Source organism: Mchenga conophoros, linkage group LG9, assembly GCF_057382185.1.
Source record: "Mchenga conophoros isolate Kocher_MC1m ecotype Shallow Benthic linkage group LG9, M_conophoros_male_GT1.1, whole genome shotgun sequence".
Classification (NCBI taxonomy): Eukaryota; Metazoa; Chordata; class Actinopteri; order Cichliformes; family Cichlidae; genus Mchenga; species Mchenga conophoros.
In genome coordinates, this window is record NC_140534.1 from 13138503 (window position 1) to 13210591 (window position 72089).

Below are 72089 nucleotides of genomic sequence, written 5' to 3' on the forward strand. Positions count from 1 at the left end.
CAGATAATTACCTTCTCATTCACTGAACATACATAATGTACTAACTGAAACTTAGTTTTCATGACAACCAGCAAAAACATAAATCTTAAGGTTGCCTAAATTAAACATAAACATCACCTTCAGTTAACTAGCATTATTGATCATAGCAAGTTAACAAGCACATGCTAATATACAGTCGCTAGCACACAAGTAGCTTTACAAATGAGTAATGACCACACAGCTGAAATAGTAACTCAGTATACTCACATTACACATGCATCACAAATCAGATAGTTATGGTTATAGTATGTAATGGAAACTTACAGGCATGCGTGGGCAAAGGTTTCACCTCCACTGAGCACTTGGAGCAAACTAGCTGGGCATAACAACTTCCCAAGTGCCAACTGTGGCCACAAGAGGGTGCCAAATCATACAAACAAAAGCATATTACCACATTAAAGTTATACCAACACATTTACACTGAATCTGTTGACTGGAGAAAGGAAAAGAAAATAACACTTATTTGTTGAAACAGATTTATTGAAACATTCATCGCAGATTCTCTTAATGTAAATTTGAACAATGAGAAATACAGGGCTACTAAACACTTTTTTGTAATTTAAAGCTATTGCTTATTATTTTCACATGGGTCGTTGGGGGTGGGGGTGGGGGGGCATTTTTGCGTGCTTTAGAGACAGAAAAATTTACATCACAGGTCTCCAAAAACCCAGTTTCAAAACTGTTTTACATATCAATGCTAAGTAGCCACTCTTATATTGAGGCCAGAACTCTGACCAATAAAATAAAAAAGACATTTTGTCAAGTTATTTGTGTTGGATGCTAGCTACCTGCTAAGTTTAGATAATGTATTTGTTATGACCTGGGTGGCCGGTGTGTTTGAGGAGCGGACCCAAAAGCAGAAAAGAAGACGGAGAGTAATGAAGTTTAATAAAAAGCGAGCCTTTTATTCTGGCTGTTTAAAAAATGTAGAAACAAAAAGGCAATGGCGACAAATAAACTATAACCTGAACTAGTGAAGCTGAAGCTAGACATGGCATGTGTAGCCACAAAAGCTGGTAGGTCTAAATTTCCCACCAGAAAGTTCTTTCGTATGCAAGGAGGAGGGGAGCAAGTGAATAAGAGCGCAGGGCACAGAGACTAAACAGGTCTTAAACAGGCCATTTATTCCAGAGAAGGAAGAAAAAATGGACTTAACAAACACAATTTTAAAAGATGCATATACAATAAAAACGTTCTCTGCATGCTAAAACGCCTGCCGACAGCAATAAATACGCACTATTCAAGAAATAATACAATACAATGTTTCACATAAACTAACAATCCCCCCCAACCCCCTGATACCACTGTCCAGCCACGCTCGGGTGAATGTTCCTTTTATTTAAAACCAGGGAAGGAATTCCTCTTCTTAAATAGAGACCACGCAAGCCAGAAATCCACGGAGGAACCTCGTATCTCGGCCCTGTCTCTGCCTGAAGGGCGCGTTGCAGCCCAGCCCAGCTGCACTCCACAATTTGAGCTTGATTACTGTAAACGGAGCCTCCCTCGTAGTACCGCCTTGAAACAGACAGACATTGGCCAGCTACGTAGTCGGCATGGCCGCTGCGACCCTCCCCTGACAAAGCTGCACTGGGTGCACAAAAGTGGGGAAAGCGATTCTCACATACCTATGCAAGCATAGGTGCACCTCTGCCCTGCTGTCGATTACACGCGTCATCTCCCACTGTCACCCCTCTTGCAGGAATGGACTGGGTTGCTGTGTTACGGTGGCCGGTCCATCTGCAAATGACCCGTCGCACCCCAAGATCAGGCAACAGGTCCGCCCACAGTTCAACAGGCGCCTGCTATTGTCCGCCCAGTCCACAGTAGATTAACATCACTGAAACACTGAAACACTGAAACATGGAATATAAATATCAGGGTAAAACCATGCAAACAAAATCAGTACTGTACGCACCAATACACACTAAGATCAAAACAATACAAACCATAAAACAAACATAAATTTCCACTGTGAGACACCTGAACCTGAGAAAAACCGAGACTTGAGACAACATGAATTCCAGGAATATGAGGCAAGACAGGCAGACGATATTCTAAAAGCCTTGAAATAAATATGGTCTAGTACACCCCATGCCCCCCTTTAGATTCACCCTGCCTGCTCCAGGTATGACTGTGATTTGGGACGGATGCTGTCAGCCGTCAGCAAGCTACCAATTTAAACATTGTAGCATTGTAGAGGGGGGGTACTGTCACGGACCCGGTTCCGGGGACTCGGGGTTCGTGAACAGTGTGGACCTTTATTGTTATTAGTGTATTGGATGTATGTTTGCTGCACTGTGCTCTTGTGTTCCATGCTGGTGTGTGTGTGTGTGTGTGAGGCTGGAGGATGAAGGACAGCCACCTGCAGGCCTGATGGGTGTGGCCCTGCCATCTGCTGGTCACGCCTAGCTTACCACACACCTGCTTCTGATCAGGATCGTCGGGGGAGCTACTTAACAGAGCGATGGAGCTTCCTCCGGCGCAGGATCGTTGAGTTAGACTCCATGTCAGTGTTTGTAGTGCTGGTCAGTGTATGCCTGCTGGAGTTGGTGCCATAACGGCTGTGTCTGTGATTTTTCCTCAGGAGAGTGGAACACAGGACTGCAAGACACACGGGGTGTGTGAAGGCACAGGGGCAGAGAGCACGGGATACCAGCACTTGGGAGAAGACACGTCACGGGAGTCGAGGGAGCACTTTTGGAGATTCAATGTGTGGTGTACATTTACCTCACTGTAAATAAACCCACTGTTCATTTCATTAAGTCCAGCGTTTGGGTCCTTTCTCCAACATCCCCCACGGTCTGCCCCCCAGACCGTGACAGAACGATCCTGCCATTATGGGCCCAGCGGACTCAAGGACCGTCTCACAGGAGGAATTGCTCGCCTAGCTCTGGAAATACTGTCGGAGCATTATCCAGGCAGCAGATCCACATCAGAGACACTTACAGGTCGTATTTTTTGATTCCTTCTTATCATCAATCACCTCATCTGTGAGCTTTTTGGACATTAAGAGACTAATTTCGATTATAACCACGCTGAGGGAAAGTTCCTGTTTTGAGCTGTTTGGTTTGGGCTGTCCGGGCGAGGAGGATATGGCAACCTCCCTGGGAGCCCTTGCTGCCTATTTCTTTTTTCATAGGCTGATAGCCTCCCCGCCGTCGCTTGCAGCTCGCTTGTTGGACCCTCCATTGCGGGGGAAACGTTTCACACGCCCTCTGCACCTCACCACATCTCCACTCACCTCTGCGGCACCTGCTGAGTCAGCAGACCAAGGACCGGCAGCTCAAAATCACACAGCTGCTCTCCTGTCCGGCCGGCTGGTGGAACCTCAGCCTGATACGCTGGCCCCGGCATCGTTACAGAAGCGACGCTTGCGCCGCCGGCGTGCCTCACCGCAGTCAGACTCTAAAACTTTCCAACAGCCGGCTGTGGTGAGTCATATGGACAATTCTTCGTCACTCACCTCTACCGTTTACTCTGGGGCTATGTTTATACGGCCAGCTGCCCAGCCGGTAGCCAAAGCGCAGCCAGCGGCCCAGCTGGTCGCCGTACCACAGCCAATCGCCCAGCTAGTAATTCGGCCGTCACCTGCTGAATCATTCCCCGCGACATCTACCTCACCGCCTACCGTTTCATCCCGTTCACCATCTACACCACCCGCTGCTTCACCATCTGCAGCTGTAACACCGTCGTCATCTCATCTGCATGCAGTCACCCCTCAGCCATCTTCTCCACCAGCGGCAGCCTCCATTCCACTACCCACTCCAGCAGCCCTGACCTCACACGCGTCCAACGCCTGATGGACTGGGTAACTCACACCACCAACGCAAGGGCAAGAGTGGTGGGGTTAAATGCCATCGAGGCAATCCTGGAGGGAAGTCCCTACCTCGGCCAGCTTAAGGAAGTTTCCGCCTTCCTTCGCACCCTGCATGAAGCCCGGGGGGTAGTGCAAGCTCGGGAAACCCCAGACTTTGTCCAGCGGCAGCGGCTCGGCGAGCGGGAGCTCAGCATGCCCGAGCAGGAGCTCAGCGAGCGGGAGGAGCCCGCATCGCCAGCTGTGGAACTCAGCGAGCCGGAGCAGCTCAGCGAGCCGGAGGAGCTCAGCGTGCCGGAGGAGCACTGTGAGCCGGAGGTGCTCAGCGAGCTAATGCTGGAGGAGCTCAGCGAGCTAATGCCGGAGGAGCTCGGCGAGCCGGAGGGGCACTGTGAGCCGGAGGAACTCAGCGAGCTAATGCTGGAGGAGCTCAGCGAGCTATTGCCGGAGGAGCTCGGCGAGCCGGAGGAGCACTGTGAGCCGGAGGAGCTCAGCGAGCTAATGCCGGAGGAGCTCGGCGAGCCGGAGGAGCACTGTGAGCCGGAGGAGCTCAGCGGGCTAATGCTGGAGGAGCTCAGCGAGCTATTGCCGGAGGAGCTCGGCGAGCCGGAGGAGCACTGTGAGCCAGAGCAGCCCAGCGAGCCACCCACTGAGAAGCCCGCACCGCTGCTGGCGGACCTCAACGAGCCGGAGGGACCGGCGTTGCCAGCAGAGGAGCTCAGCGAGCTTGGTGAGCCCGTGCTGCCACCGGAGGAGCTCGGAGGTCCGGAGGGATCCGCTGAGCCAGAGCTGGAGGTCTGCGTGCCGGAGGGGCCGCCACGTCCTGCAGCCCGGCCGGTACATCGGGAATCGTGGGTGGTGCTGAGGCGGGAGCTGCAACCCCGCCGCCACCGGACCCGTGGCCGCCCGCCGGAGCAGCAACGCCGCCGCCACCGGACCCGTGGCCGCCCGCCGGAGCAGCAACGCCGCCGCCACCGGACCCGTGGCCGCCCGCCGGAGCAGTCACACTGCCGCCACCGGACCCGTGGCCGCCCGCCGGAGCTGCAACGCCGTTGCCACCGGATCCGTGGCAGGCCGCCTGAAGCGTTCTGCTTCCATCACGGGGTTAGAGGTAGGCCACCTGAACTTTTTTGCCACCACTGCCTAACCCGCAGCGGGTCCCGCTTGTTTTGCCATCCTGCAGATCGGCCGCCAACCTAACCCTAAATGATATGATACGACCCTGACCTCCGGCACCAGCTAAGCAGCTCCCTTGCGCCCCCCGACCTCTCCTGCTTGGCTGCTTTCCTCCAGGGAGCAGGAATGGGTGCAGGCACCTGCTGAGCACCAGTCGCTCCCACCTGCAAGGTGGGTACTGGTGCAGAGGTAGACTTTTCCCTGGCTGGCCTCACACACTGGACCGGCACAGGTGCGGATCTAGAGAGCTGGCATGGTGAAATGATCTCTTGCCACTCCTAGTGCCACTCTAGTTTTGCATTTGAAAGTGTTGTTTATTAAGATAAGATAGCATTAACACTTTGAAAGCGGAATGAAGGTGAGTGTTATTAACACTCTGTGTGCCGCGTCTCCAAATCACATGACCGACATGCAATTAAGCTGACGTAGCAACAAGCTGCAACCACGCTGAGTCTCTATTTCAGCTTGTGTTGAAAGTTCAGACTTCAAAGTAAACTACAGTTAATAATAAGATTAACAGTTCATCTTCATATTTTAATGTAACATCTGTAGCTTTACTGCAGAGTTTTCAGTTTGAAGAGCTCTGGATGGAGCAGCTACAAAGTTTGCTTTTCTTCACATTTGTTGATCAAATGGTTTGATGAAGGACTCTCGCTAGCTTTGTCCAAGTAAAAGGTTTAACAGTACTTTCATAAACAGCGCTGTGTTTTCTTTCGTACACTTAAAAAATGTTTTCTTTCAATTAACACGAGCTCGCTGTGTTGGCCGACAGACTTCAGGTCCACATTAAATGATTACAACATCATCACTGCTGCTGTTTTGTTATCAGTCCTTTTGTTTAAAAAGTGGGGTCTGCATGAGCTTAATATTGCCATACTTTTAATTGACACGTGTGCTTCTTGAAACGTTTCTGTTGCAGGTCTGTGCCAGTGAAACTTTACATTTACTTGGTGACAACTGAGCTACAGAGCTACAGATTAAACAGGCCAGGCAACAGTAACCTGACTTCCATTACGTATCGGGAAGAATTCCGTGGACTCATTGTCAGACTCTACACTGGTGCAGCGGGTCATCGGTTTCTCCTGGTGCACGAGAATGCCATGTGGCAAAGATATGTAGGCAATTACTTGCCCCCACGCTCACCTGATCTAAATCCAAGGGAAGACCTCTGCAACATTATGTATCAGTCCATCTGACATAACCAGACTATGTAGGAGCTCAGTAATGACCTGGTCCAGATCTGGGATCCAGGACACCATCCACTGTCTCATTAAGACCACACCCCAAATTGCCAGGCATGAGAACAAGCATACGGATGATATACAAACTACTGAGTACCATTTTGAGTGGCTGCAATGAAGTTTGAGCAAAAATATCCTGCTGCATCATTTTTTCTATTTTGATTTGTGGGGCTTCTTTGAATTAATCCCTGTGTAGGCTGGAAATGTTAACTTCCATCAAACAATGTGGCTTCCTTTGTCTCTAACACAGTACTTGCCCGATATTAGAGGTGAGTGGATCGATCCAAATATCAATATTATCGATACCAACACTAGTATTGGTATTGGATTGATACTAGCACCACTGGATCGATACTTTGCTTCTATCCTTCAAGGTCAGTATGTAGCCTGCTGAACTGTGTTAATTATTTCTTTGCAAAAAATAAACCTCAAGCATGCACTATGAAAAATGCGGAACCTTTTTGTGTGCTATAGAGACAGAAAAAAACCCAGTTTCAAAACACATTAAAACCTGAAAGGTGTGTTTTGTTGTGTTAGCTAATTATTGTAGAAAATAACAATTGTGATATAGTGGTGATTAAACTGTGTTCAGAATTTGCAAATTGAGAATTCATCTCCTAAGCAATGGCACACTACTCTCCCTCAATTAGCTGCCTAAATACTGGCCCTGTATTTACTTGGTATTGGATCAAAATTTACCAAAATTTGGAGTGTGGCACAGAACTGCTGTGAATGAGGGAAAGTGTGAATGTTGATTTTTTTTTTAAATGTCCAGGCAAGTATATACATTTTAAATAACAAGATATAATGATACCAATTAACAGAAAGCTTCAGGTTCTTTATATCTATATTATAATTCTTCATAATTAAACAATAAGAACAAGTAGTCTGATGTCCTCTAATAATTATGGAGCTATAATTTAAAATACAGTAATAACACATTAAATGTATGTACAAAATATCAGAATCAGATCACTATCGTTGATACCACCTTGAATTTTGCTTTGTATTGCACATAACTAACCCATATCAGTTTGATATTTCCCCCCATTAACCTCTGATATGTTTTCAATCTTCCTTTAATGTTTTTGAGCGGTGTATAAAACGCTGTGAAAAAGTGTTTCCCTCCTTCCTCATATCCAATTTTTTGTATGTTTGTCGCACTTAAATGTTTCAGATCACTAAACAAATGTAAATATTAGACAGAGATAACACAAGTAAACACAAAATGCAGTTTCTAAATGAAGGTTTTTATTATTAAGGGGAAAAAAGAATTTCAAACCTGTGTGAAAATCTTCCTAAATATATTAGCTGGTTGGGCCACCCTTAGCAGCGACAACTGCAATCAAGCATTTGTGCTAACTAGCAATGTCTTTTTAGCAGTTGTCTTTTATGAAGCTTTGGAGGAATTTTGGCCCACTCATCTTTGCAGAATTGTTCCAATTCAGTCACATTGGAGGGTTTTTGAGCATGAACTGTCTGTTTAAGGTCATGCCACACCATCTCAGCGTCATTGAGTTTAGTCTTAGACAAGGCCTTAAAAAGCTCTTTATTTCGTTTCTTTTAAGACATTCAGAGGCAGACTTGATGGTTTATTTTTGATAATTGCCCTGCTGCAAAACCTGTGTGCTTCAGCTTGAGGTCATGAACAGATGACCAGACTTTGTACTACAGAAGAGCAGAGATGGAGCTGTGAATCTGAAGTATCTGAAGATTTAACAGGGGTCTAACCCTATATAGGAAATTGTGAGAGAAACTTTTTCCTGCACTTCTGTAATTTTTAGGTTTTTAGTTTTATTTATGAAGTAAATGTCTTTATTAATACAAAGCATCACACAACCCCTGGCATTTTATATTGCCTCCACATATTTCCAGTTGTCTCTATTTGGGAGTGATCCTTTCTCTAAAGAAAACAAACCCTGCTCCTGCTGCAGGTATTACTATGTTAATGTTAGTTAGAAAAACTGCTTTAAACCCTGTTTGGACATTAGACTTTAATGTTGTTTAGACTTTAATAAAGATGTAACTGGTTAGTATATGATGTATCTGATGACTGATATGGTATGAAATTTACACTTCAGTGGTTTTCTTCTCGTCAGAGAGCTCTGAGTTTGATTCGTGTGTTCATATATGGGCATAAAAGGCTGACTAAATCACTAGAGATCATATTTAGATGACATCATGTGTGGAAGAAAGGAAATTGCAAAGGTTTGTCACAGAAATTTGTGTGCCTGTACTCACACAGGTGGCAGAAACTTTGACTGATAACAAACTTCCCCAATGTGTTTAAATGTTTCTGCTTTTATTTAATCAGTCATTTATTGGTTGATAAATAGATTTACATGTCAGCCAAAAGCTGCCATATAAATGGGTTTCTCCATTAATCTGGAGTGGTTTTTTCTATGACCCAAGAGGAGAGAAGGATATGTAAACACGAGTGAAGGCTACGAAGAACTCTACACTGAGGTGAAGAAAATACGAGAACTGTAGTGAAGTAGCATAACATTAACAAGAAATATGAAACCTATAAATGTGTCTCTTTTATAGTTTAGTGAAATTACACAAACAACATCCTGCCCCTTTTTAAGTTCAGTTTTTGTCTTAACTTCACCTGTAATAACTGTTTTCAGGTGATTTCTTGTGGTTATAACAAGAAGCAGAAGTTGAAGGAGGAACTCTTTTTTTTCACAAAAACAGAAATAGTTCTGCAAAATGTACTCTCCACATACTTCAGCTTTTTAAATTTGAGTCTTTATGTTCCTGCCAACATGTTTTGTATCTTCTTATGGGATTTGTTATTCATATGGGAGCTTGAAATCTTGAAATAAATGTCCAGCTACCATTGGGTGAAACTCTGTAGGCTATGGATGTATACAAAATGTGTGACATGTTGTTAAAAGTGATCAGAATGTTCAGTAAGACAAGAAAAGCACTGTGTAAATCCAGCCAGCAAACTGAGAAGAAACATATCAAAAAGGGGGTTTGGGGGCTCAAATGATTAAATTGGAACCTGAGCTATTATTTCAATGAGTGTTGGAAACACACATGAAAAATTTCCCACCACTGCTTTGAATGTGCAGACTATAGTAGTTTGAAATAAGCAGTGCTTGTCTGGGGTAACACAGGCCGTGATACTGTGTGATAACACGTTTGGCTCCAAAAACAATTATTATAAAAATAAATTTATGTTACAGAATGATTGTGAGCCAACAGCATGTCTCAGGAGTGAGATATAATATTTTAAAAGTCTTTATTTAAGGGAAAAATGCAAGGTCAAAAAGTCAAAGCAGCCAATAGTCACAAATAATGAAGATCAGATTGTAGGACAGAAAAAAGTGATCGGATAAAACAAAGTAAGAAGACAACTGAAATGAGCGACTCTGAGTACAAGGGACATAATGAAGGAATGAGGAACAGGTTAGTGTGTGAGTGAAGGGTCAGCACAGGTGAATGTGGAGGCAGGCAGGTGGGAGTGGCAGTGTCTGAAGTGTCAGCAGAGTGCATGATGGGAACATAAAAAGCAGATTGACTGAATAAAGAAAAACAGAAAACTAACAGTTTGCTTTGACATTACAACATCTAAACAGAGAAGTGTTTCACTCGCTCTGTTTCTGCTGAAATGACACATTGACTTTTACTTTGTCGTCTCTCGTCTGTAGCAGTCTGATCATTAGGTAAGACATTTGTTTTAAAATTTGAGCAATTGTGCATGTTACAAAAAACCCAAACACCTTATGAAAGATAATTTCTAGTTTGATATTTTATTTGTGTAATTATGTATTTTCTTTATACAGGTGATTTGTTTTGTGTCCAGTCTGTGAACATCATGACAGGCATCATGTTACTGAGTCTCCTCTTTATTCCAAGTGAGCCGTCTCATTACAGTCATTTACAGTCTGACAGATCAGTGCAGATAGAGAAACTTTACAAAGTCACCCACTTTATATTTGTAAGTTAAGTGAAACATTTTGTACCGAAGGTGTGGACAGAACAGGAGAAAAAAGCAAACCCACGACACTTAAAGTCAGTTTTGTAAATATGAATTTTCTCTTCATTTAGATTTGCACATTTTAATTTTGCTCTCTGGATTCCCAGACTCTTTGGCTGCTTGTCCTGATTCTACAAACCTGTTCATCACTGCACCAACAGAGATGGAAGCTCTGAGTGGATCTTGTTTACAAATCCCATGTAGCTTTAGTGATGCTGGACCAGTAAAGTTTGACAGCACAAGACCTGTGTTTGGAGTGTGGATTAAAAATAATTCTGATATTTTTGCACATCCAGAAAATGTGATTTTCAACAACAGTGGGACAGTTAACATCTATCCAATGAATATTACAGGAAACCTGAAGGAGAAAAGCTGCACCACTCTGTTTTCCAATTTAACCACAAATTATACAAACACATACTACTTCAGAATTATGAACTGGCCGTTCCGAGCAACAGCTTCTTGTGATCCTCTTAAAATAACAATTAAAGGTAAGAGAGTTTAATTTCATTCTTATTAAGAATATAAAGTCCAATCATTAGCAGTTTAAACATCAAAAAGCATTATGGTCAAATAAAGAGGCTGATATCACTCTGTTTATTTGCCCACAACTGTAAAGTGAACTGGAATGCAGAATATTATAATAATATTATAATAATATTATATTTTGTATTCTTTATTGTGAACAGTAAAATTGGGATTCGTTCAAAAATACCTTTAAAAAGTATTTAACAGTGCTCTGCAGTAAATATAGGTTTTAAAAATCTGTACTGCACACTGTCAACAGATATATTTACCACATATTACTCAAACCTCCTTGAGGTCAATACCAGTTGTTCAGAAGACCTTAATCAGCTTGTGCAAAGCCCTTAAAAATGAACACAACTTCAGCAAAACTGCAAGAAAACTGAAAATTAAAAATCAAAGAGAAGAAATCATTCAAATGAATAAGTAGTGACTTCTTCACAAGCTACTGCTGCATCAACACAAACTAACTTCCTGACACAAATCTATCTTTACATCTCTTTCCCAACATTCCCTGCACTTAGAGGGGACGCAAAAGGAGAAATCCTTTCTGTTAGTGATTAAAAACTTAAACAGTTTTTGCATATTTGTCACTTCTGCATGTTTGAAATGAAATAAAGTTCACGATTAAACAAATATAACCTAAGTAAATTTAAACATTCACTTTTTAATGGTCATTTTATGTATTTGGGGACATCCAGGGTTTAGGCAGACCTATCTGACCCTGTATGAAAAATGGCACTTTCTTTAAAAACACATCACAACCACATTTTCCAAAATTTTCCAAGCAAGACCAAAGCATTACATTTTTAGGGGGATGTAAGCCTGAGTTTGTTTGTTCTTTTTTTTTTCTTGCTGGTGCGTTTTGGACCTTTGTCCTGCTGCATAACCCAAGTGAGCTTCAGGGCACAAACAATTGGCTGGAGATTTTTCTTCAGAATTTTCTGGTAGAGATCAGAGTTCATGGTTCCATCAATTAGGGAAAATCATCCTGAAGCAGCCTCAGACTGTCACACAACCACCACAATGTTTGATTGTTGGTATAATGTTCTCTTGATGAAATGCTTTGTTAGTTTTATGCCCATTGTAACAGGAAATTTCAAGTTTCATCTTGTTACTCGAAAGAGTATTTTTGGCAGATGTAAGTTGTGCCTTTGTGTTCTGTTAGCTCTATTTATTTTCTCCTTAAACTTTCCCATGGAGACCATTTATTGCCCAGTTGCGTATTCTTATTTTTGAATCATGAACTCTGACCCTAACTGAGAAAAGGGAGGCCTGCAGTTCTTTGGATGATGTTCTGGGGTCTTTTGTGAACTCCTGGATGAATCATAAATACACTCTTGAGTAATTTTGGAAGGTTGGCAAGAAACTTCACCACTGTTCCAGATTTTATCCATTTTGTGGATAATGGTTCTCACTGTGGTTCATGCGGCATCACAAAGCCTTAGAAATGCTTTTGTGATCCTTTCAGCCTATAATATGTCAATGACTTTGTTTCTCAGCTGGGTCTTTAAATCATGGAATAATGTGCTGCTGTTTGAGGAGTAGTCTGGGAGTAGTCAGTAATTGTCACATCTTGTATTGTTTTTATTCAATGTTGTCACGTTTTTCTATCCTTTTCTTGACTGTATTATCAGTGTACAAACTGTGTTTAATGTGAAACCACAGATTCTCCTTGGAGGCCCAATATTACAATCCCAGGTGATCTGAAGGAGAAGGAGTCTGTCACTATAACCTGCTCAGCTCTCACTCCCTGTCCACACTCCCCTCCTCAACTCACCTGGAATCTCCAACAAGACTCTCACAACGAAATAGAGGAAAACACAGATGGAAGCTTTACAACTAAAATCCAGCAGACCATCACTCTGTCAGACACATATGATGGAAAGAAGATCAGCTGCTCTGCCAGATATCCTGTGAACCAAGGAAACGACACCAAGACAGCAGAGACAGAAGAGACTCTCAGTGTTTCATGTAAGACAATCAGAGTTTGTTGTTGAACTGAATCCCATCGGACAACATATTTATGTTTTTCTCTCCAGATGCTCCTAAAAACACCTCAGCATCCATCAGTCCATCAGGTTTGGTGTCAGCAGGCATCTGGGTGAAGCTGACCTGCTCCAGCAGAGCCAAACCTCCAGTCAGCAACTTCACCTGGTTCAAGAAGAGCAGAGATGGAGCTGTGAAAGTATCTGAAGGAGAGATTTACAGCTTCAATGTAACAGATGGAGGAGTTTATTACTGTGTGGCCACTAATGATCTGGGTAATCAGACATCAGCAGAGATTCATGTGACTGTTGGAGGTAAAGGCTAAAGTCATAAATGTGTTAGATATTCTCCAAAATTTTCCTTTTTTTCTTTTTCTTTCATCTAACTTCAGGTTGTGAACAAGAACAGCCTGGATCAATGAGTCAACATTAAATCATGCTTTATTTGTTTTTTACTTGCTGTTTTCTGTAGGTCATGTTTCATCCCAGTGTCCACGTATAGGAGGAATCATTGGAATCATTGTACTCTTAATCTTACTCTGTTTGATTGTCTTTGCTTGGTAAGTATCGTCTATCTAAGCAAAACACATGAGTCAGTTAGTTAATTTTATTTTTACCTTATAATAAAGACTGTTTTTTCCATCACACTTGACTTTGCTCAAATATATATTTAAATTAAAACAGAATATAGTTAATACAACTGTCTCTGACGTCTTCCAGGTGGTTGAAGTCAAAGCATCAAACTCAACAACAGACTCAGGTAAGAAAACTGAAATACAACACTACCTGTAGTGTTACCTGACTCTTCAGATAAGTATTTATTGTAATACTTCTATCAGAGCAGTCTAACTATTTAACACTTTTGTTGTCTTCACATTCTATACATAGCTGTTGCTCTCAGGGTCAGAATTGTCCCATTATCACCAAAGATCTAAAATAAAGCCATTTAATTTTAAATGCCAACACCATTTTGCATGGAAAAAACCTGTATGTGAATACCAGAGTTTTCCTTTTTCACAGTGCAGAATGACTGCATTCATCCAGTTGCAACCACTCATTATTATCTTAAGAAAGCTGCCACATTATGTGTTTCTCTACAGCAACACATAACAAACATTTATGTCTGAATGGAACCAGCTGCCTGTTGGGTGTTACTTCAGTGCTAGGGTTGTAGAGTTATGGCAGCCACTTCACTCAGTTGTCCCAGACCTCGCTTACGGCGGGGCATTAGTATATCTGGAATGTGTTTACAATGCTTCACTTGTCACACGCCTTATTCCTAAATGGATTGATCCATATCTGCCATCTCCAGAATGGCATGTTGTTTTCTGATAGCTAGTGAGATTACCAGATGAAATGTTTGGACAATTTTCTCAAAAGGGGAAACTGCATATATTTTGGGTCGTAGAGTCATCTCTGTGACATTTAGTGGTGCCATGCTCCCCTAGTTGTCATATGATGGTGTGGATTATGTTATCTTGCCATTTTTTGTTATACCCTTTGAATTTGAAAAACCAACATCTAAGGGGTTTTCTGTTGTTAAACACATTTTAATGCCGTTTTTGAAACAAGGAAAAAAGGAAGGTTAATGTAAAATGTCTAAAAACATGAATAAGAATAGACCCAACTCACAGAATCATAGAACCTTCTGCTGTTTTATTTCAACAGATTCAAATAACTGAACATCGGGTTGATGAAGAGCCAGCAAGTAAAACAGAAGGAGAGGAAGAAAACATCCATTATGGAGAGATCAATTTCTCTACGCTGGGATACGAAGTGCCCTCTGACTCAGTGCGGGACAGAGGTGAGCAGCAGGATACGGTGTACGCACAGGTCAACAAGCCAGAAAACAGCTCAACACAGAGTGCTCATGGCCAAGAGGAACTTTTTCCTGAAGAAAAATTGAGAACTGTAGTGGAATAACAAGAAGAAACTCGTCCAAATGACTGCAAGGAAACTCTGTTACTCTGATTTCTGGGTAACATCCATCCCTACTTTACCTTCCACCATTTAATCCTCCCCTCCACCTTCCATCTTCTTGAGTTCCAAAGTCCTCCTACAGACTACCCAATGATGCTGCCTACCTGCATTCTCCTCCGACACCACCTCACTGTCTCCTGTCTCTTTTCAGATTGCAACTTCTGTCCACATGTGTACAACTTCCTCCACTTTTATTCATCATCTTATATTCCTCCTCCTTCCTGAAGTAGATGTCAACCACAGCTATTTCAGTCCTGTTCATAAAATCCACTATTTGTCCTTCTCTTCTTAAGACCATACTTACCCTAAATCTCTTCATAGCCCTTTTTAACTTCACCTAATAGGTCATGGGAATTTATTTTTCTACTGACATCCAACCTGTGGGGAATACACACTGACAACAGCAAGACATCACAATTACCATGAATTCCAGGATTAAATGATTCTAATCCCTTTTCTTCAGCATTTTAAAAAAGTCAGCATGCTGCATTAATAAAATAAATACTGCAGATTCACACCACCAGGTGGTGATGACCTGACATCTCTGCTACACTTTTTATCCAAGTGTTTGGATAAAACACATTTGCAGTTTTTTGATACTTTTCCTTAATCCTTCGATGTTAAATGCATCTCACTGTGTTGAATGAGTGTTTAGGATAATTATTTTGTATGTCTTGCTTTGTGGTACATAAGAATGAATGAGATTTGAAAAATAAAATGTAATATTATTACACCTTGTGAGTCCATATGTGTCTTACTTTAATATGGAAAAATGCCTACCATTTATAATCTGGAACAAAATAAATAAATAAAATAACCCCAAACCAACTGCAGAATCATTGGTCCCTGTTTTATTTTGTATTCTGACTGAAAGACCCTGATGATATGTGGAATTACTGGAATTCTTTGTATTTCTAGGACAGCTTGACTCTGAGGAAGTTCTTTCACAGAGTTTATTCACAGAGTGTAAAAAAGTTCAGTGAAGAAGATGTTGATGAATGTCAGACTTTGCAGTTAAACACTTATAAATTTAACACGTGTGTCTTAGGCATTTTTTAGTCAGCAAAGCTTTCCACAACATCAAGCAAATAAAATCCAAGAATTTGAATAAAAGATTTAATAATTACATTAATTCCAGTTGTTGTAATGTATTGCCACTTCACATTTGCAAATGTAAAGAACACAAAATACAACTTATTAACTGCTTAATTTCATAATTGTATTGTACATATACAATTAAAATAAAGGGTTATTCTATTCTATTTGATAAGGCAGAGTTCTTAATTTAATATTTTTTAATAAAACATGCTTTAATGGCAACCCCTTAATTTTCACTAACATTTTGGCAAAATCCCACTTTGTCAAAAATTGTACTTAGTTTATTATTGTGTGATGAATCAGAAGTATCACAGTATTGCATTTGATCTTTACAGAATTGCTTTCAGGATGGTTTTGTTGCATTTGGACATCATTTGAACAACATTTTTGTTAACTCTGATACATTTATACCAAGATATCTAACATACAAATAAATCACAGGAGAGCACACACAGCATCTGAGCATGGAAAAACTGTATAAACATGATCATAAACAAAGGAGCTATATTTAATCACCAGGAAGAAATAAACAGCAGTTCAATTGAGTACAGTATTTAATTTAGATTTGAGAAAAATTAAATGTGATTTGAAACAAATATTTTTAATGTGCAGGTAACATATTTGTGTCAGCAACTTTTTTTCTGTTTTCTGCTTTGAAGTGTGATACTTACCAAACAAAAACCATTAAGCAGAATAACATTAAAGAAGTAAGAGGTCAACAATCCAAATGATTCCACCAATAAGTGGCCACAGTGTGACTCCAGATGAAATGAGACCTAAAGAAAAGATCAAGTAACAACAATTAATTTTGCATGGACACAAAGAAAAACTCATTTGAGAACAGATCTTGGCTACAGCTGTTACCTGCAACAGTCACACGAATCACTGCTGATGTCTGATTACCCAGATCATTAGTGGCCACACAGTAATAAACTCCTCCATCTGTTACATTGAAGCTGTAAATCTCTCCTTCAAATACTTTCACAGCTCCATCTCTGCTCTTCTTGAACCAGGTGAAGCTGCTGACTGGAGGTTTGGCTCTGCTGAAGCAGGTCAGGTTCACCCAGCTGCCTGCTGACACCAAACCTGATGGACTGATGGATGCTGAGGTGTCTTTAGGAGCATCTGGAGAAAAAAAAATGAAGTCCTTTAAACATTTTTTTAATGACAGGATAAAAAAAAAACAACCAAACAACGAGTGTCTTACATGAAACACTGAGAGTCTCTTCTGTCTCTGCTCTCTTGGTGTCTTTTCCTTGGTTCACAGGATATCTGGCAGAGCAGCTGATCTTCTTTCCATCATGTGTGTCTGACAGAGTGATGTTCTGCTGGATTTTAGTTGTAAAGCTTCCATCTGTGTTTTTCTCTATTTTGTTGTGAGAGTCTTGTTGGAGATTCCAGGTGAGTTGAGGAGGGGAGTGTGGACAGGGAGTGAGAGCTGAGCAGGTTATAGTGACAGACTCCTTCTCCTTCAGATCACCTTGGATTGTAATATTGGGCCTCCAAGGAGAATCTGTGGTTTCACATGAAACATTTCGTTATACCAATAACGCAGGAAATAGAGTCAAGAAAAAGATGCAGATCAGTGATACCATTGGATAATAAAAAATATACACCGTATGTAGTGGACAAAAAGTATTTGCATACATTTTTAACATGTTTTTAATTTTTCGTGGTTCTCTAAATATGTTTGAAGAACTAAAAAAATGTGTGTAAAAAAGTAAATAAGATATTGTACAAAATACCATTGCAAACTATGTTATGATTTTCAATCGCTGTCAGAGAACAATGCTCTTTTTGTATCTCATTGTAAGCACAGGCAATAGTGGAGAACAGAGAGAATCGCAGTAGGATTCTAGTTTGTGATGACCATTAGTTATTTTCCTTTGAAATCAACTTGTTATACAAACATGAATATGCATTCACATTGTGTATTTTGCATTATTGCATTCATGCTTTAACTGATATTTTAATTTGTTGCTTTGAGTTTTACTAGAAGGAGCCACTAAGAGTTTTTTCTTCATTTGCATGATTTTTTTCGATTTTTAATTTTCTGTTTTCTTGCAGTTTTGCTGAAGGCTTGTTCATTTTTAAGGGCTTTGCACAAGTAGCTTAAGGTCTTCTGAACAAGATGGTTATTGAACTCTGTGAGGTTTGGATAATATGTGGTAAATATATCTGTTTGTTAACAGTGTGAAATATAGTTCGTATTTTAGGTTTTAAAAACTGTGTTTACTATACACTGTAAAATAAATTGTAATATAAAAGTATTTTACTGTGTATTTTACAGTTTTGCACTGTTCTTCTAGAACATCATTAAATTTACATCAATAGACTGTGATTTTACATTTCAAATGTAAATTAACGTAAAATCACTGTAAATCTAATAAAACATAATTTTCTTGTTTTTTAAATGCATGTCTGTACATATGCATACTTAGATTGTTAAAATACATTCACAAATGTATCATCATTTCACCAATATTTGTCCGTTATTTGAAAGATTGAACTGTTAAATTCAAATGTAATGCTATGGAAAAATATATAAAATGATTCTTATAAACTTTTTTTACATCAAATAATAATTATTATTATTGTTACTTAGGGCGATCGTGGCTCAAGAGTTGGCAGTTCGCCTTGTAATCAGAAGGTTGCCAGTTCGAGCCCCAGCTCAGAGACTCTCGGTCGTTGTGTGCTCGGGCAAGACGCTTCACCTACCACCTACTGGTGATGGCCAGAGGGGAATTATAAAGTGGAATTGTAAAGCACTATATGAATGCAATCAATTATTATTTAAACCAACTGTTAACTGTATATTTTTGTACATTTCAGTATTATTATTCATATTGCCGCATTCATTGACCTTGTTTATAGGTAATTTCATTGTTTAATCACGTTAAAATGTTCTTAATTTAATGTTTAAAAGCATTTGAAAAAGGCAAAATCCCATGTAAAATTAGGCAACAAACTGTATTGTCATTACTGAAAATAACCGTATTTTTATGAGAAAGTTATTTTCTGTTATTTTCTGGTATTATTTTGGCTCCCCAGCTGCCGGAATATTACTTTTTTTTAGGATTTTTTTTTTTTAACGGTGTAGAGCACTTTTGAACACATTATGAATTGTTTTTTTTTTTCATCCCCCATGTCTTTGTTTCTCATGAAATGAAGTTACAATTTTCCATTACAAATCAATTAAACAGGTTGATTTGCACATTTGACCACAACTGCTTTGTGTTGTTTACACAAAAGTTGTAGCTGTTTAGGATTTATGTTCTTAATAAATTGAAAGAAAACTTTCTCACCTTTAATTGTTATTTTAAGAGGATCACAAACAGCTGTTGCTCTGTAGGGCCAGTTCATAATTCTGAAGTAGTATGTGTTTGTATAATTTGTGGTTAAATTGGAAAACAGAGTGGTGCAGTGTTTCTCCTTCAGGTTTCCTGTAATGTTCATTGGATAGATGTTAACTGTCCCACTGCTGTTGAAGATCTCATTGTTTGGATGTGCAAAAATATCAGAATGATTTTTAATCCACACTCCAAACACAGGTCTTGTGCTGTCAACCTTTTCTGTTCCAATTTCACTAAAGTTACATGGGATTTGTAAACAAGATCCACTCAGAGCTTCCATCTCTGTTGGTGCAGTGATGAACAGGTGTGAATCTTGAGGACAAGCAGCCAAAGTGCCTGGAAAAGGTAAGAGCTAAATTAAAAGGTGCAAATCTGAATGAAGATAAAAATTATAATGACAAAATCAACTCCAAGAGCCATGGATTTACTTCGTAAAGTATATCTATCTTCACTGATCTTTCAGACTATAAATGACTGTAATGAGACGGCTCACTTGGAATAAGAAGGAGACTCAGTAACATGATGTCTGTCATGATGTTCACAGACTGGACTGTCACAAAACTCATCACCTGGAAAAAAAATATAAAAAGCCATAATTAGACAAACAAAAGATTAAAACAGAAAATCATGTCACAAATTTCTAAACCTAAGGAGTAAATTAAGGCAGTTACTTTTTAGAGTATTATACAATTTTATATAATTACTATATGTAAAAAAAAATTAAGTCTTACCAAATGATCAGGCTGCTACAGAGGAGAGACGACAACGTAAAAGTCAATGTGTGATTTTAGCAGAAACAGAGTGAGTGAAACACTTCTCAGTTTAGATGTTGTAATGTCAAAGCAAACAGGCCTGTGATGCTTTGGGCTTTCTGTCGTTCTTTATTCAGTCAGTCTTTTTATGTTCCCATCATGCACTCTGCTGACACTTCAGATGCTGCCACTCCCACCTGTCACCTGTCCTGACCCTCCTCTCACATTTTAACGTGTTCCTCATTCCCTCAAAATGTCCCTCATACATAAAGCTGCTCATTTCCATCAGTTGTCTTTTTACTTGTCTTTGTCTGAGCTTTCCAAAGATGTCCAAAGATTTCCAATTTTTTTGTTTCCTGCCAATTCTGAGTTTCATTTTCTGTGACCACTGGCTACTTTGACCTTTGCATACTTGTTTAATAACGTAAATTTAGACTTTTCATTTTATATCCCACTCCTGAGTTGTACTCTTAGTCCATAGATCTGATCACTTAAGACAATAAAATAAAAGTCTCACTTTTCTGTGAATAATAAAGTGCGAACTCAAGTTCATTACAGTATGTGTATGTGAGTACATCCTGCAAAGGCTGCCAGTCTATCTCATGGCAGTTAACCATTCAGGCTCACATTCACAGCTATCTAAATCACCAGTTAATCTACTGGTCTACACTATCTGCATGTCTTTGTATTGTGTAATGAAGCTGGAGTACCCAGAAAGAACTCACAGACAGGCCCTGGCTGGATGGTGGATTCATACTCACGGCCTTCTCGTTGTGAGGCAGTGGTTAGTGTCTGTGTAACTGTTTTATCATACTGGAGCGGATGATGCCGTCATTCACCTCCTACATCGTTCCCTCGCTCACCTGGAGACCGCTGGAAGCACTGTGAGAATCATGTTCTTTGATTTCTCCAGTGCCTTCAACACCATTCTTCCCTCGGTTCTAAAGGACAAGCTGGTGAACTCTGGAGTGGACCATCACCTCACTACCTGGATTCTGGACTACCTCACCGACCGACCACAGTATGTGAGGACTCAGGGCTGTGTGTCGGACAGGGTCGTCTGCAGTACGGGGGCCCCTCAGGGAACGGTTCTGGCTCCGTTCCTCTTCACCATCTACACTGCAGACTTCTCCCACAATTCCACCCAGTGCTTCCTGCAGAAGTTCTCTGATGACTCTGCAATAGTCGGCCTCATCACTGATGGGGACGACAAGGAGTACAGAGGTCTGACCCAAGACTTTGTGGACTGGTGCCAGCTGAACTACCTCCAGATCAACGCCAGTAAAACCAAGGAACTGGTGGTAGACTTCCGCAGGCACAAGCATTCTCCACTGCAACCACTGAACATCCAAGGTATGGACATTGAGGCTGTGGACAGCTACAGGTACCTTGGTGTTCATCTGAACAATAGACTGGACTGGACTCATAACTCAGACGCCCTCTACAGGAAAGGGCAGAGCAGGCTGTACCTGCTGCGGAGACTCAGGTCGTTTGGGGTGGAGGGCCCACTCCTGAAGACCTTCTATGACTCTGTTGTGGCTTCTGCTATCTTTTATGGCGTGGTCTGCTGGGGCGGCAGCATCTCTGCTGGGGACAGGAAGAAACTGAACAGGGTGATCCGAAGGGCCAGCTCTGTTCTAGGATGCCCTCTGGACCCAGTGGAGGTGGTGAGTGACAGGAGAACGGCGGCTAAGCTGTCATCCCTGTTGGACAACATCTCCCACCCCATGCAGCAGACTGTGACAGCACTGAGCAGCTCCTTCAGTGGGAGACTGCGGCACCCACGGTGTGGGACGGAGAGATTTCGCAGGTCTTTCCTCCCCACTGCTGTCAGACTCCATAATAAAGACTTTAACTGATCAAGCACACACATCCATACATGTGCAATAATACTAAGTGCAATAATCTTTTCTGGCATCGTTGTATTTTTACTCAGTTGTATATAGTATTTGTATTTGTATTCTATTTTTATCTTATTGTATATTTATTTTTATTTTATTCTACTGTATATAGTATTTTATTCTATTCTGTACAGTTGTGTACTGTATTTATTCTTATTGTATTCTAATTTTTGCCTCATAACTTTTGCACTGTCCACTTCCTGCTGTGACAAAACAAATTTCCCACGTGTGGGACTAATAAAGGTTATCTTATCTTATCTTATCTTTTATCACACTTTTAATATATTTACAGAGGTGCTTTTTATGCTAGCCTCCCTGCAGTCATTTGGACAAGTTTCTTGTTATTTAAGACATTTATTTCCATCTTCTTCTATCCTCCTCTGTCCTGTGGCAGTCAAATCCCAGCACAGAGCAGCTGATCTCTTCATAGTTTTCTTCCTCTGCTTCTTTTTTAATTGACAGTTCTTAAGTAACCTGCTCTTCATTTATTTCATACAAGAAAATAAATCATAGATGATCTATCATATAGACCTTCTAATTTTGTAACCACCTGTTAGATATTTTAAAGTAAAAGAACAGATTGCTCAGGTACAGGTACTATAGTAAAAAAAAAAAAACGATCTGAAGAGTGAAGGAGAAGTCTGTTGAGCTTGATGCTTTAGCTTTTACTACCTGTAAGTCCAGAGAGAATTTCTCCTTCTTTATCTGGGACTGGAGACTTTTCCTTGTTCCCATCTTGAGACAATATCTCACATTTTGACTGTTTCTGCAGGACACTCACTTTTCCGAAGTCTGGTTTTTAATCTCCACTTGGGAAAACAACTTGTGCCCTTTGGGTAGTGACAGATTCCTATAAATTAGCTGTCTCTGATAGCTCTGGTAGCTGGCTTCGTCTTTAGAGATAGGGCAAAGGGCGGGTCCATTCAAGAGGGGCTCAGTGTAGAGCCACTTTTTCACCATATCAAAAGAAGCCAGTTGAGGCGGTTCAGGCATGTGACTAGCATGCCTGCAGTGGACCTTTTGGGTGGGGTAGAACCCAGGTACTCTGGAGAGATTTGGCTGGATAGATATAGGTATATAGCATGTGTCACTTTGAGTTTGATTGATGCCTTTGACCTTGGGACTTTCCCACCTGTCACCTGACTTGAAGTTTTGTTGCATCACTGTTCTGGGTAATACACCAGATCAGGGATGCATCAGAATCTTTGGTCAAAGCACATATGGCTGCTTATAGACACAGATTGATCATGATAGTTAGCCTGCTTCTGTCAATTTTTCCTATGTTTTCTGTTAAGTAAGTGTAGGTGGCAGCTGGCCATTAGTTGGAGCTTGGAGGAGGCAACTTTAAACTGGGACCTGACATGACTGGCATTGCTCTGCTTAGTTCCTACTGCAGTGATCCTGTTGCTTCTACTCATACTATCCTATTCTGTTATCTTGTAATATTGTACATACGTCAAAGGTTTAACTGACTGATGAAGTACACATTGCTACACATATTATGCACATTATCAGACACATTATTAACTTTCTAAGCTTATTGAATACAAAGTATTCAGCAGCAGTCATGATAAGAAAGCGGCTTGATTTAACAAAGGAAAACTTTCTTCTTGCTCCATGATCAACCTCCAACTGTTAAATGTTTACTCAATATTACTGCAATGTAACAACAAAGTCAGTTTTTTCTAAACCCAAAACATCCCTTTCACATTCCCATAGACTGGGGTTGTCACCGAATTAGCTTCTGTGAGAAAAAAAAGGCTTTAGGTACTGACTTGCTTTTAGAACCAGCCTTAAGTGGCCTTTAGAGACACTACAGTTTTTACTGTAGTGTAAAAACTGTAGGAATTCCTCCTCTCTATACGTACACTCAATGAGCTCCTCCCTAACAAATGCCAAGTTATTTTCTCCATACTGTTTATATGTGCGTGTAATTTCATCGCAAAAATCCAACATCGGTGTACTCAAGTGCATAAGATGGAAGACAATTAATTCTGAAAAAATACAAACCAAGAGTTGTTTGTTGACAGTATAGTATTTTTTTTAACCTCTTACCACCCACTGGGTCCCTGGTGACAGGCTAGCCATGTCAGATGCCGGTCATTTAAGCGACCAATAATTTTTTGGAATTTAAATTGTGCTGACTCACTTTGTTCAGCACAACCCAGAGTAAAATGAAACATAAAACATAGTAGAACTTATTTTGTTAGACACAAGAACAATTCGAGCATCTTTTTTGGGAGCCAAGCCCAGGCTTAAAAGTTTTGCCGTACCCATGGGACCAGCGCAAAGTTGTGTGGCAGGTCCTGGCATGGAAGCTGAGGGTCCAGCCAGCCGGAGAAAAGACCGGTTGATGCCTGGATGTGCATTGGAGCCGCACTACCCCCACAGCGCAGACTTTGCTACCTGCACAGAGCGTTTCAGGTGTTGCTTATGCAAAAGAGAATTGCAACAATACAGCGTGTTTCTCTACTTCAAGACGCCTGCAACCTTTCACACAGTAAGCATGTCTGTTATAGCCTGCGCTTCATAAATGTCTGTTTGATTATTCAAACCTGGTTTAAAACGTGACTCATTTGTTGTCCAAAAACCTTTCCTCTTGATATGGAAAGTTACTGATTTAAAAATATATGTATATTTTTAGCTGGATGTGAAACATATGATAAACTCTTGAGCATATTTATATTGCAAAATCCATAATGGTTATGGCAAAATCTTTACCATAGATCATTTATAGGGAACAAAAAAAAAAAGAGTAAAGGAGGATAAAGTGTCACTTCAGCAAAGCTGCTGGGAGACAGAAGTGTTCACACGTTTTTAACAAAAGGCTTAAAACACAAAACTCTAATATCAGTTACAACTGGTAAGATGATGAGTTTTACTTCTCACTGTCCACATTATGGTATGCTACTTTTGCTCTGTGGGACTGCAAAAATGTCTTTGTATTGATGGTATAAACCAGACTTTGTACTTTTTACTGTTTTTTCTTCTTTTGTTCACTCCTAGGCTGATAAAAAATCCAAAGACATTCGCTAACCACAAACACAGAACCCACTAACTAAATAACTATTAGCCTTACCTTCTGCTTGGATTTTAGATGTATTCCTCATGTTTACAGTCAGTCTACTATATAGGACTTGCTGCTTACACCCTGAGTTACATAATGAGTCTTTCAGATGTCCACAATGGAATAACCAGCTGCACACGTAGTTACACTGGACACCGCATGGTCTTATTTTTATTAGTCCTCGACTCAGTGGCAAAATGCTTACAATTAGTTACGGGGTCAGTTTCCTTTTCATCAGAATTATTTGCCTTCATCCAGACATAAGTTGAGCAATGGTTTTTACCAATTTCTCATTAAATCATAAAGGGAAGCTGGATTTAAAAAGAACATGGGATGTAAGTTAAGGAAATACAAATATAAGTGTGACTATGGAGCACATCTCCTTCAGCGTTCATGATGACCCAAGTGGATGACATCAGGTGTTTCTCTCAGTCAGCTGACCAACTGTCTAGGGAAAAAAATCAGCTAATAGTTATTTAGCTAGTGGGTTCTGTGTTTGTGGTTAGTGGATGTCTTTGAATTTTTTATCAGCCTAGGAGTGAACAAAAGAAGAAAAAACAGTAAAGATGTAGACTGTGAAAGTCTGGTTTATACCATCAATACAAAGACATTTTTGCAGTCCCACAGAGCAAAAGTAGCATACCATAATGTGGACAGTGAGAAGTAAAACTCATCATCTTACCAGTTGTAACTGATATTAGAGTTTTGTGTTTTAAGCCTTTTGTTAAAAACGTGTGAACACTTCTGTCTCCCAGCAGCTTTGCTGAAGTGACACTTTATCCTCCTTTCCTCTTTTTTTTGTTCCCTATTAATGATCTATGGTAATTAATAAAGATTTGTCATATTGTCCCTATAAAACACCATGTTTTTATAGAAATTATTATGATACAGAGATTTAGATTCTTGTTGCACGTTGTGCATGAAGTAAAAAAGTAATTTTATTAAGAGTGAATGTACTTTTATGTTTACCAACAGCTCGCGAAGTCCTCGGTCCAAACTGACTTTATAGTTTATAAATGTCAACTCAGGAAGCTCCTGTCGTGACCTCTCATCTGCAAGCATGCACAAACACACAAACACACAAACACACACACACACACACACACACACACACACACACACACACACACACACACACACACACACAGATTTGTTTCTCTTTTCATGTATATCCTACTACTAAGATGAGTGATTGAAAAAGAAAAACAGCTGTTTCTATAAAGCAAAAAGGAGAAAAAAAAGATTTCTAAAAAGGGAAATTTATTTTATTTATTTTTATTTTATTTTAATTTTCCTCAAACGTGTCAAATATATATTTTTATGTATATTTAAATGTCCACTGAGCTGTGAGCCATGGGGCGGTAATGCACTTTAACATTGGTTGCCAACCAAGAAGAAGAAGAAGCTATGAGCCAGGAGGAAGGGGGTGAGTGAGAGAGGGATTCGTTTATGCTACGATTCAGCACAGCAAGGGAGGGGGTGAGTAACTCAAATATGCTGTTAGCATGTTAGCTGAGCGATGCTACTGTGAACCGAGGAGCTATTATCTTGATGTGAGTTTCTACTCAGGGTTTTTTTCTTCCAATTCAGAGCAGAAATGTTTTTCTTAAGAAACTGGCTGTTGTTTATTTTCCCCACAATTTTAATTTAAAGCTAGATATATTTCTACTGATGAAAATAGTTTGCTAACAGCAACAGGGATGAGTCAGTGAGTCAGTTGGGCTTGTGAATCATGATTCACGAGTCAGTAAAGTGATTCTCGAGTATTGAACAATTCGTTCACAATTCACACTTCACTATAAAGAAGAACTCAGTAAGTACAAACAACCATAGTTTAAGGACATTTTCTAAAATAAAAAGGATTCATCATCTGCAGTTTGTGGGGGAAAAAAAGGTGTCACATTAACCCTTTAAGACCTACCATAGAACCAAATCCGCCACAGCTTATATTATATTTTTACATGCTGTGGAGCCATTTTTGGGAGCATTTCAAGTTGCTATACATCAATACAACCATTATAGCCCAAATTTTAATGATATGTATGCATTAAGTGCATAGTAATTACATAAATTGCAAAAAAGTGCAATAAACTACAAAGAAATTTAAAATCGTTTTAGTTTTTTTTAACATATATTTCTAGTTAGAGAAATTTAAGAGGCTTATCCCTCAAAATTCTAAATACAAAAAAGTTGCACAAAATAGTTTCCTACCACAGGAAATTTACTTTAAGTGTCTTCATAGTTTTATTTTTGAAATACACCAATTTTTATATACTGCAGGAAAAATGAAAATAATTAAATAATAAATAAATAATAAATAATAATAATAAAGAAACGACACAGAAAGTCATAGAGTCAAACATAACTTTTAAAAACACCAGCTCATAAGGTCCTGATGGTAAAAAACTACATTTCCACAAAATGACGTCACTTCCGGTTTCGGGCAGGTCATGGCGGACATGCGATAGTTCACGCTGATGGATGTAGGAAGTGTTACAAACAGCTGATCGGATCGGCAAAGCGTGTTTCTGGAACATTATGTTTTTGTTGCTGCAAGTGCATTTTATGCAGTTTTTGCAAAGCTTTATGTGGAATATGTCTGTGAAGGTTCTCAGTCATCCAGGTCATCGTAGTCAAAGGAGCTTGCAAAGAAAAGTGTCTGGACTTCTTTAAGTTGCTTGAAGACGTTTCACCTCTCATCCGAGAAGCTTCTTCAGTTCTAAGGTCAAATGGTGGAGAGTCCCAGATATAAACCTAGTGGGAGTAACAGAGGGACAAAAGGACCCCCTGATGATCCTCTAATCGCCTGAGCCAAGGTGTGAAACTGGGCGTGGGTCCCAATCAGCCAGAGTTTCGGGTGTGTTCATTGTGAAACCTGGCCCCACCTTATCATGCGAATTCCTGAGGTCAGATGGCCCAGGATGTGAGTGGGCATTAAGGCGTCTGGGAAGGGATCTCAAAACTGGATTATAGATGGCAGACAGTTGGTGTCGTAAACCCCCGCCTCTGTTCAAAGATGGTCGCTCACAGTGGACATAGATGGCTTCTTTCACTCCTCTTTCAAACCATCTCTCCTCTCTGTCCAAAATGTGAACATATATGTGGAACTATATGTGGAAGGAAACTGTGACCGAGGACAAGCTGATGGCATAAGATGTAAGTACAACTCCTCCGGTTTCATATGAAAAAAAAATTATTGCGCTAGCTTACGTGGTTGCAGTGCTACCGGGATTTAAAAATAGTTACGCAAAACAGAGCGTGCCTGCTCCGACCGGCTTTAAAGGGTTAAAAACAAATCAGTAGATTCACAAATTATGGATACAGACTCTTTTCAGCTATAGAGGTAGAGGTACACTTCATGTACTGATTAACATACAGTTCAAAGACTTGCATTAGTGTGCGCACTTGGGCACCTTTTATTTAGCGTGGTTATAACATTATGGATTTTGCTATATAAATATGCTCAAGAGTCTATCTATCTGTTTGACATACAGCTAAAAACTTGAAAATATACATGTATTTTTAAACCAGTAACTTTCCTTATCAAGAGGAAAGGTTTTTGGACAACAAATGAGTCACGTTTTAAACCAGGTTTGAATAATCAAACAGACATTTATGAAGCGCAGGCTATAACAGACATGCTTACCGTGTGAAAGGACCTTTATGCTGCGCACTGTGACTCACAGCAATGGTCCCGGGTCAGCCCTGACTTTGTGTTAAACTAATCCTAAAGTAATAATGTTATTTCTAATCACTGATATACCACAACTTTATCCTTTCAACAGCTAATGAAAGTTAGGGGACCTAGCTTCTATCGGATATTTATATAGAGATCCTCCAGCTTCAAACTGTATCACCCTTCAAGGACCTGAAGCTCCATAAAGCGCCCCTCCGACAGCCAAACCCATCTGTTCTCCGATTGAATAGTTAATTTTGTGATTGACATGACATTGACCAATCAGATGAAAGGAAAAAAATAGGCTCAAAATTTGTAGTTGAGTGCAGAATTTCACATGTATTTTTTGGCTAAGTCCACATACAATCTTTTTTACACATACAAATCCTGATTTAAAAGTACAAAAACTGATTTACAAGTACAAAATATTTATGACCACAATTTGAGCCCATAGTCTTTTCTCTGGCTGGCTGGACCCTCAGCTTCCATGCCAGAATCTGCCACACAACTTCGCGCTGGTCCCTGGGGTACGGCAAAACTTGTAACCCTTAGTCCGGCTCCCAAAAAAGATGCTCGAGTTGTTCTTGTGTCTAAAAAAAAAAAGTTCTACTATGTTTTATGTTTCATTTTACTCTGGGCTGTGCTGAACAAAGTGAGTCAGCACAATTTAAATTCCAAAAAATTATTGGTTGTTTAAATGACCGGCATCGGACATGGCTAGCCTGTCACCAGGGACCCGGTGGGTGGTAAGAGGTAAAAAAAATACTATACTGTCAACAAACAACTCTTGGTTTGTATTTTTTCAGAATTAATTGTGTTCCATCTTATGCACTTGAGTACACCGATGTTGGATTTTTGCAATGAAATTACACGCACATATAAACAACGGACTCGTTCCCGGTGGGTGATAGGCTCTGCCAGGGCTGCCCTTTGTCACCGGTTCTGTTCATAATTTTTATGGACAGGATTTCTAGGCGCAGCCAAGTGGCGGAGGGCTTTCACTTTGGTGGCCTCAGAATCTCATCTCTGCTTTTTACGGATGATGTGGTTCTGTTAGCTTCATCGGGTGAGGGCCTCCAGCTCGCACTGGAGCGGTTCGCAGCCGAGTGTGAAGCAGCGGGAATGAGGATCAGCACCTCCAAATCTGAGGCCATGGTTCTCAGCCGGAAAAGGGTGGAGTGCCCACTCCGGGTTGGGGATGAGTTCCTGCCCCAAGTGGAGGAGGTCAAGTATCTCTGGGTCTTGTTCGCGAGTTATGGGAGAAGGGAGCCGGAGATCGACAGACGGATTGGGGCTGCGGCTGCAGTAATGCAGACGCTGCACCGGTCCGTCGTGGTGAAGAGGGAGCTGAGTGTAAAAGCGAAGCTCTCAATTTACCGGTCGATCTACGTCCCTACCCTCACCTATGGCCACGAGCTGTGGGTAGTGACCGAAAGAACGAGATCGCGGATACAAGCGGCAGAAATGAGCTTCCTCCGAAGGGTGGCTGGCCTCTCCCTTAGAGATAGGGTGAGAAGTTCGGCCATCCAGGAGGGGCTCAGAGTTAGAGCAGCTGCTGCTCCACATCGAAAGGAGCCGGCTGAGGTGGTTCGGGCATCTGACAAGGATGCCTCCTGGGCGCCTCCTGGGTGAGGTATTCTGGGCATGTCCCACCGGGAGGAGGCCCCGGGGCAGACCCAGGAGACGCTGGAGAGATTATATCTCTCGGCTGGCCTGGGAACGCCTTGGTGTTCCCCCGGATAAGCTGGAGGAGGTGGCTGGGGGTGGTCTGGGCCTCTCTGCTTAGGCTGCTGCCCCCGCAACCTGGCCTAGGATAAAGCGGATGAAGATGGATGGATATAAACAGTATGGAGAAGATAACTTGGCATTCGTTAGGGAGGAGCTCATTGAGTGTAAGTATAGAGAGGAGGAATTCCGACCGTGATTTCTCATTCATGTACTCTGCATTGTGCATCGTATTGAGACTGTATATATATGTCCTTGTACCATGATTATTTCTTTTCAGAATAAAGGGCTAAGAAAGAAAATATTTAAGTTGAGTTAAGTGGTAAAAAAAAATTCTTCATAGACACTGGAGTTTTTGGAAAACTTTGGAACGTTGGGATGTTCTTTTTTTTGTTAGATGTTCAGTATAGTAAGCCATGTAAATAATAAATCTTTGATATAATATATATTTTGTCACTACTTATTTTTTTTAAATGAATTGAAAAAATCAATGTGAAGCGTTGTTTGGGAAGCTAAAGAGTGAGCTCTTTTCAGTGGGCTGAGCCATAAGAGAGCTTGAATTATCATCATTACTGCTTCGGTTCACACCAGAGAACTCTGAGTTTATTTAAAAATAATAATATGATAAGTTAACATAAGTCTGTGTTTTCATATATGAGATAACATTTCCTGGGGTGCCAATTTTTTTTTTTCGGGTTTTTTGTCCAGCTCTAGTGAAGTTCACCTCGATGATTACTACTTAAGAATTAAAACATAGATGTGCAACATGTCAAGACTGATTCTTTCTAAGCCCTAGTTTGGCTTGCAAAGGAGTACATTTACACCAAGTGTCAGATTTTGGCTGACATTTAAATGGATTTATGATAAGGGACTCATTAAATAAAAGCGGAAACATTTAAACACATTGAGGAAGCTCGTCAACAGGAAGCTTCTCAGACAAACAAATTCCTGTAATAAAATTACCCAGTCATGTGGTCTGCCATTCTGTGTATTATCACCTCTTGCAATAGCTGCAGCAGTCACATTTGTGGTTGTGTTTATTTGGTTTAAATGACTGATTAACTGATTAACTTGCATTAATGCAGTTATAGCGTTAACATCAATTTAACGAGATTAACGCTGACAGCACTACTTAAAAATAATCAATTTGCACCCTGATGAGACTGAGCTAAAACTTTTCAACGTTTCAGTGTTCTCATAGCGGGTTTGTGATAGGAGAGCACGACTCAGGAGAGGGATAAAAAAAGCAAAGAGTTTTTAATTAGGGAAAATATAACAAAACAAAAATTTGATACAGACAAACAAAGAAGAAGTTCATGAGCATGGCAACATTAACTCATAAAGCAAAATACTGGAAAGCTGAGGCACAACAATAATGCAGAAGACAGGAAATGATGACATAAGCTGCTTAAAATACTATATACCTAATGAGAGAATGAGGAAAGTGGAAAAAAATCAATTTTATTTATAAAGTGAAAAATAACAACTATGGTCACCTCAAGGCACCTTACATTGTAAGGTAGACCCTACAATAATAAACAGGTTACTATGTAAGTGGAGGGACAGGTGAGGTGAATCTAGAGAAAGGTAGGTGGGAGTGGCAGCAACTAAAATGACAGCAGAGTGCATGATGGGAATATAAAAAGCAGACTGACTGAATAAAGAAAGACAGAAAACCAAAAGCATCACAGGTCTGTTTGCTTTAACATTAAAAGATCTAAACAGAGAAAAGTCTCATTGTTTCATCAACGACAGCAGTATTATTGTAATTCTTTCTTTTAATACTTTAAGTACATTTTCCTAATTTTAACAATTTCATTCTTCTAAAATTTTTCCTGTTTCCTATTTTATTTTCACTACAGGAGTAGTGTGCCTTCTCCATAAACATTACTTCTGTATCATTAACTGTAAAATTAAAATGAACACAAATACAAATCAGCTTGATGCGTCACACAAAGAGGTGCAGAAACGTCCCACACAACCACAACTACATCATTGCGCACACATACAAAGAGAGGGATGGATGAAATGCAGTACTTAACTCAATAAATCCAATAACAATATTTAAGGAGCTAACCTGAATGCTACAGCTCAAATTAAGTTATCTTATTTTTGAAAGGAGGATAGCATAGAATAGCATAGAGAATCATTCACTTTGGCAAACATGCCACACACACTGAAAAAAATATGTTGTTGGATTTACTTAATTCAATGGTGGACATTTGTTGCACACAGATGTTTTGCTTTGGCAGCAACTTAAACAATTGAGTTAAATGAACACAATTTATTCATGTTCAATAAACCTGTGCAATTTGTGTTGATAAAATGTGACTTAAACATGTTTTGATGAAGTAATTTGAGCTCTTGGAATATTTTAATCCTTCACAATTTTCTCACTTTATCCCAACACCATTCAATAACTTTTACCCAATACTACTTGGTCACTTAAATACTACATGTTATCTTCAAATTACATTTTGCTATTATATTCTAGTATCAAATACACAATTTTCAAATGGAGGCCTTATAACAGATTGTATTGTTCTCTTCCAAGATGGTTGCTGGTATCCACCAGTAACCTTTCAAAACAAAATGTCTAATTTCACTGCAGTAGGTAAAGAATTAAACTGACATTACTCCTCCACTGAATCTATATAAATCAACAGTTAAATAATGTCAGTTCTTCTGTGTTCTCTGGAATCAATCACAGCAAAGAAATTAGACTGTTTCTTTTGAAAAATGTTGGGAAAGAACAAATCAAAACATTCTATTTAAGGCCTCTGACGTCAAGATTCAATTAAACAACAATTATAACTAAACAATTTGAGGTAATGTTAGTTTCCATTAACATTAAATAAGGTTACTGAATTGGCAAACACCTTCCTATTAACATTACCCATTTTACCCCAATAACTAAAGAAATTAGCACTTGCAGGTCAAAACCTTTATTCAAGAGACGCAAAAATAACATTGATACAGTGACTGTCAAAAATTACAGCACTGATCATACTGTGACATGTTGGTTCAAAACAGCACACTTAGAAATATTCAACGTTCTTTACTCACTGAATGAAACTGAAAATACTATTTCACACGATCCATATGGGATATTTAGACTGTATAACTGTTCACGTTACATCTCTTCACTAGTAAAAGAAAGAAAAAATACAAAGAGAAATTTAAAAATGCTGCCAAACAGACAAACAGAGAACTTGTACAGAGCAAAAGGAAAAACAAACAAGAACAAAAAAACAGCCCTGTCCTCATGGCAGTTGCAGAGTATATAAAAATGAACCCTGCGATCTGTTCCTGGAATTGAGCTTCAAAAATGCAGCAGAACAAGTGTGAGATTTAAATGTCCTCTCACCTAGAGCTGATCACCTTGCATGCATAACAGTGAGCTTTCCTTGCAGGAGCAGTTTTGTCTTAGTTGTGAGCTTTTCTTGAGAGCTGAGTTGCATTCAACTCCATTACCGCCCTTTGAATCACCTCAAAAGTGTAGCAGAGCTGTGATGGGTAACTCATATTGAAGGAATAAAAAAGGTCCAAACAGCATGGCTACTGCAAAGGTCACGTTGTCCAGATCTTGAAGAACTACTATACCCTCGATGATGATGCCAACATCAGAAAAGTCATTGCCTGGCGCATCCTCTGGAGACAGATGTTCATTGTGGTTTTCTCAATCTGTGCAGTAGCCTCAGTCAAGTCCTGGTTAAACACAAAACATTTTTTTAAGATTCCTTTTTAAACTCATCTCTTTTGAATCTACCAGTTCTAATGTTAGAGTAATTTAAACCAATGCAAGCAACATAGTAAATAGCTATAGCCAAAGAGTTGCCTGCCATGCTGCCATTCATGGTCTAACAGAGTTTCTAAGAGAGGGTGAAAAACATAATTTCAAATGCTTTACATTAGTTTTTGTTAGAAAGACACCGGCCCATCAGAAATCCAGGTTATGTCACTCAGAAGATGTTAGAATTTAGACTTTCAGCCCCACAATTTGGTTAGCTGTTGGTCAGTTGGTCTTTTTTTCAAACAAAAGCTAATGTAAATATTGGTGTCTGTGAAGGTTCTCAGTCATCCAGGTCATCGTAGTCAAAGGAGCTTGCAAAGAAAAGCGTCTGGACTTCTTTAAGTTACTTGAAGACGTTTCACCTCTCATCCGAGAAGCTTCTTCAGTTCTAAGGTCAAATGGTGGAGAGTCCCAGATATAAACCTAGTGGGAGTAACCCCCCACAGAGGGACAAAAGGACCCCCTGATGATCCTCTAATCGCCTGAGCCAAGGTGTGAAACTGGGTGTGGGTCCCAATCAGCCAGAGTTTCGGGTGAGTTCATTGTGAAACCTGGCCCCACCTTATCATGTGAATTCCTGAGATCAGATGGCCCAGGATGTGAGTGGGCGTAAATATTGGTGGGATTTTCCTTTGTTCACTAGAATGACAAATTTAAAGTTTTTTCACACTGATGTGACCCCTAATACAGGGGTGGGGTGGGGCCTCAAGGGCCGGCGGCCGAGTTCACTACCAGGCTTCATGTGAACTTCAAATTATTAAAGAGGACTACTGGTCCTAACCAGTGCAATGAGGATCAAGTGGATAACTAAATGCATTTTTAAATGTTGCAAAGCCACAATCTACTCATAAAACACTCACCATGAACTCCTGCACCAAGATGTTGCAATTGTCTTTCACACAGATGCGGAGCACTTTGATGAGGGACTCCGAGCATTAATGTCATCCTTAAGTATTATAACAAAGAAAACAGAGATTTGTGAACTTTTCAGTAGCACAGAAGAAAATGATCCCAGACAAAAACTCTTGACTTTTTAAACCAGTCAACATGCAACACCAGCATCTACAAAGCAATATCAAAAGTTCCTGTTTGACATCAACTTTATGGATATATAGTTTCCAGAACATATATTTTTAAAAAAAGATAAATTTTTCTCAGTGGGCCATTAAATGCATGACGAAAATTATGGCATCCTTTCAGTGGAATCATTACTCACAGGTAATAGTTGACTGTTTCAATGGATGCAGCATAAAAATCTTTTACCGACCTAATGCAATACATATACACTTTGTAGTTAAAGAATTTTAAAGTTCTTACTGTCATCATGGCAGCTACATCCTTTAGCTTTGTGCCCTGTTCCCCTGATCACTTTGCAAACACTTTCAGCAGACTGTCAGAGAGAAACTCAGCTCCGTCAGAAACCTTGACTGTAAAGGCATGGTTGGGATGCACTGGAATGCTGCATTTTATCTGAAATGACATAAAATTATTTTGAAATAACAGCAGGCACTGTGCTTGGTTAATCAGTAATGTTTTGTTGAATAAAAACCGTGTTTCCAGATCTTATGGGATTAAAAAAATCCAAACATGTTTGTTTCTGATTTGCAACACAACAACCCACAAGTTACAACCTCATTTTAGTTCAAGTGTGCATTAATGTGAGTCCAGTAATCACCTTCCTACAATACATACAGGTATAAGTTAAACCTATGGCAGATTTTGGATTTCTGGGTTGTATTAATAGGGTGGTCTATTTGAGTATGCATGCACCTAATAACTATAAAAAATCTATTTTAATTAAGTTACAGAAACCTTAAGCGAAAATAGAATATACTTTCTTACCATAACACCTTGAACCCACAATCCATCAGTTTACTCCTGGTGAAATGCAGAATAGAGGTCGTCTCTCAATGTGCAGCAAAAAAAACAACAACAAAAACAAAAGGACAGCAGGTGAGGGCAGGAGGGGTAGGGATGTAAGCTAGCATAATGCCGCTGATGATATTAGCTAAAGCTGTTCAATGTCCAAAATCTCACTAACACCACGGTGCAGTAAATACACAATGTAACTGAAGAGTCAGTTGGCAAATCTATTCACACAGAAAACCAAATTATGTTATGAGTGCCTCGTAATTAGGTTTAATGTGATATTACGGCTCTTGTGCCAAAGACAAATTCAAATGAAAAAAGCGCCAATTCTTTGACAACAGATAAAACAGCAAATAAGCTAACGGCTCTTTTTTAGCATGTTACATGGCGACACTCTAGACGTTTAACTACATTTGGCTGAAATATGGTAAATATTAATTCAAAAAAATCAAGACATACCAAAAAACGTAGAGTTGGCTGCTCGACTTGACTGAGATGGATGCCTTTTTTAAACCACGATCCAAAGCCCGCGAGATGAAATCACGCGTGGTTTCACGAGATTTAATGTTGCTATCTTATTGACTTACTTCACCTGAACATGATATGAACAATTTAATACACCCTTTCTGCATATCATGTAGTTTTTACACTATATAGTTACATTTAACTTTAAAACATGAGACAATTGTGTTAAATACATGCGAGATGCTTACATAAATCCAAGAGATGGCCAGTCCCTTTTTTTCAGTGCAGGTCAGTCATGTGGAGCAGCATAACATGTGATGGAAAAGTCCTGTTCGCTCTCATCGCTCTTCAACTGCTGTACAAGTATTTTTGCAACATCTACCACACAGAGAAAAGCACACTGCTCCATCTGCTGGCTGTTTAATGACTTTTCACCAAAACCCTTCAGGCAGGGAACAACTCTCATGAAACCATCCTGCCTAAAGAAGTGAAGAAAAAAAGAAAGTAATGCTCATTTTTTAAATGAGCATTTTTTGGGGGGTCCCATTTAAGCCATACTATGATCTCTGAGTGATTTAGTCAGCCTTTCATAAACATACATGAACACTCTAATCAAATTCAGAGCACTCAAATTCAGTCGCACTGCATTACATCACAGTATTTGTTGAAATGTTACATGGTGCCTGATATTGTGTAATCCTTTGCTTTCTTAAAGACATTTGCTGCAAAAACAAATACAAAAATATACAACATCTGTTTAGTAATTCATTAGGATGCATAAGTACAGTTTTTGAGAAGGAAAATTTCCTGTAGTCCCAGAGTGCAGCTTAATGGCCGTTTTCCCAACACTCAAACCTATATCATTTGGCTCTGATAGAAAATAAATCTACCTAAATCAGTCAACATCATGTAGAAAGCTCTGTGTCTTCATGCTTCCTCTTTACACACTGAATGAAGAACTGAAGCAGATGGCACTGAAATCCAAAAAGTGACATCAAAGATGGATATGAAGAGCTTTTTAACTCTTCAAAACAAACAACACATTGTCACATTGATTTAACTCAACATTAAAACAAAACAAAAGAAGAAATGAAACAACAGATAAGACAATAATAAAGAATGAATGCTTTTCTTGAGTTTTTCCCCCTTTCTAGTAACCCAACGCTGAAAGGATTTACATTTTTTTTTCACTTATCCAGTTTTAATGGCTAAAAATACATTTTTAAGAAAGTATTAAAGATAACATTACTGAGCACTTCCCGTTTTCAGCAGTCAGAGCCAAAGTCTGTACATGCCATGTAAATTACATTATATTTATGTTATAGTAACAAAGACAACACTGGACCATATGATAAAATATGTTAAATACTTAAATAAGATGAATTCACCAACAATTGAACATAATGGATAGTCATTTTTTATTGATTAAACCAAAACATTGCAATATGCAAAAACCCCCAAACAAAACCCTTTTTGGAATGGATGAATGGACCGGTGGCGAACAGATAAAAATAGTCTAACCTTTAACTATTTTTCACATAGATTCACATTGAATTTTTCTGTTTCTGGTTTCCTGTTTTCTCGACAGTTCAGAAGCCCAGACTCTGTAAGTTCTTAGTTTTCCAAAAATAAACTGTTAAATTGTTTCTGGTGTCTGAGTCGTGCATTTGGGTTCATATTTACTGGGATTATGACAGAGTGATCTGCCCAAACATTAGCTGTACACACAGCTGTTACACATTAGTGTTCTGAAGTACTAGCAGAGTCACAGGTTGTTAGTTGAGCACTGATGTCCAGACTAGCTGAACAGTGCTACACAAAGACAGAAATGCACTTCTGCACTGAAACTGACCCAAGCATTGCCTGAGCACAAATCCAATGATTACCAAAACCAGTTCATTGTAGAGTTTAAAAAGGTTTTTGATTTTGCTCTCTAAGAGAGTGAGGCTGCTAAATGCCTCTTTAATTCACAGCAGCTTAGTGGAATTTTAATTTGAATGCCATGTTCAGGTAGTGGGGAACAAAAGGTTTTGCACTGAACATTTTTGCATTATGCTGTAACTACCCTGGCAGTGAAAACTGATAACTATACATGGAAAGGCCAGAGAAAGACACTCCTATTGCGTGCATTTCCATTTCCTCTTTGCCTTTCCAACTCTCCAGGAGAACATTTAGATTACCCGATGCAGATCGGCAGTGTTAAACTTACCCTGGAGAAGCCAAAAGAAAATGCCCACCAGCATGAATGGGAATACTGGTTTGTGGTTCCAGTGCTGCATTTTAGACATCTGGGAACTCAGATGTTGGAACTTGGACTGATGTGTATCTGGAGTGATGCAGCATAACACTTCTAAAAAACACGTTAACGGATAGAGCCTGATCAATGCTCTGCGTATGGCTTATTTAGTGAGACAAAATACAGAACAATGGTAGTTCAGATTCAAAGTTTACAGTTTTAATTCTGTTTAGATTCAGTGCTGCCATCTTGACCTGTTAGTTCAAGGGGCGTGCCACAAAAACAATTTGGAAGCAGAACTTCAAAAATGCAACTGACAAAATCAAACAAAAGCTCACACAGCGTAGCAGCATGCAAATACTTTAGGAACATAATAACTTAAAATATACTTTTAAAAAAAGCGACAGTATGTTGAGGTTTTAAGTTTTAGTTTTGCAGAACAGCATCTGCTGTTGTGTAAAACTAGTTCCTTGTTGGAGTGCTGCAATTTCTCACTTACTCATTTAGTCACATTTGCCATGAACACAGTTAATCATCTGAAAACAGCTGTGTAAAGTTAGCATGGAAAATAGGACATAAAAAAGCCATGGAATGGGATTTTAGTTGTTTTACTTCACTGAACTGTAGGCAGTGAAAATGACACATTTACAGGCACCATGTGTGTATTTCTATGTTAATGTAAAATTATTTCACAACAGTTCTCATTTTTTCTTCACCTCAGCGTAGAGTTCCTCTTGGCCGTGAGCCCTTTGTTTTAAGCTTTTTTCTCGCTTTTTGATCTGTGCGTACACCGTATGCTGCTGCTGTCCACTGTCCCGCACTGAGTTAGACGATGCATCATATGCCAGTGTGGAGAAGCTGATCTCTCCATAATGGATGTTTTCTTCCTCTTCTTCCTTTTTACTTGCTGGTTCATCAACCTTCTGCTCTTCATCTATTTGAATCTATAGAGTTAAAAAACAGAAAGCTCGGTGAATTAGATTCATTCTTATTCATGTTTTATTAAATAAATAGACTGCTCTGATGAAGTTACTGCTGTAATCGCCAAAACATTCAAGTAACCCTGCAGCCAGAATTTTTTTTCTTTGTAATTTCCTTACCAGAATCTGTTGTTGAGTTTGTTGCTTTGACTTTAACGACCTGGAAGACACAAGAGGCAGTAAATAATTATCTCTGTGTATGTTAAATATATGTGAACAAAGTTAAGCTTGAAACAGAAATTTTTAATGTGTAGCTAAAATATCTGTGAGAGTAGCTAATTGTGTTTTTCTGCTTTGATGTGTGATACTTACCAAACAAAGATGATCAAGCAGAGGAGAATTATAAGTAAGAGTACAATGATCCCAATGATTACTCCAGGAAGTAGCCACAGTGTGTCTCCTAAAGAAAAACAAAGGTTACTACCTGAAGTTATTTTTAAAGTTTGGAGTTTGAATGGATAAAAAGAAACAGGAGCATGTAACACATGAGTGGCTTTTACCTCCAACAGTCACGTTAATCTCTGCTGATGTCTGATTACCCAGATCATTAGTGGCCACACAGTAATAAACTCCTCCATCTGTTACATTGAAGCTGTAAATCTCTCCTTCAGATACTTTCACAGCTCCATCTCTGCTCTTCTTGAACCAGGTGAAGTTGCTGACTGGAGGTTTGGCTCTGCTGGAGCAGGTCAGGTTCACCCAGCTGCCTGCTGACACCAAACCTGATGGACTGATGGATGCTGAGGTGTCTTTAGGAGCATCTGGAGAAAAAGATTGACAGAAATCACCATTATTCATTCTAAACAGTGGACCTCCCAATGAATCAAATGCTATGTTGACAGGATCCAACTACAAATTCTGATTTTCTTACATGAAACACTGAGAGTCTCTTCTGTCTCTGCTGTCTTGGTGTCTTTTCCTTGGTTCACAGGATATCTGGCAGAGCAGTTGATCTTCTTTCCATCATGTGTGTCTGACAGAGTGATGTTCTGCTGGATTTTAGTTGTAAAGCTTCCATCTGTGTTTTCCTCTGTTTTGTTGTGAGAGTCTTGTTGGAGATTCCAGGTGAGTTGAGGAGGGGAGTGTGGACAGGGAGTGAGAGCTGAGCAGGTTATAGTGACAGACTCCTTCTCCTTCAGATCACCTGGGATTGTAATATTGGGCCTCCAAGGAGAATCTGTGGTTTCACATCACAGACATATTAACACTACAGAGCACACTGCAGTTTATACCAGTGTTTAAAATCTCTAAACCACTCATCTTATCTTAAATTTACATATAACTTTATTAATTTCATAAAGTCATGATTTATTGAGTATTTATTTATTAAAGTATTTTTTTTAGCTTAATAATAAAACATTCGACCAATATTAAACTGTATTCTGGGACAATCATTATGACTGAAATGTAATATTTCTTCAACAAATGCTGATGAAACTTAACTGAAGGCAAGTCAAATAAACCCAATAAAGTAAAAATATAATTCTAATAAAAAACTCAAAATCACTCACCTCTGACTGTTATTTGAAGAGGATCACAAGAAGCTGTTGCTTTGAATGGTTCTCTCTCTACTCTGAAGAAGTATGTGTCTGTGTATGTGGTGATTAAATTACAAAACAGAGTGGTGCAGTCTCTCTGACTCAGGTTCCCAGTAATACTCATTGGATAGATGTTAACTGCTGCACTACTGTTGAAGATCACATTGTTTGGATTACCGCCAAATTGGGATTGATTTTTAATCCACACTCCAATAATTTTTCTTGTGCTGATAAATTTCTGTTCTTCTTTGGGTCTGAAGCTACATGGGATTTGCAAACAAGATCCACTCAGTGCTTCCAGCTTCTTTGATGCATTTATGAAGACTGCTGCTTCATCAGGACATTGTGCCAAAGCACCTGTAAACACAGTGTCACAACTAACCTATTAATTAATTAATTTTATTACAAACATTAACTTGTCTTATTTTAATTTGTCCTCCATAGGACTTAAGATGTAAACTTTAATCAAAGTACTCCTAAAATTAAATAATTGTTTATGTAAAATTAAATTTATAATAGATCATCCAGAAGTGACAGTCACATTTTCACCATTTGCCCTTTTTGATTAATGATGCTAAATTACATAGTTGTTGCTTGAAATATAATCTATTGTAACATGAACAACATGTCTTTGATTCTGTTGGTAACAAAAAGTATTTCAATTACCTGTCAGACTATGAACAGTATGAAAAAACAAAGCTTTATCTCCATCAGCCTTTTAATTTTGTTCCTTAAAGCTGATAATGATTTAAATGAATCCAATAATGCCTTTATAGTGAACAAACAGCTCACCTGAAACAAAGAGGACCATCAGTAACATGCCGACTATCACCATGTTCACACACAGCTCAGGAGAGGTTTTTACAGTGAACATAATTTCTTAACCAGAATTACAGGGGAACACATCGCCTAACTGTTTTTGGAATAAGGAAGCACAGAAGAGGACATACTGTTTAAGAAAGTGCAATGTCAGTTTGCTTGATCGTATTTGCTATAGGTGTTGAGAAATATTCTGCGGAAGTACAATCAGTTTGCTAATATCCTGTGATAGAGGAAGTCAGGCGATAGATTTTTAAAGTTTAAAATTACCTGTCAAAATAACCCACACACGCAAATACTTTTCACTACAGTTTTTTTTAATTGGTTTGGTACTATTTTCATAACTAAAGTGTGCATTTTCAAATCTCTCAGTACAAAACTCACATTTGATCACATTTGTAACACCACTAGTCATTCTTTCAAATCTGATGTCATGAGTTCATTGTATTTGCACATATTTTCATTCCACTTAATCATTGTTGCAGAACATATGATCATTGTGATATATTCTGAGAACATTTGCTTTAATCACCCAAACAAAACAGTGAGATCTTTTTTCAACTTAGTACTTATACCAATCATTTCAGTCAGGAGCAAATAATACAAGGTAAGCGTTTCAAATTGTCCTTGGTGATGAATGAGTGTAACTGAACTGTAAAACTTTACACAGCAAATATTACACTTATGTTCAGGCATAACAAAAAAAAAAAAAAAAAAAAAAAAAAAAAAAAAAATATATATATATATATATATATATATATATATATATATATATATATATATAAAAACACCCAGCACGCCCCTGCGGGCGGTTTATCCTTCAAGCTCGGGTCCTCTACCAGAGGCCTGGGAGCTTGAGGGTCCTGCGCAGTATCTTAGCTGTTCCCAGGACTGCGCTCTTCTGGACAGAGATCTCCGATGTTGTTCCCGGGATCTGCTGGAGCCACTCGCCTAGCTTGGGAGTCACCGCACCTAGTGTTCCGATTACCACGGGGACCACTGTTACCTTCACCCTCCACATCCTCTCGAGCTCTTCTCTGAGACCTTGGTATTTCTCCAGCTTCTCGTGTTCCTTCTTCCTGATATTGCTGTCATTCGGAACCGCTACATCGATCACTACGGCCGTCTTCTTCTGTTTGTCTACTACCACTATGTTCGGTTGGTTAGCCACCACCATTTTGTCCGTCTGTGTCTGGAAGTCCCACAGGATCTTAGCTCGGTCATTCTCCACCACCCTTGGGGGCATCTCCCATTTTGACCTCGGGACTTCCAGGTTATACTCGGCACAGATGTTCCTGTACACTATGCCGGCCACTTGGTTATGGCGTTCCATGTATGCCTTGCCTGCTAGCATCTTGCACCCTGCTGTTATGTGCTGGATTGTCTCTGGGGCATCTTTACACAGCCTGCACCTGGGGTCTTGCCTGGTGTGATAGACCCCAGCCTCTATGGATCTTGTACTCAGAGCTTGTTCTTGTGCTGCCATGATTAGTGCCTCTGTGCTGTCTTTCAGTCCAGCTTTGTCCAGCCACTGGTAGGATTTCTGGATATCAGCCACCTCCTCTATCTGCCGGTGGTACATACCGTGCAGGGGCCTGTCCTTCCATGATGGTTCCTCGTCTCCCTCCTCTTTCTTGGGTTTCTGCTGCCTGAGGTATTCACTGAGCACTCAGTCAATTGGGGCCGTCTTCCAAATGTATTCTTGGATTTTCGTTGTCTCATCCTGGACTGTGGTGCTGACACTCACCAGTCCCAGGCCCCCTTCCTTCCGCTTAGTGTACAGCCTCAGGGTGCTGGACTTGGGGTGAAACCCTCCATGCATGGTAAGGAGCTTTCTTGTCTTTATGTCAGTGGCTTCTATCTCCTCCTTTGGCCAGCCTATTACCCCAGCAGGGTACCTGATCACGGGCAGGGCGTACGTGTTGATGGCCCGGATCTTGTTCTTACCGTTCAGCTGACTCCTCAGGACTTGCCTGACCCTCTGCAGGTACTTGGTGGTTGCAGCCTTTCTATCGGCCTCTTCATGGTTCCCATTTGCCTGCAGGATCCCCAGGTACTTGTAACTGTCCTCTATGTCTGCAATGTTGCCTTCTGGTAGTTCAATCCCCTCAGTTCTGACTACCTTCCCTCTCTTTGTTAGCATTCGACTACACTTCTCCAGTCCGAATGACATTCCAGTGTCATTGCTGTATAGCCTGGTAGTGTGGATCAGTGAATCGATGTCTCGTTCACTCTTGGCATACAGCTTGATGTCATCCATGTACAGGAGGTGGCTGACAACTGCTCCGTTCCGCAGTTGGTATCTGTAGCCAGTCTTGTTAATGATCTCACTGAGAGGGTTCAGGCCTATGCAGAACAGCAGTGGGGACAGAGCATCTCCTTGGTAGATCCCGCACTTAATGGTGACTTGTGCTATGGGCTTGGAGTTGGCCTCTAGTGTTGTACGCCACATCCCCATTGAGTTCCTGATGAAGGCTCTTAGGGTCCCATTGATCTTGTACAATTCTAAGCATTCCAGTATCCAGCTGTGGGGCATTGAGTCATAGGCCTTCACAGGTTGGTCAGTCTGGTCTTGCAGTCTCGGCTGACTGTTCTGTCTACCAGTAGCTGGTGTTTTGCGCCTCTGGTATTCTTGCCAATCCCTTTCTGTGCCCCGCTCATGTATTGACCCATGTGCCTGTTCATCTTAGCCGATATGATGCCTGACAGGAGCTTCCATGTAGTACTGAGGCAGGTTATTGGTCGGTAGTTGGATGGGACCGGTCCCTTCTTGGGGTCCTTGGGGATCAGGACCGTTCGACCTTCGGTTAGCCATTCCGGGTGTCTCTCGTTAACTAGCAGCTGGTTCATTTGTGCTGCCAGACGCTCGTGGAGTGCAGTCAGCTTCTTCAGCCAGTAGGCGTGAACCATGTCGGGCCCTGGTGCAGGGTTTTAATAGTTTTGCAATTTTCATTAGTTTTTATTTTTATTTAGTTTTGACTTCAGATTTTCAATTTTATATCAGTTTTAATTAGTTTTTACCAATTGTTTGCTAGTTTAGTTTAGTTTTTATTTTTTTGAAAATCCTTAGTTTCAGTTTAGTTTTGATTAGTTTCAGTTATAGTTTTAGTTGTGTTTGCAATAATTAACTGTAACAAAATCCCAGTTTCATCATATCAGTCATTCTCTTCTGCTTATCCTTGGGTATGTTGCTATTCCAGCTACCATACCCTGCACCCTGTACAGGTCGCCTGTCTGTCGCAGGGCTAACACGCAGAGACAGACAACTCACATTCCCACCTATGGGTTCTTTAAATAAATAAATAAATAAAGGCAGATGAACAACCATTGATACCAGGCAACTATAAAATGTATATCTTGGCTCCAATGAGACTATTAACTCTTGCAGCACCGGATGTTCATAATTTTGGTTCAAGTGAATTGATAAACTTTTTGAAGACAATTGACTCACACAGTTATGTAGATATCCCAGTCCTGTTGTCTCGGGATGCATCACGCTGCCTTGCCTGGGGTTAGCGTCTGTTTTTGGGGATGAGGGTTGAGTGTGCTCCCTTACCTTCTCAAGGTAAGCTAAGTTAGCCTTCTTGTGCAAGCTTTTCAAGCGCACTTTAAGGTTTGTGGGATTTTTTGCCCTTTAGAAATGTCCCTCATAATTTGTCTCTTTCCACTACAAGACACTTGCTTTATCCAAAACACAGTCATATTCAAAGTAATCCCAAATTGGACTCTGGCGCTTTCTCCCGACTTTTCCTGACATGATTCTGCGCTTGGACGGAGCAGCAACACAGACGACTCGACTAACGTACTGGCCACCTGCTGGCATAATGAGACAGCAAGAAAAAAATCTGGAAACTAAACTTCATTTTCACCTTTGACTATTGTATGACACGCACACATCAATGAAAACTAAACGCATTTTTGATATAAATTCAGTTAATTTTAGTTAGTTTTGTGAACACTCATTACAGTTTTAGTTAGTTTTCCTTTTTTTGTTTTTATTTTTATTTCCGTTAACGAAAATGTTTTTTCACTTCTAGTTTTCGTTATTTCGTTAGTTTTCGTTAACGATAATAACCTTGCCCTGGTGCTGTCCAACTCTTCATACTGGAGACCCTTTATTGGATATCTGCCATTGTGATGGTTACTGGACCCTGTTCAGGGAGGTCGCTATGGTCTGCCCTCAGATCCACTAGCCACTGAGCATTGCCGTTATGGGTTGCATCCTTCTCCCATATGCTCTTCCAGTATTGCTCCGTCTCCAGCCTTGGTGGTGCTGTTCTCTTATTGTTCCCTTGCCACTGACAGTACACCTTTGCTGGTTCTGTGGAGAACAGCTGGTTTATTCTCCTGCCTTCTATCTCTCTGGTGTACCTTCTCAAGCAGCTGGCCAAGGCTGTGAGTCTTTGCTTGGCAGTTTTCAAGGCCTCAGGTATGGACAGTTTGCTGTATTTCTTATGCACCTTCTTTGCCGCACCTTTCTGCAACTCCGTTAGTTGGCTAACCTCCTACTTTGATCTTGCCCTCTAGCCTCCTTCTCCATGGAGGGTACTGCCCCTTGTGGCTGTTCAAGGCTCACTGATCACTGCTGCCGTATTGTACGTCAGCTTGTTAGTGTCGGTAATCGTGGTTGTAGGTATCGTCCGTAGTGCTGCATTAACATCATCTAGCAGACCTTCTGAGGGTACTTCACGTAATCTTTGTAACCGGCTACGGGGGATCCAGGTTTCAAGCTTGGCCATGATCCTATTTTTCAGGTCAGTTCCTCTCGCACTCAACGATCCTTCTCCTATCGCACTTGGGGCTATGTACCCAATCTCGGGTAGGGGTGATGATATCTCCCCCCTGACCTGGCGTCCGGACTCCTCCTTGCCGTAGCATTTATGTTGTACCTCGTCAATCTCTAGCTGTGATAGCAGTCCCTTCTTTCGAATGTTGGAACACTGTTGGAATATATATATATATATATATATATATATATATATATATATATATATATACATACATACATACACATATATATACATACACATATATATATACAGTGGGGCAAAAAAGTATTTAGTCAGCCACCGATTGTGCAAGTTCCCCCACTTAAAATGATGACAGAGGTCAGTAATTTGTACCAGAGGTACACTTCAACTGTGAGAGACAGAATGTGAAAAAAAAATCCATGAATCCACATGGTAGGATTTGTAAAGAATTTATTCGTAAATCAGGGTGGAAAATAAGTATTTGGTCACCTCAAACAAGGAAAATCTCTGGCTCTCACAGACCTGTAACGTCTTCTGTAAGAAGCTTTTCTGTCCCCCACTTGTTACCTGTATGAATGGCACCTGTTTGAACTCATCATCTGTATAAAAGACACCTGTCCACAGCCTCAAACAGTCAGACTCCAAACTCCGCCATGGCCAAGACCAAAGAGCTTTCGAAGGACACCAGGAAAAGTATTGTAGACCTGCACCAGACTGGGAAGAGTGAATCTACAATAGGCAAGCAGCTTGGTGTGAAAAAATCAACTGTGGGAGCAATCATCAGCAAATGGAAGACATACAAGACCACTGATAATCTCCCTCGATCTGGGGCTCCACGCAAGATCTCATCCCGTGGGGTCAAAATGATCATGACAACGGTGAGCAAAGATCCCAGAACCACACGGGGGGACCTGGTGAATGACCTGCAGAGAGCTGGGACCAAAGTAACAAAGGTCACCATCAGTAACACACTACAACGGCAGGGAATCAAATCCCGCAGTGCCAGACGTGTTCCGCTGCTGAAGCCAGTGCATGTCCAGGCCCGTCTGAAGTTTGCCAGAGAGCACATGGATGATACAGCAGAGGATTGGGAGAATGTCATGTGGTCAGATGAAACCAAAGTAGAACTTTTGGTATAAACTCAACTCGTCGTGTTTGGAGGAAGAAGAATACTGAGTTGCATCCCAAGAACACCATACCTACTGTGAAGCATGGGGGTGGAAACATCATGCTATGGGGCTGTTTTTCTGCCAAGGGGACAGGACGACTGATCCGTGTTAAGGACAGAATGAATGGGGCCATGTATCGTGAGATTTTGAGCCAAAACCTCCTTCCATCAGTGAGAACTTTGAAGATGAAACGAGGCTGGGTCTTCCAACATGACAATTATCCAAAACACACCGCCCGGGCAACAAAGGAGTGGCTCCGTAAGAAGCATTTGAAAGTCCTGGAGTGGCCTAGCCAGTCTCCAGACCTCAACCCCATAGAAAATCTGTGGCGGGAGTTGAAAGTCCGTGTTCCTCGGCGACAGCCCCAAAACATCACTGCTCTCGAGAAGATCTGCATGGAGGAATGGGCCAAAATACCAGCTACTGTGTGTGCAAACCTGGTAAAGACCTATAGTAAACGTTTGACCTCTGTTATTGCCAACAAAGGTTATGTTACAAAGTATTGAGTTGTATTTTTGTTATTGACCAAATACTTATTTTCCACCCTGATTTACGAATAAATTCTTTACAAATCCTACCATGTGGATTCATGGATTTTTTTTTCACATTCTGTCTCTCACAGTTGAAGTGTACCTCTGGTGCAAATTACTGACCTCTGTCATCATTTTAGGTGGGGGAACTTGCACAATCGGTGGCTGACTAAATACTTTTTTGCCCCACTGTATATACATACACATATATATACATACACATATATATATATATATATATATATATATATATATATATATATATATATATATATATATATACATATATATATATATATACATATATACATATATACACACACACACACACACACACACACACGAAAAAGTAAGAAAAAACAGCAAGTCATTTACATATGCACAATATATTTTTATTTTATTTTTATCACTTTTACACAATTAATCAAGCCGGTCATTAACATTGGGCCATAAATTTTCATCAACATCACAGTTGATGTCTTTGTTGTTCAGGCACCGTGGGAGAAATCCCCTGGCATGACGAATCCAGGCTTGACATTGCCCAGCAGTTATATCACCACAAGCTTCACACATGGCTTGAAGAAGGGAGACATGCTCATGGGGATGGCGATCATACACCTTCCACTTCCATGTAGAGAAGAATTCCTCAATTGGGTTGAGGAAAGGGGAATATGGTGGAAGATCATGGAAGGTCATGAAGCAAGGATGTGTTTGAAACCATTCCTGAACCAGCTGTGCATGGTGGAAGCTGACATTGTCCCACACAACAACATAGACAATGTCTTCTCCCTGACACAACAACATAGACGATGTCTTCTCCCTGACAGGCCTGCTCCAGTTCATTAAAAAAAAAAAAAAAACTATCAGGTGTTCAGTGTTGTAGAACTGGTCTACAGCCTACCACACCATCTTCAGATATAGCTGCACACATTGAGATGTTTCCCCCACGTTGTCCAGGGACTTGGACGGTAGCCCTTTGTCCAATAAGGTTATGTCCTCTGCGTCTAGTTTTTGCCAGATTGAAACCGGCCTCATCAACAAAAATATACTTGTGATGATTCACAGCAGCGTCCAGCTCCATCACCCTCTAAAATGATAATTTAGGTTTGTTTTTGTTTTTTTACAACTAATAGTTGTCAGTACTGTTACAGTAATTGCATGCCAGTTTAGTGTTGTACCTGAATATATTCTGAACGCAGTTGTTTCACCCGGACATTGTTCCTCTCAAAAGGAACCAAGTAAATTTGTTTCATGGAAACCTGGTGCTTCTTCAAAAGCCGGGCAATCATTGGAAGGCTAATTGATGGCACATTGGCGAAGGTGTCATTGCTGTTCTCAATAGCCTGTTTGATTTCAGACAGCCGTATGTCATTGTAACCCAGTAGAGAAAACTACCTTTTGTTATTTTTTTCTTGTTTTCGTTTTGATTGTATAAATGTATTTTCATTATTTTATTTTGAAAAGAAACATTTATTTTGAAAAAAGGAAGTGTGATCCTCTAGCAAACCTTATTTTCTGTTGCTGGATCACAAGGGATAAATGCCTTTTTCATTGGTTGAAGGTGGTTTTAGCCCCGTCTTCCGAAACACCAGACCATCATTTCACATGAGCTAGATCTTTTCGCACGTGGAAATAGATGAGACAGGTCACGGATAGCTCGTGCGGAATTTTCTAACATTTTGGTGAGTTTAGCCCATGGGTTTGAAAAGTTAATAATGTGTTAGTCTGTTGCTAAAAGTTGTTTCTTCTGTTCATACCGATTCGCGAGTGGTAATTTGCTGTTTAAAAACGGTTTAAATGCTGTTGTGGTAGGATTTGTTTAGCATACTCGAAGGATGATTGGAAAAATGTATTATCTTGCTGGTTATACCTATTAATCATAATTTCATGGTTAAAAAGAGAACAAGAAATTCATTTGTTGTTTACATGGTTAAAATAATTTCATGTATAACGAGAGATATATTCAAAGCATGCATGTAATGTATTACTGTGGTAATGTGAAAGAAATGTGAAAAGAGATAAAGAACTAAAGCTATAGCTGTGATACAAGAGAAGAAACGGAGCTGGCTGTGTACAATAATGTTAATATTGTTGTGCAGGCTAGGTTTTTTTCCCTTGTCCGTGTGGAAGGAACTAAGATTTTGGATTCCAATGGATTCTCTCCGGATGGAGATGGCGAGCCTGAGCCCAGACTGAACTTTGCAGAGGAACTTACTCTTCTTCCTCGACGGAGACTCCCAAGTGGTAACACACAAACCACAAACGAAAGAGAACAAGAACTAGACTAAGAATTTTTGACTTGACAAATGACCAAAGACAAAAAGACAATTGAATATTGAGCTCAAACGACTATTTTTGGAGTTATTTTTGTTTTGCCGGCTTCTTCTTATTATTGTTATGGTTATTATCACTACTACTGTCAATGTGGAATTTGTGTCTTGTTTATTTCATTTTTGTGCAAAATAATAACAGTTGCTGCTCAAATTCCTGTCTCCAGCCATTTCATTCTGCATTCGCCTCGCTTTCTATTGTAGCCCTGCCGAACCTAGCAACTGGTCCGTAGTTTGGCTGTCCTAAACTATTTAAAATGAGTCAGTGGTTACAGTAAGTCTTGGCGAGCCAGCCAGGAGGCTTTTTCTCATGTGATTACAAGTATATAACGCACCCCAAATGGACCGTCTTGTTGAACGTGAATCTGTTAAAGTCCCAAATTCGGTGATCGTGAGCGAAATAGCTGGAGATGAGCAAATTGATGAGGTGACTGAATTCCTAAAACAGTATGGGTCAATCTCAAGAGTCTTAAAGGTAGATGATGGTAAATCTGAGTTTATCTCGAGTGTTGTTGTTGAGTACAATTCAGGTACTGCTGTTTATGCTCTTGAGCCGTTACCTTACAACCACATATCCGATAGCGGGGTTAAGTATAGAATACAGTCTCTTGCAAGCGTATACACGCGATGTGTGGGGAATGATACAACCAAGTCATATCTCACTGAGTTAAAAAACCTAGCCAAAATGAGCGGCCGAGGGTTTGCAGATGTTCTGAAAGACATGATGTCACAGATAGCTGAATCAATCAAAGAGCCTGAACATGATCAATCAGAGCAAATTGACTTACCTGAATCTCCCTTGGCTGAGTTTCAGCCTTCAGCTGTTGAACCCAGTGTTGATGGTGCACAGCAATCGAACCAGTCAAATCACACTGCAAGAAACCCAGCTCATAGTGTACCCACCATACCTGCACCTGATTTAAACCCTCCTGAGGTGCAGCGTGTAGTAGTTGAGCACATTGTGAGAAGAGATGATCATTCAGTGCAACATTTTTCACAAAAACTCAGAGCTTTTTCTGGCAAGGACCCCCGGCCAACCTATGAGCCAGATTATGATACTTGGCGTTCCAGTGCTGAACTAATCTTGAGTGACACTTCCATGTCGCAACTGCAACAATCGCGAAAGATTCTTGAGTCTCTCTTACCCCCGGCAGCTGACGTAGTTAAGCACTTGAACCCAGACAGCTCACCTGCAGACTACCTTCAAATGTTGGATTCTGCCTATGGGACAGTTCAAGATGGTGGAGAGCTTTACGCCAAATTTCTTGACACCTTCCAAAATCCAGGTGAGAAACCGTCGTCATACGTACAACGCCTTCAGGTAGCTTTAACTCACACTGTAAAACGGGGTGGTGCTTTAAGCAATGATGTTGACAGACTCCTTGTCACGCAGTTCTGTCGTGGTTGCTGGGATGATTCCCTTTTAAACGCACTTCAACTAAAACAAAAACAGATAAACCCCCCATCTTTTCCTGAGTTGCTTCTCTTATTACGCACAGAAGAAGACCAAAATGCTACCAAAACAATGCGAATGAAGCAACATTTGAACATCACGAAACAAAAAGCGACATACCACCTCCAAACAGTCAAAGGCTGCTTAGACGAAAATGAAGACACAACCACCTTAAGCTCAATTAAAGAACTCTCAAAGCAAGTTGCAGAGCTCCAGGCCCAACTGGTGCAGCTGACCGCGAAATCAAAAGCGCAGAATTCCAGATATGCCTCCCATACCAAGTCTAAAGAAAACCGAAAGCCAGACAAAGTGAGCAAGGAGCCCTCAGAACGAACAGTTAAAACTCAAAGTATCCCACCCAAACCGTGGTACTGTTTCCAATGTGGAGAAGATGGCCACATCAAGCCAAACTGCGAAAATGAACCAAACCCAGCCCTAGTTGCTGAAAAGCGCAAACTGTTTAAAGAGAAACAGAGGAAATGGGAGGTTGAGAACCCTCCAGCCACTAAGGAACAGTTAAACTGAAAACAGTCTCTATTGCGGGGCAAATGGAGACTGCAGCCAGGCGATCATGTCCCACTAAGTACATGCAACATGCTAACTGTAAGCAATCTGTCACTAAGCCACAGAAGTATAGTCTGCCAAAAGGGTTGGTTGGCTCTAAATGCACAGCAGTAGTTAGCATTTCTGGCGTTAATGTAAATTGTCTCCTGGACTCAGGGTCACAAGTGACCACAGTCGCTGAGTCGTTCTACAAACAGAACTTTCCAGATCAAAATCTTAACCCACTCTATGATCTTTTGGAAGTGGAGGGTGCTGCAGGTCAGCCCGTCCCCTATTTGGGTTATATAAAGACATGCATTACTTTTCCAAAAGACTTCTTAGATGCAGAGATGGACATACCAACCTTAGCTCTTGTTGTTCCAGACACTCATCCAAACAGTCAGACCCCAGTGTTGGTGGGAACAAACACGCTTGATGTCCTTTATGAAAAATTTTTGGACCTTAAGACTTCTGACTACTTACCTAGTCCTTGCGGGTTTAGAGCCCTGTTGAAAACTCTAGAACTAAGACATACACAGAACAAAGATGGGAGCATTGGGTTAGTTACCCTGTCAGGCAAGGCTACAGTTGTAGTTCCAGCAGGCCAAACAGTAGTTTTAGAGGGATCTGCTAACGTTCATTGTACTGCAGCAGACACGTGTGCCATAGTTGAACACCCCTCTCAGTCTTCCTTGCCTGGTGGCCTTTGTGTTAAAACTTGCTTGATAACACTTCCTTCCCGAGCTCCACACAAAGTGCCTGTTATGATTACAAATGAAACAGAACAAGATGTTACTATCCCGTCTACTTGTGTCATTGCAGAGCTGGGAGCTTTCCATTGTATCATGTCCCAGCATAATGTCACCAGTGTTAATGAGTCAGCCACAAGTAAGACACCGCTGAATTTCAATTTTGGTGACTCTCCGATTCCACATGAATGGAAAGAGAGGATAACCAAGCAACTCAATGACATTCCGGAAGTATTCGCTTTTCATGATCTTGACTTTGGGTGTACGAACAAGGTGAAACATTCCATCAAGCTTAATGATCCGACTCCCTTCAAGCACCGTGCACGCCCTATACACCCTCAAGATCTTGAGGCTGTCCGGAAACACCTGCAGGAGCTGCTTGCTGCAGGTGTGATAAGAGAGTCTCAATCACCTTTCTCGTCTCCCATTGTTGTGGTGAGAAAGCGGAACAATGATGTGCGTCTATGTATAGACTTTTGCAAGCTGAACTTGCAAACAATAAAAGACTCTTACGCACTTCCAAATCTGGAAGAGACATTCTCTGCCCTTTCAGGATCCAGGTGGTTCACGGTCCTCGATCTGAAATCTGGGTATTACCAGATAGAAGTTGAGGAGGCAGACAAAGAAAAGACCGCGTTTGTGACACCGCTTGGGTTCTGGGAGTTTAACCGCATGCCGCAGGGCATAACCAACGCCCCAAGCACCTTCCAGCGGCCGATGGAGCACTGTGTTGGTGATATGAACTTACATGAAGTGCTCGTCTTTTTAGATGATCTCATCATCTTCTCAGATAGTTTGGAAGAACACGAACGCCGACTTATGCGGGTACTCCATCGCCTTAAAGAGTATGGCCTGAAGTTATCGCTGGAAAAATGTAAATTTTTCCAAACCACAGTTCGGTATCTTGGGCATGTAATCTCTGAAAGCGGAGTTGAGACGGATCCCGAAAAGATTCAGGCCCTAAAGACCTGGCCACAGCCCAAGAATCTCAAAGAACTAAGATCTTTCCTGGGGTTCTCGGGGTACTACAGACGTTTTGTAAAAGGGTACTCGTCCATAGTACGCCCACTCAATGACCTCACTCGTGGTTACCCACCACTACGTAAGAAATCAAAGTCCAAAGAACCCAACCAGACCTACTTTGATCCCAAACTGCCATTTGAGGACCGATGGACCGCAGAGTGTCAAAAAGCTTTTGACTCCATCATTGAAAAGCTAACGTCAGCCCCCGTCTTAGGCTTTGCAGACTCGAAGCTGCCTTATGTGCTCCATACCGATGCCAGTACTACTGGCTTAGGTGCAGCACTCTACCAGGAGCAGGAGGGTCAGCTCAGAGCCATAGCTTTTGCCAGTCGTGGGTTATCAAGAAGTGAAGCACGATATCCAGCCCACAAGTTGGAATTTTTAGCACTCAAATGGGCAGTGACTGAAAAGTTTCACGATTATTTGTATGGTGGTCAGTTCACTGTGGTTACAGATAGTAACCCACTCACATACATATTGACCTCTGCTAAGTTAGATGCCACTGGCTATAGGTGGCTTGCCGCTTTATCTAACTACAACTTTAAGTTACAGTATAGAGCGGGCAAGCACAACCTAGACGCAGATGGGTTGTCTAGACGTCCTCATGGAGAACTCGTAAATGATGTCCAGTCCAGGAAAGAGCAGGAGCGTGTAAGCCAATTTGTAGAGCGTCACCTAGCTGACACTGACACCACTGACACCATAAAGCTTGTAGATAGTGATGTTGTCCAAGCAATCTGTCAAAATCACCTTGTAAAAGTCAGTGATGATTGTCAGGATAGTGGTGTTACACTTGTAGAATCGCTTACCCTCTCAGCTGACGCGATTCCAGACATCTATGTTTCAGAAGAACATCATGGCTTACCAACCATCCCTGCCTTGTCCCAATCAGAAATTAAGGATAAGCAGAGAGCAGACTCGACAATCAGCCAAGTTATCAAACAAATCGAACATGGTCAGACACCTCCACCGACTGTTAGAAAAGAACTCCCAGATCTCCCTCTTTTGCTTAGGGAACTCAATCGGTTGGAAATGCACAATGAGGTGTTATACAGAAAAAGACAAGATGGAGACCAGGTGACCCACCAGCTTGTTCTTCCTGAGGAGCTCAGAGCTTCAGTGCTCCAAAGTTTGCATGATGACATGGGCCACTTAGGTATCGACAGAACCCTTGATCTGGTCAGAACCCGATTCTATTGGCCACGCATGGCGACACAGGTTGAGCAGAAAGTGAAAACATGTGATCGTTGTATACGGAGAAAGAGTCCCCCTGAAAAAGCAGCTAGACTGGTCAACATAACAACAACCAGACCTTTAGAACTCGTCTGTATGGATTTTCTCAGTCTAGAACCAGACAGTAGCAACACACGGGATATCCTTGTGATAACCGATCATTTCACTAAGTTTGCCCTCGCGTTGCCCACCTCTAATCAAAAGTCACGAACGGTCGCCAGGTGCCTGTGGGACCAGTTCATTGTCCACTACGGCATACCTGAGCGCCTGCACAGCGATCAGGGTCCTGATTTCGAGGCAAAACTGATAAAAGATCTGTGTGAGATCTCTGGGATAAAGAAAATAAGAACTACCCCGTACCACCCACGTGGTAACCCTACTGAACGATTTAATAGAACACTACTTAGTATGTTAGGAACACTGGAATCCAAACAAAAGTCTCACTGGAAAGACTATGTTATGCCATTAGTACATGCGTACAATTGCACCCGTAGTGATGCAACAGGGTTTACACCCTACGAGTTGATGTTTGGCAGAAAACCCAGATTAGCTGTTGATCTTGCATATGGACTTCCTCTCAGCAAAGATCAAAAAGTGACACATTCGCAATATGCTGAAAGTCTCAAGAAACGGCTAGAGGAAAGCTATAGGTTAGCTTCTCAAACCGCACAAAAAGTGGCAGACAAGAATAAGGCCAGATTTGATCGCAAAATAACTGTTTCAGAACTTGAACCTGGGGACCGGGTTTTAGTTAGAAACGTGCGGCTGCGTGGCAAGCATAAACTTGCTGATAAATGGGAGGCAGACATCCATGTGGTAGTCAAACGTGCAGGCGACCTACCCGTTTATACTGTTAAACCCGAGTCCAAGCAAGGTCCCTCCCGAACTTTACACAGAGACCTGTTGCTTCCCTGCAGTTTCCTCCCGGTTGCCACCGCAGACACATCTGAGCCACAGCAGGTTCACCGTCCTAAAACGCGTCAAACTGTTGTCACAGAAAGCAATGAGGATGAAGAATCAATGGAACTTGACAATGAACTTTTCATTCAATGGGTTGATGATTCCCCATGTGAAGAAATAACCAGATTTACTACTGTACATGAATATCCAAAACCTTCTCATGAACCAGACATTACAAACTTACCTGATTGTGACCTTTCTGAAATTGCTAGCAACAAGGAGCTGAATATGGATAAAGATGCAAGCAAAGACGAACTTACCAATCATGTGCTTGTTGAAAACTTACCAGATGGAGATGAGATTGGAATTGACGATCCTGTGGACAATGGAACGGGAACCGTATTGCATGAATCACCTGAGGATTTGGTTAAAGAACCAGGAAACCAGCCTATTAACTCACCTGATGAGATGGACAGTTGTGATCCCATTACAACTCAACCAGTAAGACAGTCAACAAGAATCAGACATCCACCTAAAAGACTTGATTATCCTGATTTAGGAAACCCTCTAGTTACTGTTGTGAAATCACTTTTCCAGGGTTTGAGCATAGCCTTTTCTGAGTCCCTAAACAGTACAGAGGGACAGTACTGGCTACACATGCAACGAGACGTGCATGACATTTAGCTGGGGAGAGTGTAACCCAGTAGAGAAAACTACCTTTTGTTATTTTTTTCTTGTTTTCGTTTTGATTGTATAAATGTATTTTCATTATTTTATTTTGAAAAGAAACATTTAATTTGAAAAAAGGAAGTGTGATCCTCTAGCAAACCTTATTTTCTGTTGCTGGATCACAAGGGATAAATGCCTTTTTCATTGGTTGAAGGTGGTTTTAGCCCCGTCTTCCGAAACACCAGACCATCATTTCACATGAGCTAGATCTTTTCGCACGTGGAAATAGATGAGACAGGTCACGGATAGCTCGTGCGGAATTTTCTAACATTTTGGTGAGTTTAGCCCATGGGTTTGAAAAGTTAATAATGTGTTAGTCTGTTGCTAAAAGTTGTTTCTTCTGTTCATACCGATTCGCGAGTGGTAATTTGCTGTTTAAAAACGGTTGAAATGCTGTTGTGGTAGGATTTGTTTAGCATACTCGAAGGATGATTGGAAAAATGTATTATCTTGCTGGTTATACCTATTAATCATAATTTCATGGTTAAAAAGAGAACAAGAAATTCATTTGTTGTTTACATGGTTAAAATAATTTCATGTATAACGAGAGATATATTCAAAGCATGCATGTAATGTATTACTGTGGTAATGTGAAAGAAATGTGAAAAGAGATAAAGAACTAAAGCTATAGCTGTGATACAAGAGAAGAAACGGAGCTGGCTGTGTACAATAATGTTAATATTGTTGTGCAGGCTAGGTTTTTTTCCCTTGTCCGTGTGGAAGGAACTAAGATTTTGGATTCCAATGGATTCTCTCCGGATGGAGATAGCGAGCCTGAGCCCAGACTGAACTTTGCAGAGGAACTTACTCTTCTTCCTCGACGGAGACTCCCAAGTGGTAACACACAAACCACAAACGAAAGAGAACAAGAACTAGACTAAGAATTTTTGACTTGACAAATGACCAAAGACAAAAAGACAATTGAATATTGAGCTCAAACGACTATTTTTGGGGTTATTTTTGTTTTGCCGGCTTCTTCTTATTATTGTTATGGTTATTATCACTACTACTGTCAATGTGGAATTTGTGTCTTGTTTATTTCATTTTTGTGCAAAATAATAACAGTTGCTGCTCAAATTCCTGTCTCCAGCCATTTCATTCTGCATTCGCCTCGCTTTCTATTGTAGCCCTGCCGAACCTAGCAACTGGTCCGTAGTTTGGCTGTCCTAAACTATTTAAAATGAGTCAGTGGTTACATCATTCCTTGCCCTGACCATTTCCACCACAGCCAACACCTGCTGGTCAGTCAAAACACGTGGGAGACCACCACCAGGTTGTCTCCTGTTAATTCTGAGGACAATCATATACTGTCAATATTGAAGTATTACAAATTACATTACTGTAAACTGACAATTACATGTTGTTCATCTATACAATAGAGTACTATATTTTAGAAGTGAAGTTGCTATAGCAGACATACCGGTTTTCTTGGCGAAAAGTTCTGATGATAGAGCTGACAGTTGACCTTTGTAAATTAGGCTGTACCAACCTGGCAGCCTCAGCCATGGTAAAGCCTCTGTTAACCACATGGTCAACAATGATGGCCCAGACTTCATTAGAGATGATGGTGCGTTGTCTTCTGCCTACATTTCTCTGAAGACCACCTCTCTGTTGAGGAGCACCACCACCTCTTTCTCTTTGTCTGTGCCCACCTCTCTGTCGAGGAGCACCACCACCTCTTCAATGAAGGTTTCCTCTCCCTACGAGTCTATCCTGCTCCATATTTGAACAGTGCAAAGTCTCAAACACAGTTCTACTTATATGGTAACTAATTGTGATCATCAGGGGGAAACAATTAGCAATTAGTATTTCTAGATTGAAAGCTCTTGCAGCAATGTGTAACTTACAAATGACCAGACAACAATCAGTCAAGTTGAAAATCCATGGACATAATGAAGGATTCATTGATTAAACATTAAGATCAGTTGAATTAAATGATAGACAAATGTATTAAACTGAATAATAAGAGATGCAAATCAAAAATTTGATAGTGATAACATTATGAAAGGCAGTAACTGTGAACAAAACATTTATTTAGATGAAACACTTATTTTGTGTAGTGAAAAGGATATTTTGTCATAATGTGTATTGTACTGACACAATTGAAAATATGCTGAAATGTTTGAAAAACGTGCACTTTTGATGATCTGTTGTGATATAAGTACTAAAAGTTTTGAAAATGTACCAATTGCTTGTGAAAACTGCGCCAAACCAATTAAAAAAACTGTAACTTGAGTTATTCCAAGCTTGCAGACTTTTACAGATTTTATAACTCAGAGTATCATACAGCAGGCAAGTAGCTGCACAGGTCTTGTGGAGCTATGAAAACACAAGTAATTGAGGAAAATTATGATTTCCTTAAACTTGAAAGTTTTAATCACAACTATAAGTGAATTTAAACCATTTTGGTTGTGCTAGAGGAAATTTAATTTGAGGACCCTTAAAAATAATTATATTTATAGTAGTAATCACAGAGCATCTTAGTATTATTTACTAACATTGTCATCAAATGTTATATTTTCCTAAGTTGTCTACTGACGTCAGTACAGGATAGAACGTCCAGTGTTGTTGATATCATGATGTTACAGTGCTCTCACACAGGGGGGTCATCAAGCGCCCAATACAGGGGTGTCCAACTCCAGGCCTCAAGGGCCAGTGTACTGCAGGTTTAAGATGTGTCCTTGATCCAACACAGCTGATTTAAATGGCCAATGACCTCCTCAACCTGTCTTGAAGTTCTCCAGAGGCCTGAACTAATCATTTGATTCAGGTGTGTTGACCCAGGTTGATATCTAAAATCTGCTTATTTTTATTTGTTCTCCAAATAGTGTTAAAAGCGTTAGCTAATGTATCTTAAATCACTAGAGATTATTAACTAATTTGAACCTTCTGATCCACTAGTCTGCTGTTATATCGCAATTTGCCACCAAGGAGCTGATGTGCTTTAACTAAGCAGTGTGTTGTAAGATTAGGCCTCTGTTTTGATAAAGCTTAGAGTTAGTCCTCATCACATTCATCCACCCAGACCTCAGAGAGCATCTGGGTGGATGAATGGTAGGAGACTTAGGTGGCTGATGGACTTGGCAGGAGCCACTGAGCACGTCTTGTCCACTCCTTTTTCAATTCCCGTTAAGTTCAATTTATATAGTGCCAAATCACAATAACACTCGCTTCAAGATGCTTTATTCTGTGAGGAAAAGACCTTATAATAATAGAACGAAAGCCCAAACAACAACTTTGACAGTGGGAAGGAAAAACTCTCTTTTAACAGGAAGAAACCTCCAGCTCAGGGAGAGGCAGCCATCTGCTGTGACCATTTGGGGTGATGGAAGGATGAAAGGATAAAGACACTGTGGAAGAGAGCCAGAACTTAATGACTCATAATTAAAGGCAGAGTGGTGTATAAACACATAGTGAGTGAAAAATGTGAGAAGAAACATTTAGCAACCTAGGCTATTGCAACTTAACTGAGGAACAGTGCTGGTCTAGTTACTTGAAAATAGTAATTATTGACTAATTACTTCTCCAAGAAAGTAATCCTGTTACGTCACTGAATATTTTCAAAAGTAATTAGTTACTTTATTACTTAGTTACTTTTTAAAAACATGATACACAACTGAGTACATAATAAATCAGTAGACCTTTTAGCCCAATTCTACTTTTTCTGCATAATCCATCATATAAAATTGAATCAAATGAAAAAGTATATTTTAAAAACTTGTTTTATTACTTTTGACAGACAGACAGCCAATCAGATAGATAGATAGATAGATAGATAGATAGATAGATAGATAGATAGATAGATAGATAGATAGGCTATATGTTTTAGTGAAAAGGAAAGTTTTAAGCCCAATGTTAAAAGTAGAGATAGTGTCTGCCTCCCGTGTCTAAACTGGGAGCTGATTCCACAGAAGAACGTCCTCACAATTTTACAGGAGGCCAAGTTAATGTCATCCAGAGTAAACATCTGGATAGTGACTATTTTTTTAGGGGCAAGTACAATAACATCAATTTTATCTGAATTTAGAAGCATGCATTTAGAGGTCATCCAGGTCTTTATTTCTTTAAGACATTCCTGCAGTTTAACTGTGGTACATACCCCAATAATAGAGATAGCTTGATCTTATTTAAGATTGAAGCATTAAAAATGGTATGACTTCTTTTAGCAGTCTTAAAGGAATATGATCTAATAGACACTGATCATTTAGAGGCAGTAATTACTGAAGTAAGCTCAGAAGCATCAATCAGAGAGGGTGATTCCAAATATCAGCAGTGTTGAAGGTAATTGTTTTAAGGAGAGTGTTTGACAGTTATACCTGGGAGCCAAGTACCCAGAGTCATATACAGTGAGGATGCAACACTATTAATGAGATAACTAATCTTTGTGTGTGTACTGTTTTTGCACATAGTACTGAAAAAAGTAATAGTGGAAGTATTATATCCTTAAATTTAATTACATAATTTTCTGAAATACATCTCATTTAAATATTTATAAGAAACAATAAGACAAATTTAAGGGAACACCATTTTAGGGAACACTTTGAAATTTCTATACCATAAGAACCACTGTAATTGAAATTGTGGGTGGGGTCTTTAATATTTTAGAGAAGTCAATTGAGTCTAATGATAGATTAAATGTCATGTTGAGGCTGTAATTAAAAACACCCACAATACTGGTAGAGCTGAGGATGCTATATTTGTCATTTGTTTTATGTGCAAATTGTTTTTTGGGGGGTCTGGGAGCAGACACTTTCTCAAAGAGGATGGGTTTGGGGGGGATAACAGGAGGAGAGAAGCTGCAGTTTTCAACTCATGTTTTAGGGAGTCCAAGTTATTTTTTGGACACCAATAAGACAGTCAGCACTTTAAGAAGAACATGTGACTAAACATGTCACCCCTGGTCAGAGTATGTTTATATACCACTACTACATGCCATTTACTTTTTGTTCTCTCTCTATAACCTCCATTCACTCTTCTCTTTCCCTTCATCCACAAACCAACCATGGCAGATGTTGTTCCTCCCTGAGCCTGGTTCTGCTGGCAGTTTGTTTATGTTGAAAGGGTGTTTTTCCTCACTGCTATACCTATGAGTACTTGCTCATAGGGGATCATTGATTGTTGGGGTTATCTGTCTAATATTTGCAATATACCTCAATACTATACATATATACTGTTATTGTGAATTAGTTCTATAGAAATAACAATGAGCTGAAATTAAATGAAATTTTTTTAGCCGTCATAGTTTTTTCTCCTTCACTTGCATAAGTGACACATTTCACGTTTCCTTCTCTTTACATGTCAAGCATTTTGAAGTAGACTCTTCTGTAAAAGAAAAAGAAACTGTGAAGAAAAAAGAGGCCACTAATGTGAGGAGTTTTGTTCTTAATGTATTTCAATGTTCTTATTTTTTACATGCTTTATATTTTATCTTGTCCTTTGCTGCTTGGTTTAGTTTACAGGAGAGGTTACGCAAAGGCCTTTTATAAGACGTAGATATGGTAGATAAGTGAATTACAGGACAAGGAAGGATTGATTGAAAACGTCACTGACTGCTGGTCAGAGACACACTGTGACCACTGTTTCTCTACATTTTTAAGATTCGTTGTCATGTTGTTTGTTTTTGTGTTTTCACTGCTGATAAAATGATAAAAGACTCCATAAAGGTTAATTTTTAGTTTAATTATTTTTTAATCTCATTTAAAAATAAATATTAAGAAGATATTACTTTGTTGTTGTATGATTTCTACTTAAATTATCTACATCCTTAAATGATATACTCGTATGCTGTGAGTTGTAAATGTTATTTTATGTAGTGCACCAACAGCTCACCCTGCTGGAATAAACGGCACAAGTAATACATAAACTAAATATAAAACCATAAAGTGAAGAATTATTAATTCCATATTTGATATTCATCAAGTCAGCAAATTAAATTACATGAAATAAATGCTGCCTTCACTTTTTCAATATTAACAGATGTGATGAGCATTTAAATTTTTCAGAAACAGCTCTTTCCACATTCAAGTCCACAGTTACAGTAGTACTGCTGTAACTTTACAGCTGGACTTCATTTGTGATAGTTAAATGTGAAATGTCAAAAGTTTGACTTCAAATGAGAAAAAGAGGATTAATGAATTTCATTTAAATACAGAATACAAACTTTAGGAGATTTTGGGAGAAGCACAAACTGGACTCCCTGTAGATATTTTTTACCACTATATTCTCCATTAACAGTTTAATAGATTTGCTATACATAAACTGAAAAAACTCTTTTGAGAAGTTTATTTACATATTGGTTTCACTCGTCACCATCACAACATCACTTTTGTTGTGATAGGCTGAGAATCATTGGTGAGTAAAAATGCTGATATGCTTACTGTTTAGCTGCTTATTTGGAATCCTCAGGAACAAAAATGAGTTTTTCTCTGGAGAAATGTCGCTAATATAAGATGAATATTTACACCAGTGTCACAATTAGCAATCAAAGATGTTAATGCTGTAAAGCACTTGTGTCATCTTTGCATACGCATGCAAACTGACACAGATGTACACTCACCTCCCTCCCCCATTCCAAACGCCACGCCGACGCTTGCTATATCATAACAGAGAAAACTGGTCATTCAGGATTCACTCTTTTACCTGACAGGTGTAAAGTCAGTAAATGCAGTAAGTGCCATTTTTTTCCGTCCACTATGATCACAGTGGCGCAGAAATTGCTGAATAACCTGAACTATATGTAGAAAACATTTAAACAGTCTGATCTCTGTAACATCTGACATATTATATTAACATGAAAACTTTCTGTCCTTCAGTTGTTATTTTAAGAGGATCACAAACAGCTGAAGTCATATGTGTTTGTGTAAGTTGTGATTGAATTGGAAAACAGAGTGATTCACTCTTTCTGTTGCAGGTCTCCTGTAATCTTCATTGGATAGATGTTAACTGTCTCACTGCTGTTGAAGATCTAATTTTCTGTAAATGTTTAAAAACATTAGAATGATTTTTCATCCACAATCCACAGACAGATCTAATGCTGGAACTTTTCTGTTTCAGTTTCACTGAAGTTACATGGGGTTTGTAAACAAGATCCACTGAGAGCTTCCAGCTGAACAACAAATTAAATAGTGTGAGAGTTTTAAAACACATTTTAAAATCACCAAAAGTCAATAAAAAGAGAATAAAATTTGGGTAATGTGAGATTCCTTGCTCTAGTTTAACCCAGTATCACAGCAAAACGTGTAACAGACACACTGATCCACCCTGTCTATTTCATGATTTGTTGAGTGAAGTGTGAAACGGACCCTCATTCAGATGTTGCAGTAAGTTGCAGTAATCTGCAGTAACAGCAGAGAGAGATATTTTATTGAAATCTAACATGAAAATAATCACATGAAAGCTTTTAAACAGACATTACTAACTCATTTACTTGTAAACACATATTAGCCATCAAGCTTTTCTGGTGATTAAGGACCCTGCAAGTACTTCATACCTTCCTTCCTCACTACTGTCTTCTTGGATTTAAATAATCATGATCACAGCTATAATAATATATTATTTATAGATAACATAATGAAGATGAGTAAAGCTTTATCAATGATAAATTACACACCTGCTACTACCATACTAATACCTTAATAAGGCTTAATATGTTAAGTATGTTAAGCACTTTGGTACTCCACTGGTTTTTAAATGTGCTATATAAATAAAGTTTGTTGTTGTTGTGTTGTTGTAATAGTGAACATCATTATATAAGGACCCCTGGGAGTGTGAACACAGCAGAGCTGGGAAAGAAGGTTCAGCAGAGACTGTATGTCCTGAGAGTCCTCAGGAAAAATAGCATCCCTCACAAGCTGCTGGTGTCCTTCTATTTATGTTCTATCGAGAGCATCCTGTGCTATTGCTTCTGTGTCTGGTTTTCCAACTGCACAACAGAACAGAAGAAAACACTTCAGGGACTTTTAAAGATTGCCCAGGGGATGATCACCTGTTCTTTAGCCTCACTGGACAAACTGCACAGCTCTCGCCGCCTCAGGAATGCAGGAAATATCGTGAATGACTCCACACAGGCATAGGATACAGGACGATCAAAAACAAATAGACAGAAAGTTTCTACCGTGTAGCTGTTAGGGTACTGAATGGCACGCTATCACCAGTTTAACCTGAGAAGTACACTGCAGTGGGTGACATCTTGTGCAATAAGGTTTTATTTATGTACTGAATGACTGTTCTCTACTTATTTTTTATATTATTGTTTTGTATTTATATTTAAACTTTTCCCTATTGACACTGCAGGGACTGCACTTAATTTTGTTGTACTTGTTACAATAACAATAAAGATATTCTGATTCTGAAGTGCTACCAATCGACCTAACCCTTAGATGCATGACTGAACCCTACACTCTTCCATAAGTGAGTCAAACATGACACATTTTAAAATCAGTCTGCTTTTATGACACTTATTTTACATTTTGGTCTACACAAGAATCCTTTTGTCACGGTTGTAGCTGACTCGAGAGAAAAGGACTCAAATGCAGGACACAGATGGAGCACAAGGAACGTTTAAGTGACAAAGTTCATGTACAATACAAGTGTATGCAATGAAGCTATTCAACTGTGAACTGAGCAGTGAGTTCAAACTTGTGCCGTGAACAAAACCAAAACTATGGCAACCTGAGCTATGCAAACAACAAGTGAGATTTCAACTGTGGAAACTGCAGTCCTGTGATTTTGGGGCCAAAGGGAGAGACCGGATGGGGGGTCAGAGACACTGAAACAAGAGTAAACAAGTTCAGGTATGGTTCCAAGAGAATGCTGGTAGATATTGACTCTGAATTTTCCTTTAAGCTGCTTACTTGCCACAGGTGTATCAGTAGAGTGGAGAGGAGAGTGGTCTGGATGAGTGGTAAGAAATCCAAATCTCCTGATGTTGAGGCAGGGAGGCAGGCAGGTGCGTGGAGTGAGCAAAAACCATGACCATGAAGACTGTCGATAGCTCCAGCGCCCAAATGCAGGTTCTATGGCGAGGATTTGTGTCTGGTAACCTGGTGAGTAGCTATAAATGAGAGGTACAATGTAATGCAAGGCAATTTACTATGATGTTTACAAAACACAGCGGTGGCCTGCACTAGCTGTGGTTAGCTGAGAATCTGGCCAAGAGAAGTTGAGAGCGCTGGCCTTATAAGTCAACAGCTTAATTACCCATAGTTGAGAGCAATGAGCAGGAACACAGGAACTGCCAGCTCTGTGGAAAAACACTGGCACTCACCCAGACCATAACACATTGAATGTTTAAAATATTTTCAATTTTTCTTTAGTTTTTTTTTACATAAAACTTACAGCATAACAATGTGTGTTCATGTTTGTGTAACTGTCCAGAAAGTTCCTCTATGTTTTCTTTCCTTGTCTCCTCACTGTATATAGTTTGACAAATGACTAAATTGCTGCTTCTGTTTCTAGCTCTAATCACTGCACACATGTACTTTTCCCACAGATTGTGGATTGCTCGGACACATCTGACACTTCCATTCTTTGGTCAACCCTTCTGCTTTTTTTTTTCCTGTGGCCAAGTTGTGGCATTTATCATCATACACCTTTCCATTGCTTCAGTGATTGGGTTTGCAGTTGCAGCAACATTCTAGTCAACTTCTCATGTGTGATGTGAAAAGCTCCTGTGAGAACTCATTGACGAAGACACATCGTGCACTGGTGACACTACTCTTGATTTGAGGGTGCTGACCCCTGAAAAAGGTGTAGGCATTAAGGGTGGCAATGTCAAGAATGTACCACAGCACCATGGGTCCACTCTGTGTTTGATACTTGCGGATGTAGGTACCAACCATCTACTCCATGGTGTGTACACCTTCTTTGCCCTTGTGGTAAAATGTGATCACTCTTGTCTTTTTTTCCTTTCTGGTATTTTCATCAACCATTTTATTGTGACACATTATGCTCAGGAATACAACAGCTATGTGACATAGCTGACCATTGTAAAGTTTCCAATGAATCTAATTATGTCCCTACTATTGTAGGGACTCTGGTGTAGACTGAGGATCCTTCTCCTGGGGCCTGTTCTTCGTACCGCGCTAAGTGAGTTAGCTGGATTAGATTGTTGACGATTTCGCGTGATCCTGGATCGTTCGGTTCCCCGAAGCCCATCCGGGACTTGCTGTCATAGCAACAGAGCCGTAAGCGTAAACCTGCTGGGGAGCAGGTTTACTTTATGTAAACAGGATTAGATCGCGGCCACGCAGGTATGCCCGCGTCATTCATACGAAAGCAACAGCGATATTCCACCACTGTTTCACCATAAATAAATAACATCAATGTAACTAAAGACAATGCAGCACCTGATCCATTTATTGATTTCACACAGGTCATTTCCTAAAAAAGGGAAATGTACTATTAACATTCCTTTACATGTATGTGATTATTACAGATTTAATTCATATTTCAGAGTAGCAATAGTAAATTACTTCGTGTAATCAAGATGAGAGACCACGGCTATAAAAGCGAAGGTGGATTTGGGAAGTCTGTCGCAGCCATGTCCTGTCCGTATACGCGAGCAACCCATTGCGGAAGGTGCAAGATTGATAAGGAGAGTCCTCAGAATCCAGCGTATATTGCGGGACAGACAGGATCCTTTAGCTCAGCGCGACAGTGTGCTCATAGAGAGATATCGATTTTCCCGTGAGGGTATTATTTACTTAACCAACTTGTTGACGAGGGGGTGCAGGACCACCACCTGTCTTTTGTTGCTCTGCCCTTTTCTTGGTTGCTGTTATAAACAAACAGATTATTCCAGGGTCTCTTTCCAAGAGACTAAAAGCAATATAAGTGATAAATATTACCATTCTGTAGAATATTCTTATATTTCACTTTTACCTGTTCCCATGTTCTAGTGGGTCCTGTTGTGGCTCTAATGTGAAAGAGGATAAAATATAACATATTATAATATAATGTAATATAATATTGGATAATATAGTGTAATATAATAAATCTACCCTACCGCCTACTGGTGTTGGCCAGAGGGGCCGATGGCGCGATATGGCAGCCTGGCTTCTGTCAGTCTGCCCCAGGGCAGCTGTGGCTACAACTGTAGCTGCCTCCACCAGTGTGTGAATGTGAGAGTGACTGAATAGTGGCATTGTAAAGCGCTTTGGGTGCCTTGAAAAGCGCTATATCAATCCACTCCATTATTATTGTTATTATTAAATTACTTACGAGTTTAATTTGTCAGCAACTTCCTGCCAGCCCTCGCTCCTTGCTTTTGCAGCCTTTGCAGTGTTCCCTTGCGTTCTGATTAAACTCTGAAACTCCTGAAATCCCTCACTCAAGAGTTCTTGCTCTGCTGCCGAAAAATACCGAGCCGAGCGCGCTCCGTCGACATTTTCGCCGACCAATCAGAGGGTTGCCGATCAATGTTTCTACTATCGATGCGTAGCCCCTTTTACGACACCCAGTGATGTCACATTACTGCGTCCAGCTGTACTAATCGTCAACAGCAGGTGTGTTCGGGGAACCGGATTAGCGCGCTCACGGTTAGCGCGATGGTTTGGTCTTGGATGTTTCATTTGATCTTGGATGTAGTAAGCGACGTACGAAGCACAGGGCCCAGGAGACGGCATAAAGGCACAACAAAAACAAAGTTATCTGTGGTGATGTTATGCCCTGTGTTTCTGAATCTACTGCACAACCTCTGGACAATATTTCCCCTTTGATAGTTCTGAACCTTTTCTCCTGGTTATATTCCCATATAAACCATTCCATCTATTGCATAGGAGATGTGTGCATCACAAAACCAGAAGATGGCATGTAGTGAAGCTAATGCGTACGTTTAATAAGATCTTTAGTCACTCATCTCTGCTTCCCAGGTGTTTGTGGCTAATCTAAGATTTATATCACTTCCACCTTCTGACACTGTAAAGCCGATTGTGAGATCACTACTCCAGTCATCTTTCTGCTGAATTCTTTACATCAATAAATCATGTTCAATTCCTTCTAACAATCTCTCCGTATTGCACTGTCAGCTCCCATTGCGTTTACTGAATTGACCATGTGTGCGTTACAAACCCAGAGGATCTTAAGGCCATACTAGGGCTTGTCTGGCATGTACTGAAGAAACTTTCACTTCCCTCCCGATGGTGCAAGCTGTTTGTTTGCAGTGACACAATCACCGATGAATTGCTCTCTGAATGCTATCTGTTTATTGTTGCTGTGTAAAATAACTCTGTGAGACACTGTGTGTTAGGTATTTTAGTACCATGGTAGCATTTACTGGATATTGTTTTATAGTGACATTATGCAGGAAAACTCTGTCATTCAATAAGGCCCCTTTGTTTCAGTGTTTTTCTCTTTGACCCAAGAATTGATGTGTGAGAATCACAGGCTGGTACAAGGTTGAAATACCACAGAGATCACTCCCTCAGCTACATTAGTTTCTTAATCTTTTAGACGCCTGTTGAAGGCCAAATGGTTTGTTTCAGATTTCACTAATGAAAGAACTCTTCGTTTTGTGCCTTGAAAATATGTCGCTGAGATAATCACAATTGTAGCTGAACTGATAAACTACACAAAGGATGCTTCTTCACCCAAGGGCAGGAAGACGCTCCCTTATCTTGGTCTGTACTGGTTTAAACTGATAAATCTGCTGTCTCATGAATTTTACCCTCTATATAAACTGTTGTACTTGTGAATAAAGTTGAGTCAATTTGGGAAGACAACCTGAAGCAGTCTCTGTTTTCTTGTTCTCCCAAGCTGCTCCCGAGCTGCTCGTACTAACACGCTGAATGGCATGCTTGAATATTACTTGAGAATATATTTGACTGTGTTACAGACTAAGGGACATTCTCTGCTGATAGGTGAAGGTGCATTCTCTGCTGATAGACGTCCACGCCTCGAAGGAAGTCGATCCACGGATTAGGCCCTGGAAACAGTTTCCTTCAATTTTGGTGTCAGAAGTGGGATCCTGACGAAGGTAGGCACTCGTCTTTTATTTTATAAGACTGTGTTATGCCTTTCTCAGTGATCCACATAGAAACGGGATACGCTGACGAGGCCTTCTTCAGTGGCCCACATAGTAACAAGTGGGATACGCTGAGGAGCCTTCGTTAGTGGCCCACATAGAAACACAGGAAGTTGCCTGTTGTTTTGTAAATAAAAGCAGAAAGGACACAGGAAGTTGCCTGCTGTCATAAACTAAGAAGTTGCTCACCAGCAGAAAGGACACAGGAAGTTGCCTGGGGTCATAAAACGAGAAGTTGCTCGTTAAAAAGTGAGAAGTTGCTCACTAAAAAGATAAAATTGCTAGCAAAAAAATCAAGTAACCTCAGGTGTGCCACAGCAAAAATAAAAACTAACTTAAATCCTTCAAGCGTCTAAACCCCTCTGGAAATCACTGACCATGGGTCAGAATAATTCAAAGACCTTAGACGGGTCCGATAAAAAATCAAAATTAACTGTAAAACCGAAAAAAATAAAATATAAAATCACAAATAGCGGCTCAGTACGACTCCCACTTCCGGTTACGTTTAACCCACGCTCGCGAATCAATGAAGACTTCCATGATTACGTATCCAGAACATGCGGAAGTGCTTACGTGACTGATTTCGTCTCGAACTTAAGAACTATAACTTTAATGCATCCTAATGTATTTCCGGAGCCCTATCCCGAACGATTATCGCCAGAAAACAGGTCAGTAGAAATGTTAAATACTATTTGTGATAAGGAAAGTAGGCTGATTAAAAAGTCCTGTAAAAAATATATGATAGAATGTCGTGATGTGACCAATCGCATGCTACCACTATGGAAAAAAGGACCCGAGCCAGACGTAAATGCTTTAAATCAAGCCAGTGTAGGCTCTAGTAAATCCACTGCAGAAAAAACTAGCCTTATATGCCCATCCGTTCAACCTACGGCTCCGCCGCCTTATGATGAAAAGACAGAATTAATAGCTGCTGCGGCGGCTGCACGTCATCAGCGCGTATATCCTGATATAACAGCAGAATCCCAAAGGAGTGAGGAAGGCACTGAAATGACACCTAAATCAGAAGAAGATGACTGGTTTAACCTAGATCAAAGACAGGAACGAGAATACACTGAACGAGAAAGAGAGTTACAGGAACATAAAAAGCAAACAAAACAGTTAATGGCAGAGTGTGAGGAAATCATGAAAGATCCTTTAACTGAACGTACGGAAGCTGAACTGCAGGAAGCCGTTTCTGTCATAGATAATCATGTTCAGCGCCACACTAGAGTAGCGAATGGTTTAACTGTGCCAAAAGCAATAACTAACACCAGAAATTTAATAAGGAACTACTTAAAGCAGAGAAAAGAGGAAAAAACTCAAGAGGGCCCCCACAAAAACACCCGTTATAAAGAAAAGCAGGGATCACAATTTAATGACATCAGCACCTCCCTTCCGTTCATGATAATAGGGGACATGTGTTGCATTCAACCCCCTAAAATTTCAGAGTTAGCAGCAACCATTAAAGAACTTCCCGATCCTCTACAAAATCCTACAGCCTTTGTTTCTGCATTACAGAGAAGTACCAGATACCACCACTTGGGTGGGCCTGACTATAGATATATATTATGTCAACGAATCCCAGGTGTGACTGAATCTCAGCTTATTGAAGAAGTAGAGGAACTAGACCCTAAA

At 40.2% G+C, this 72089-nt stretch overlaps 4 protein-coding genes and 1 long non-coding RNA gene across 6 annotated transcripts in view; 2 read left to right on the forward strand and 3 right to left on the reverse strand.

Moving 5' to 3' along the window:
• Positions 1 to 19896, reverse strand: part of LOC146566906 (myelin-associated glycoprotein-like) — a 113999-nt gene extending 94103 nt beyond the window's left edge. The window contains exons 1-5 of one of the 2 annotated variants that reach the window (XM_085286547.1): positions 19696 to 19896; positions 19155 to 19538; positions 17057 to 17362; positions 16714 to 16974; positions 16549 to 16625 (exon numbers count right to left, since the gene is read on the reverse strand). In XM_085286547.1, the coding sequence (XP_085142673.1) occupies positions 16549 to 16625; positions 16714 to 16974; positions 17057 to 17362; positions 19155 to 19538; positions 19696 to 19768 (1101 nt within the window). In that variant the 5' untranslated portion in view covers positions 19769 to 19896. Of the gene's footprint in view, positions 1 to 16548; positions 16626 to 16713; positions 16975 to 17056; positions 17363 to 19154; positions 19539 to 19695 lie in introns of those variants that run through there. The other variant, XM_085286546.1, reaches the window with a different exon arrangement.
• LOC146566940 (uncharacterized) lies at positions 3824 to 5053 on the forward strand. The gene has a single exon (XM_085287820.1). It carries the CDS (start codon positions 3839 to 3841, stop codon positions 5051 to 5053), a length of 1215 nt encoding a protein of 404 aa, XP_085143946.1. The 5' UTR covers positions 3824 to 3838.
• LOC146566941 (cell adhesion molecule 3-like) lies at positions 10097 to 14694 on the forward strand. The gene is made up of 7 exons (XM_085286555.1): positions 10097 to 10136; positions 10366 to 10749; positions 12452 to 12757; positions 12826 to 13086; positions 13244 to 13331; positions 13492 to 13531; positions 14440 to 14694. Exons 1-7 carry the CDS (start codon positions 10097 to 10099, stop codon positions 14692 to 14694), a joined length of 1374 nt encoding a protein of 457 aa, XP_085142681.1.
• A 13326-nt stretch (positions 19897 to 33222) lies between the features above and the next one.
• On the reverse strand, positions 33223 to 36596 carry LOC146566942 (uncharacterized). The gene is made up of 4 exons (XR_014893752.1): positions 35959 to 36596; positions 35434 to 35586; positions 34977 to 35062; positions 33223 to 34031 (listed from the first exon to the last, which is right to left on the reverse strand). It is a non-coding gene; the product is annotated as an uncharacterized LOC146566942 (long non-coding RNA).
• Positions 36597 to 38490: 1894 nt separating this feature from the next.
• LOC146566943 (sialic acid-binding Ig-like lectin 13) lies at positions 38491 to 42106 on the reverse strand. The gene is made up of 8 exons (XM_085286550.1): positions 41997 to 42106; positions 41178 to 41561; positions 40538 to 40843; positions 40167 to 40427; positions 39979 to 40066; positions 39787 to 39826; positions 39403 to 39630; positions 38491 to 38800 (listed from the first exon to the last, which is right to left on the reverse strand). The coding sequence occupies exons 1-8, from the start codon at positions 42076 to 42078 to the stop codon at positions 38747 to 38749; spliced, it is 1443 nt and encodes a 480-aa protein (XP_085142676.1). The 5' UTR covers positions 42079 to 42106; the 3' UTR covers positions 38491 to 38746.
• Positions 42107 to 72089: the final 29983 nt, after the last annotated feature.

What these genes read in the sequence shown, in the direction of transcription:
- LOC146566940 (XM_085287820.1), top strand. Translation starts at nt 3,839, where the DNA reads ATGGACTGGGTAACTCACACCACCAACGCAAGGGCAAGAGTGGTGGGG.
- LOC146566941 (XM_085286555.1), top strand. Translation starts at nt 10,097, where the DNA reads ATGACAGGCATCATGTTACTGAGTCTCCTCTTTATTCCAA. An exon ending in GATTCATGTGACTGTTGGAG is followed by an intron (nt 13,087 to 13,243) that starts GTAAAGGCTAAA and finishes TGTTTTCTGTAG; the next exon opens with GTCATGTTTCATCCCAGTGT. An exon ending in TGTTTGATTGTCTTTGCTTG is followed by an intron (nt 13,332 to 13,491) that starts GTAAGTATCGTC and finishes GACGTCTTCCAG; the next exon opens with GTGGTTGAAGTCAAAGCATC.
- LOC146566943 (XM_085286550.1), bottom strand. Translation starts at nt 42,078, where the DNA reads ATGTTCACTGTAAAAACCTCTCCTGAGCTGTGTGTGAACATGGTGATA. An exon ending in GATGGTCCTCTTTGTTTCAG is followed by an intron (nt 41,562 to 41,996) that starts GTGAGCTGTTTG and finishes CTGTGTTTACAG; the next exon opens with GTGCTTTGGCACAATGTCCT. An exon ending in AAACTCAACAACAGATTCTG is followed by an intron (nt 39,631 to 39,786) that starts GTAAGGAAATTA and finishes TTAACTCTATAG; the next exon opens with ATTCAAATAGATGAAGAGCA.